At 42.8% G+C, this 71,122-nt stretch overlaps 4 protein-coding genes across 10 annotated transcripts; 1 reads left to right on the top strand and 3 right to left on the bottom strand.

The window, feature by feature from the left end:
• The first annotated feature begins 5,537 nt into the window (after positions 1 to 5,537).
• LOC118359943 (CD63 antigen-like) lies at positions 5,538 to 23,192 on the top strand. Of its 2 annotated transcripts, none has more exons than XM_035738880.1 (8): positions 5,538 to 5,682; positions 11,676 to 11,761; positions 18,538 to 18,726; positions 20,120 to 20,194; positions 20,350 to 20,448; positions 22,310 to 22,456; positions 22,578 to 22,661; positions 22,801 to 23,192. In XM_035738880.1, the coding sequence occupies exons 2-8, from the start codon at positions 11,696 to 11,698 to the stop codon at positions 22,864 to 22,866; spliced, it is 726 nt and encodes a 241-aa protein (XP_035594773.1). In that variant the 5' UTR covers positions 5,538 to 5,682; positions 11,676 to 11,695; the 3' UTR covers positions 22,867 to 23,192. The 2 variants fall into 2 exon arrangements, with proteins under 2 accessions (XP_035594773.1, XP_035594774.1); XM_035738881.2 differs by having other exon boundaries at positions 5,608 to 5,682; positions 11,672 to 11,761.
• Positions 23,193 to 23,417: 225 nt separating this feature from the next.
• Positions 23,418 to 30,123, bottom strand: LOC118359942 (LETM1 domain-containing protein 1). Of its 3 annotated transcripts, none has more exons than XM_052482301.1 (9): positions 30,042 to 30,123; positions 29,149 to 29,303; positions 28,733 to 28,848; positions 28,438 to 28,520; positions 27,995 to 28,181; positions 27,596 to 27,697; positions 25,949 to 26,101; positions 24,442 to 24,538; positions 23,418 to 24,337 (listed from the first exon to the last, which is right to left on the bottom strand). In XM_052482301.1, the coding sequence occupies exons 2-9, from the start codon at positions 29,249 to 29,251 to the stop codon at positions 24,264 to 24,266; spliced, it is 915 nt and encodes a 304-aa protein (XP_052338261.1). In that variant the 5' UTR covers positions 29,252 to 29,303; positions 30,042 to 30,123; the 3' UTR covers positions 23,418 to 24,263. The 3 variants fall into 3 exon arrangements, with proteins under 3 accessions (XP_052338261.1, XP_035594771.1, XP_035594772.1); XM_035738878.2 differs by having other exon boundaries at positions 29,707 to 30,088; XM_035738879.2 differs by lacking the exon at positions 30,042 to 30,123 and adding an exon at positions 29,707 to 30,035 and having other exon boundaries at positions 23,418 to 24,260.
• Positions 30,124 to 32,641: 2,518 nt separating this feature from the next.
• On the bottom strand, positions 32,642 to 33,552 carry LOC118359476 (protein reprimo A-like). The gene has a single exon (XM_035737993.2). It carries the CDS (start codon positions 33,188 to 33,190, stop codon positions 32,867 to 32,869), a length of 324 nt encoding a protein of 107 aa, XP_035593886.1. The 5' UTR covers positions 33,191 to 33,552; the 3' UTR covers positions 32,642 to 32,866.
• A 13,091-nt stretch (positions 33,553 to 46,643) lies between these two features.
• Positions 46,644 to 53,764, bottom strand: LOC118359477 (nuclear receptor subfamily 4 group A member 1-like). Of its 4 annotated transcripts, none has more exons than XR_008083086.1 (8): positions 53,666 to 53,764; positions 51,587 to 52,353; positions 51,073 to 51,202; positions 50,803 to 50,966; positions 50,447 to 50,649; positions 50,009 to 50,187; positions 48,264 to 49,717; positions 46,644 to 48,025 (listed from the first exon to the last, which is right to left on the bottom strand). XR_008083086.1 is itself a non-coding variant. In XM_035737994.2 (7 exons), the coding sequence occupies exons 1-7, from the start codon at positions 53,715 to 53,717 to the stop codon at positions 49,461 to 49,463; spliced, it is 1,752 nt and encodes a 583-aa protein (XP_035593887.1). In that variant the 5' UTR covers positions 53,718 to 53,764; the 3' UTR covers positions 48,101 to 49,460. The 4 variants fall into 4 exon arrangements, 2 of the variants coding, with proteins under 2 accessions (XP_035593887.1, XP_052338262.1); XR_008083087.1 differs by having other exon boundaries at positions 46,644 to 48,047; XM_035737994.2 differs by lacking the exon at positions 46,644 to 48,025 and having other exon boundaries at positions 48,101 to 49,717.
• Between the last annotated feature and the right edge of the window lie 17,358 nt (positions 53,765 to 71,122).

Here is a 71,122-nt window from a genome sequence, read left to right on the forward strand (position 1 = left end):
GCCTCACACAGGAAGCGGCGCAGGTCCTAATCCAGGCACTTGTCATCTCCCGTCTGGATTACTGCAACTCGCTGTTGGCTGGGCTCCTGCCTGTGCCATTAAACCCCTACAACTCATCCAGAACGCCGCAGCCCATCTGGTGTTCAACCTTCCCAAGTTCTCTCACGTCACCCCGCTCCTCCGCTCTCTCCACTGGCTTCCAGTTGAAGCTCGCATCCGCTACAAGACCATGGTGCTTGCCTACGGAGCTGTGAGGGGAACGGCACCTCAGTACCTCCAGGCTCTGATCAGGCCCTACACCCAAACAAGGGCACTGCGTTCATCCACCTCTGGCCTGCTCGCCTCCCTACCACTGAGGAAGTACAGTTCCCGCTCAGCCCAGTCAAAACTGTTCGCTGCTCTGGCTCCCCAATGGTGGAACACACTCCCTCACAACGCCAGGACAGCGGAGTCAATCACCACCTTCCGGAGACACCTGAAACCCCACCTCTTTAAGGAATACCTAGGATAGGATAAAGTAATCCTTCTCACCCCCCTTAAAAGATTTAGATGCACTATTGTAAAGTGGCTGTTCCACTGGATGTCATAAGGTGAATGCACCAATTTGTAAGTCGCTCTGGATAAGAGCGTCTGCTAAATGACTTAAATGTAAATGTAAATGTTGACAGTTCCATCTCAACATTAGGATGTTTAAGAGCCTGCTTGGCAATAATATCCACTTCCTCGTTCCCCTCTACTCCCTATGAAAAGCTCTGTAGAAATTGTAATGTAGAAATGTAATAACTTAATATTATTATCACTGATTAGTCCATTATTAATGTAGGCTGCTCTGTGTAGTGTCGCTCTGTGGTACAGGAAGGCTATAGCTTTCCGCAGAGAAACACTGAGCACTACATGACTCAGAGATCCTCTGATATCATCCCCTATGTCACAGGGAACAGCACTATCTGTAGCCCTTAACAGAATTTGGTCTTGTTTCTCTTTGGTCTTTTCTAAATAGAAACTCTGTAGACATTGACTACAATATTGTCTGTGAGTAGGTTAATGTTGTTGAGCCTATATAGTTTAATCTTAAATGAAAATAAATGTTCACACTACAAGATTATCACCATGTGATATAGTGTGAATGCGACCAATTTATGAATCACCGTGTGAACTCTTTCAGAATTGTGATCATGACTACGTCCCCTGGCCTTCGAAAACCTCATCCCCATGCAACACAGCTTTTGAGAGCTCTGATCAGCTCACTCCTACTTGTGCCTCCCCTATATAATGGAGCTATATACGGGGAGCACCAGTACCAGATCAATGTGCAGAGGTACGAGGTACTTATGTACATGAAAGCAGGATAAAGTAACAAGGCATCCAGATAGATAATAATAAGAGTAAAATAAAGAACAGTAGCAGCAGCAAATTATGTGTTGTGTTATGTGTGTGTGTATGTGCTCGTATGTAGTGTTTGAATATGTGAGGGATTTGTGTGAGAGTGACAGTGTAGTGTGTATATGGTGTGTATATAAAGTCTAGTGAGTGAGCGTAGGGTCAGTGCAGATAGTTCGGGTACCATTAATTGACTATTTAGCAGTCTGGCTATTTAACAGTTATGGCTTGTGGGTAGAAGCTGTCTCCGAGCCTGTTGGTCCTTGAGCCGATGCTCCGGTACCATTTTCCGGACGGTAGCAGAGTGAGCAATCTATGGCTTGGGTGGCTGGAGTCGGGCAATTTTTCAGGCCTTCCTTTGACACCGCCTGCTATAGAGGTCATGGATGGCAGGGAGCTCGGCCCCAGTGATGTACTGGGCTGTCTGCACCACCCTTTGTTGTGCTTTGCGGTCAAGGGTGGTGCAATTGCCATAGCAAGCGGTGATGTAGCCAGCCAAGATGCTCTCGATGGTGGAGCTGTAGAACTGTTTGAGGACCCGAGGACCCATGGCAAATCTTTTCAGCCTCCTGAGGGGAAAGAGGTGCTGCCATGCCCTCTTCATGACTGTGTTGGTGTGTGTGGACCCATGTTAAGTCCTTAGTGATGTGGACGCCAAGGAACTTAAAGCTCTCGACTCGCTCTACAACAGCTCTGTCGATGTGGATGGGGTCATGCTCTCCCCTCTTTCTGCTATAGTCCATGATCATGTCCTTGGTCTAACATGCTGACCACACCGCTCGTGTCGCTAGTGGTACACCTACACTGCTCTTGTGCCTTAGCGAGCATTTGCGTGGCCAGGCGCTAGAATATTTGTGATGCTCAATGCGCCTATCTTCTCATTGGTTTTTCGGAGCATATACCAACTTGCCATCTCCTCATTGGCGTTTAGGAGCATATACACACGTGGGTGATTGAAAGATGAACTGACATCCACACTCCAGTCGGTTGAAGTAATGCACCGTAAAGTTGGTTGCCAACCGCCATATAAAGTCCAAAGAACTAAAAAAGAAGCCTGAGGAAGGAGGAGAGATGACGAGAAAGGAATTCGGTTTACCGTTTTATCTGTGGATTCATTGTCGGAGTAGAAGACCTTGTGATTTCAAGTAAAATAACAACCTAGCTAGCTAAATTGCCATAAATGATTTAATGCTTTTCGACCTGTCCCCAGATTAATATAATTGGTTAAGAGTATGTTTTGATATTTCAATCTACGTGTCCTGATCGTGTCTAGTGTGGGGGTACAAAATCAACATGCTCGCAATGGCGCACATGCGCATCCGGTTTGGTCAGCATGTTACTGACATTGAGGGACAGGTTGTTGTCCTGGCACCACATTCTCTCTGTAGGCTGACTAATCGCTGTTTGTGATCAGGTTTACCACCGTTTTGTAGTTAGAAAACTTGGTGATGGAGTTGGAGTCGTGTGCGGCCACGCAGTCAAATCAAATCAAACTTTATTTGCCACATTCGCCGAATAAAACAAGTGTAGACTTTACCGTGCAATGCTTACTTACAAGCCCTTAACCAACAGTGCAGTACAAGAGGAAGAGAATATTTACCAAGTAGGCTCAAATAAAAAGTAACACAATAAGAATAACAATAATGAGGCTATATAGAGGGGCACCGGTACCGAGTCAGTGTGCAGGGGTACAGGCTAGTTGGGGTAATCTGTACCTGTAGGTGGGGGCGAAGTAACTATGTATAGTTAACAATCAAACAGCGAGTAGCAGCAGTGTACAAGGGGTGGGTGGGGGGTCAATGTAAATTGTCCGGTGGCGATTTTTATGGATTGTTCAGCAGTCTAATGGCTTGGGGGTAAAAGCTGTTGAGGAGCCTTTTGGTCCTAGACTTGGTGCTCCGGTACCACTTGCCGTGCGGTAGCAGAGGAGACAGTCTATAACTTTGGTGACTGGAGTTTCTGACAATTTTATGGGCTTTCCTCTGACACCGCCTATGATATAGGTCCTGGATGGCAGGAAGCTTGGCCCCAGTGAAGTACTGGGCCGTTTGCACTACCCTCTGTAGTGCCTTACGGTCAGATGCAGAGCAGTTGCCATACCAGGCGGTGATGCAACCGGTCAGGATGCTTTCAATGGTGCAGCTGTAGAACCTTTTGAGGATCTGGGGTCCCATGCCAAATCTTTTCAGTCTCCTGGGGGAGGGGGGTTGTCATGCCCTCTTCACAACTGGCTTGGTATGTTTGGACCATGATAGTACGTTGGTGATGTGGATACCAAGGAACTTGAAACTCTCGACCCGTTCCACTACAGCCCCGTCGATGTTAATGGGGGCCTGTTCGGCCCTGCCTTTTCCTGTAGTCCACAATCAGCTCCTTTGTCTTGCTCACATTGAGGAAGAGGTTGTTGTCCTGGCACCACACTGCCAGTTCTCTGACCTCCCCCTATAGGCCGTCTCATCGCTGTCGATGATCAGGCCTACCACTGTTGTGTCGTCAGCAAACTTAATGATGGTGTTGGAGTCGTGTTTGGCCACGCAGTCGTGGGTGAACAGGGAATACAGGAGGGGACTAAGTACACACCACTGAGGGGCCCCAGTGTTAAGGATCAACGTGGCAGACGTGTTGTTGCCTACTCTTTCCACCTGGGGGCGGCCCGTCAGAAAGTCCAGGATCCAGTTGCAGAGGGAAGTGTTTTGTCCCAGTCCTTAGCTTAGTGATGAGCTTCGTGGGCACTATGGTGTTGAATGGAGTCGTGGGTAAACATGGAGTACAAGAGGGGACTAAGTACACACCCGGTGGGCCCCCATGTTGAGGGTCAGCATGGCAGATGTGTTGTTGCCTACCCGCACCACCTGGGGCCAACCCATTAGGATGTCCAAGATTCAGTTGCAGAGGGAGGGTTTAAGTCCCAGGGTCCCTAGCTTGGTGATGATCTTGGAGGGGACTAATGGTGTTGAACGCTGAAATCTAGTCTATTAACAGTATTCTTACATAGTTATTTCCCCTCTTGTCCAGGTGGCAGAGGGCAGTGTGAAATGCAATTGGTATGTGAATTGGAGAGGTTTTACTCTAGGGATGATGGTGTTGATGTGTGTCATGACCAGCACTTCATAATTACAGATGTGAGTGCTACAGGGCAATAGTCATTTAGGCTGTTACCTTGGCGCTCTTGGGAACATGGACAATGGTGGTCAGGTTGAAACATGTTGGGATTACAGACTGGGACAAGGACAGATTGAAAATGTCTGTGTATGCTTTGAGAACGTGCCCTGGTATTCCGTCTGACCCGGTGGCCTTGTGATTGTTAATCTGTTTAAACATTTAGCTCACATCGGCCTGGGAGAGCGAGATCACACAGTCATCTGGAAAAGCAGGTGCTTTCTCGCAAGGCACGGTGTAAAATTAATCGAAGCGAGCATCAAAGGCATTTAGCTCGTTTATGAGTTCTGTATCGCTGGGTAGCTCAAGGCAGGATTTCCGTTTGTTGTCTGTTATCGTCTGCATACCCTGCCACATACGACATAGCCGATGTAATATGATTCCACCTTCCTCCTATATTGTCCTTTTGCATGTTTGATGTCTCGTCGGAGGTCGTAGTATGATATCTTATGTGTGTCCATGTCCCGTTCATTGTAAACGGTAACTTTAGCCTTTATCCCAGCGCGGATGTTGCTTGTATTCCATGTTTTTTTTGTTGGGATACGTTGTTATAGCCACGGAGGGGGTGATATTGTCTATGCACTTCTTGATGAAGCCTGTGGCTGTTGTGGTAATTCCTCAATGTTATCAAATATATCCTGAAACATACCCCAATCTGTTCTAGCGACACAGTAGTCTCACGTCTGTTTCGTCCGAGCACTTCTGTATTGAGCGCAACAAATTGATTGATTTAATTATTTCAGTCGTCACTAAATTAAGTCTACTACACTTTTGTTTTAGGCCTACAGTTACATTAAGAAGTGTGTACATTTTACAGGCTAGGGCATCACTGATGAAATTAATTGAATAGTGCTACACCTTGAAATATTACAGGCTCAACTGATAGGCCTAATAACTGTTGTGCAAATTGAACTGCTACTGTGTGTACTGTGGATGATAGTGAAACTTGTTGTTGACGGTCATTTTCCATGACCACTTTTTATGCTTTCTGGAACCAGATTAGATCATGGAGGGCGATTTAGAGAGGGAGGGGCTTATAAAACCAAGAATTGCTTCGTCAACTTCCCCAACAACTTGTATCCAAATTTCAACCAACGCCTCACATCGCTTCGTCGCCTTCACTTTTCCAACTTGAAAAGAAAGGTAAGTGTTATTTCATTCAAGTTTGTTTCTCAATTCTTTGATGTTATACTATGACTGTTAATCTGAAATCAATAAAGAAAGAAAAGGTTAGAGAAAGGAAAAAAAAGTTTGGTTTTGAGAATGCGGAAACGTCACGTTTAACTAAAGCTGTAGTCTAATATACCTATGTCTTTACGGTTACTTAGTAGTCAATTTAACTAATTGAATTTGGTTACTAACGATAAGCTAGAACAATAGTTACATTGTATCCTGCGCCCTCTGATTAACGGTTTGGTTGGTCATTGTTGCCTCAGCGATGGGTGTCGCAGTCTTGATTTTTTTTTTTTAAAGTCCGAATTCCTATTACGCTCCCCAGTCAGTAATTGTTCCAATATCAATTGTTTACTCATGATTTGTTTTAAATGTATTTAATTTAATAAGCCCATTTGTCACGTCAGTCATACGAGGCCTTTCAGGGCTTGCGGCAGAACGAATCAATTGTACGGATGTTTGATTTCCATCGGTGTGCACGTTTTTTTCACTGGATCCCATGTGTGTAGGCGCTTGCGCGTTGACATGTTTTTAATGGGTGTAATAGTAAAGAACATAGGCAGCTCGTGTGTTTCAGGTTTGGGAAAGCTTACGTTTTAGCCTACTATTTCTACCGATCTGCGTGCCAGTTATGATGATTTTTTTACATGCGCATTTTTCGTGGAACAGTTTCATTTCAATAACGTTTTCATTTCTGATAGTCATTGTCATGTGTTGAGTAATAAACATCTGAAATAAAATGATACAAATCTTAGTTTTATTTCAACTATGGCGAGGGCACTAGCCTCTGCCATATGGACACATTAATACACTGTGCTCCATTGGAGGCTAAAGAAATAGACTATAGGCCAGTGCCGCAGTCGGCATATCTTCCATAGTCTACTAAGTAAAATGCATAGGCAGAAAGCCGACAATTAAAAACAGTGGAAAATATCCTGATGAAAGAACTTGCATTTTCGATCACATTCATCTCTCTTACTCCGCCTGTCTGCCTCCCTTTCAATCCGTCTTGATTAGCTATTGAAGTTCAACGTATTAAAATTATGACTGGGTCTGGCCCAAAGCTGTAGCTTGCGACTTTCCAATATTATATCAACTAGCCTATTCAAACTTAAGTAAAAGTGAAGATACCTTAATAGAAAATGACTCGAGTGAAAGTAACCCAATAAAATACTACCTGAGTATAAGTATTTGGTTTTAAATATACTTAAGTCAAAAAAAATAAATGTAATTTCTAATATATACTTAAGTAGTAAAAGTATACCCAAATTCCTTATTAGGCAAACTATTCCTACCATTACAAAGTTTGGGGTCACTTAGAAATTCCCTTGTTCCTGAAAGAAGGAAAACATTTTTTGCCCTTTTAAAATAACATCAAATTGATCAGAAATACAATGTCATTAATGACTAATGTAGCTGGAAGGCTTTTTAAAAATTGAATATCTACATAGGCGTACAGAGTCCCATTATCAGCAACCATCACTCCTGTGTTCCAATGACACATTGTTAGCTAATCCAAGTTTATCATTTTTAAAAGGCCAATTGATCATTAGAAAACCCTTTTGTAATTATTAGCACAGCTGAAAACTGTTGTTCTGATTTTAAAGAAGCAATAAAACTTGCCTTCTTTAGACTAGTTGAGTATGTGGAGCATCAGCATTTGTGGGTTCGATTACAGGCTCAAAATGGCCAGAAACAAAACAGAGCACTTTCTTCTGAAACTCATCAGTCTATTCTTATTCTGTGAAATTAAGACTATTCAATGTGGGAAACTGAAGATCTCGTACAACGCTGTGTACTACTCCCTTCACAGAACGCGTAACGGTCTCTAGACAGAATATTAAAGGAGTGGGTAGCCCCAGTGCACAACTGAGCTAGAGGATACGTACATTAGTGTCTAGTTTGAGATATAGACGCCTCACAAGTCCTCAACTGGCAGCTTCATGAGATAGTACTCGCAAAACACCAGGCTCAACGTCAACAGTGAAGAAGCAACTCCGGGATTCTGGCCTTCTAGGCAGAGTTGCAAAGTAAATGCCATATCTGACTGGGAAATATAAGATTAAGATGGGCAAAAGAACACTCACTGGACAGAGGAAGATTAAAAGTAACAAATAATTAAACAGCAGCAGTAAAATAACAAAGCAAGGCTGTATACAAGGGGTACCGGTACAGAGTAAATGTGCGGGGGCACTGGTTAGTCTAGGTAATATGTACAAGATTTAAAGTGACTGCATGATGATAAACACTGTAGCAGCAGTGTAAAAGAGGGGTCTGGGTAACCCTTTGATTAGGTGGTCAGGAGTCTTATAGCTTGGGGATGGAAGCCGTTTGGACCTAGACATGGCACTCCGGTACCGCTTGCCATGCGATAGCAGAGAGAACAGTCTATGACTAGGGTGGCTGGAGTCTTTGACAATTTTTGAGGCCTTCCTCTGACACCGCCTGTTATAGAGGTCCTGGATGGCAGGAAATCATTCAAAATGTAATGAGTACTTTCGCATGTCAGGGGAAAATGTATGGAGTAAAAAGTACATTATTTTCTTTAGGAATATAGTGAAGTTAAACTAGTCTAAAATATAAATAGTAATATACAGATGCCTAAAGTAGTACTTTTAAAGTATTTTTACTTGAGTACTATATACCACTGAACAGCAATTTAAAAATATATATATATTTTTTTTATGCTAATGATTCTCTGGTCATGCTCTCTGGTGAAGTATTTTTGAATGATTCTATTCAGACAGGAGTAACTGTATAATTTTGTCGACACATCAATTTACCTTGGGCAATCCAGCATCCGAAAGGTGTCCTGCATGCTTGCCAGCCGAAAAAGTTCGGAAGAGTTTGTGCATATATTATGACAACAATTTGTGATGTTATTGTTAGTTTTGGACACCAGCAAGTTTTTTCTCCGGCTGTTCCGGCACAACATTTCTCTGGAGGCAAACCAAAGTCATAGCCGCCTACGCCCCTTCGTCAGTGATTGGTCAACAGTGGGATTTTTCACAACTTTCATTCAACGAGAAAGTTTTCATGCACATTTGTTCATTAAAAAATACTGCATCAAACATCTTAGATGTAAAATTGTGTGACTAAGATCTCCTTGGCAAAACGTCTAAATGAATGACTCTTTAACAATGCACTGTGAACCGGCCAACTTTACTTTCCAATTCGCAAGAGGCTGAAACCAGAGATCTATAAATAATGACAAGATGTTCATGTCTCCGCCTAACAATGGGAGTATTTGTCCCAAAGGCAAGAGGCAGGCGACAAGCTTAGGTCTGCATATAATTCCCATATGAACATATTTTGGTTTATCCTGGACATATTTTTGGCGAGTGTGATCCCTCTCGCTTTGCCTCTTCCTCTCTGCTGTAACTATCAACGGAGGAAGCATCTGGGTGAGCGAAACAGCGCCTCCCTATATGTAGCCCATGTATCTGATGCTGTCTGGACCAAAAGATGTCATACTATTTCTGTCCAGACAGCATCATGACATCTTTTGGTCCAGACAGCATTCGATACAAGGTCTACACATACTGAGACAGAGGGGCGCTGTTTCGCTCGCTCGGATGCTTTAACTGAGGTTGATGAATCTTTCTGTCGGCGTGCGTCTCAGTCAAATAAATTATCAATATTTTATTTGTACGGGCAAGGGGGTATGGTAGGGCGGGCCAAGCCCCCTAAGGCCTACCCATAAATCTGACCCTGCAGGCCTTTCCAGATGAAGCTCTGTGAACTAAAGTAGCCTAATCTGAAATGGGGCAGATTACAAACAATTAACCAAATGTAATAGCCTATGGTGGCCTCTTAGTGACCTGTCACCCAATAGACACTGAACAAAAATATAAACGCAACATGTAATAATTCCTTAAGATTTGACTGATTTACAGTTCATATGAGGAAATCAGTCAATTTTAAATAAATCCATTAGGCCCTAATTTATGGGTTTCACTTGACTGGGAATACAGATATCCATCTGTTGGTCACATATACCTCTTTAAAAAAAAATATATATATATATATATATAAATAAAAGAGCATGCATCAGCAAACCAGTCAGTATCTGGTGTGACCACCATTTTCCTCACGCAGTGCGACACATTTGCATAGAGATGATCCGGCTGTTGATTGTGGCCTTTGGAATGTTGTCCCAATCCTCTTCAATGGCTGTCCTAAGTTGGTGGGAACTGGAACACGCTGTTGTACATGTCGATCCAGAGCATTCCAAAGCTGCTCAATGGGTGAAATGTCTGAGTAGCAGGCCATGGAAGAAGTGGGACATTTTCAGCTTCTAAGAATTGTGTACAGATCCTTGTGACATGGGGCTGTTTATTATCATGCTGAAACATGAGGTAATGGCGGCGGATGAATGGCACAACAATGGTCCTCAGGACTCCATCACGGTATCTTTGTGCATTTAAATTGCCTTCGGTAAATTACAATGGTGTTCATTGTCCGTAGCTTATGCCTGCCCATACCATAACCACATCGTCACCATGGGGCACTCTATTCACAAGGTCTGCCATCTTCCTGGTACAGTTGAAACCGGGATTCATCCACGAAGAGCACACTTCGTTGGCTATCGAAGGTGAGCATTTGCTTTCTGACGTCAGTTACGACGCCAAACTGCAGTCCGGTCAACACCCTGGTGAGGATGATGAGCACATAGATGTGCTTCCCTGAGACGATTTCTGACAGTTTGTGCAGAAATTCTTTGGTTGTGCAACCCCCAGTTTCATCGGCTGTCCGGGTGGCTGGTTTTAGACAATCCTGGATTCTTATCCTGCAGATGTGGTGGTGCTGGGCTGTTGTGGTTACATGTGGTCTGTGATTATGAGAAGAGTTGGATGTATTGCCAAATTCTCTAAAATGATGTTGGCGGCGGCTTATGGTAGAGAAATGAAAATTAAATTCTATGGCAACAGCTCTGTTGGACAATCCTGCAGTCAGCATGCATATTGCATGACCCCTCAACTTGGGTCATCAGTGGCATTGTGTTGTGTTACAAATGCCTGTTTTGGAGCTGCCTTTTATTGCATCCAGCACAAGGTGCACCTGTGTAATGATCACGCTGTTTAATCAGCTTCTTGATATGCCACACCTGTCAGGTGGATGGATCATCTTGACAGAGGAGAAATGCTCACTAACAGGAATGTAGACATACACTACCAGTCAAAAGTTTGGACATGCCTACTCATTCCAGGGTTTTTCTTACTTTTTAAAACTATTTTCTACATTGTAGAATAATAGTGAAGACATAACTATGAAATAACACATGGAATCATGTGGTAAGCAAAAAAGTGTTAAACAAATCAAAATATATTTTATATCCTTCAAAGTATCCCCCCTTTGCCTTGACTACTTCTTTGCACACTCTTGGCATTCTCTCAACCAGCTTCAACTGGAATGCTTTTCCAGCAGTCTTGAAGGAGTTCCCACATATGCTGAGCACTTGTTGGCTGCTTTTCCTTCACTCTACGGTCCAACTCATCCCAAACCATCTCAATTGGGTTGAGGTCAGGTGATTGTGCAGAACTCCACCACTCTCCTTCTTGGTCAAATAGCCCTTACACAGCCTGGAAGTGTGATGGGTCATTGTCCTGTTGTGTGTGTGTGTGTAGCAGAGCTAAACTAGATCTAAGCCGAGGCGATGAAGCAACAAGTGATATCCTAAAACTCCTCCACACAATTTTGTATTTGTAATAATAGTTCTTTACGGTCTCGCTAGTTAAGACCACAGGGTAGCCTAATGGTTAGAGAGTTGGACTAGTAACCGGAAGGTTGCAAGTTGAAATCCCCGAGCTGACAAGGTACAAATCTGTCGTTCTGCCCCTGGACAGGCAGTTAACCCACTGTTCCTAGGCTGTCATTGAAAATAAGAATTTGTTCTTAATTAACTGACTTGCCTAGTTAAATAAATGTTTAAAAAAAATGTTTTTTTCTTTGTCTTGAGCCAGGGTCTTGATCCGGACTCACCATGGGTGTCGAGGGAAGAATGAAATGTGTGAAGTACCTACTCTTCTTTTTCAACTTCATCTTCTGGGTGAGTAATGCAGGTGGAGGTTTGGCATCTTGACTGGCAAGGATGTACTGCTTTTGGCCTTTTGAGTTCTGTACATCTGGTGGCACTAATACAACCTTCATCTAGATTGATTGTGAAATGCCTCTGACACTCAGTTAACACATCTCATGATTCATTAAGGAAGTTTCACAGTTCCTCGAACTGATGTAGTTTTAATGTGGTGTATTAGTTTGGTCCATGTGATATGTTCAAGACAAGTTAGGTAATTGGTAGACTTACTAAGAAAAGTCTTATTTTCACTAATACTCAAAATAAACATTTACAAATCTGAAAAGGGGCATGTGATCATCATGACTCTTTACAGCTGTAAAAGTTATACAAGCCGCCTCCAACTGTCGGTTGTGATGTAGTTAGTTATGCCACAAAAGGACATTTTTATGTTTGGTGTGGGACCAAGAGCAAGGTTTCTTACTTTCTGTTAGCTTACCTCAGTTTCTGAGCCTCTTAATTGTTTGGCATTAAACTGTTATTTTAGTTACTTGACCCAGTTTATATGTAGCCTATAGCTGGTTATGTGTATTTATTTAAGCTATTTCTTTCCAACTCCCCAAGACTGTCATCACTTAGTCTTGTAAGGCCAATACGCAGGAGTCTGTCAGCTGACCCGGGACATATACGCACACAAACTCCTATTGGGAAAATATAAAAAATGGTGTTAATGTTTAACTTCTAAAATTCCATTGAAAGAGGAAGTAATGACTTGAGAGGGAGGGGGGCGGGGCGGGGGGTGTGAGTGAGCGAGAGGGGGAGCATGTGATGAATCTGAGTCTTGTGACCTGTTCAAAGTATTGTGAAAATATCATGTGACTTGGTTCTTTTTTTTTAATGGTCTGCATTCACTGATACAAAGCCTTCATGTGAAAAGTTAAGATCTCTTGACTAATCCGTGGGCTATGTTGTAATAAGAGGTCAGAACCTGCATGCGCATCGCTCTGTCCCCATTTAACCATTTAAGAAACATCGATCTATTTTTGTTACTACCTGGACCTACCATTTTGGTTTTGAAGTATTGGAACCAAACTACATGGTTTTGAAGGTGACTAAGAAGGATTTAGATTACAAATAAATAAATTGTGAAGCTTTTGCGAGTGCGGCACACTAGGCTGACAGGAACATTAAGCGCCCAACATTTAAACATTTCCTTTTTATTAAATCATTATTGTGCATATAGGTGTTTGACTTACTCAGAATGAAATACAAATGAAACAAAATAAGCCTTATTAGGTTGTCTACAATGCCTTTGAATTCAGTTTTAGAAACACATGTTTGGCCAGATTCTGTGGCTTGCGACTCGTGCGATGGTGCCTGGAGAGCAGGCCAGTAGCGGTAAATACTGCGCTTGCAGAGCCACTGGGGATGCTAAACAACCTTCGGGCCAGGCTGGGCATGGATGCCAAAATAACCCTACCAAAATGGAAAGCGTCTCTGAACGAGGTAATATGTCAGGCCTATTGTGCCAAAATCAATGACAGTGTATTGAATAGATAATATAACAAACATGAACAACTTTTCAGAGGCTAGCGTTTTTGTTTATAAATACTTTGCTAGAACAACACACTTAGCTAGCTTCCCGCCTCGTTCCTTTCTGTTAGCATGTGCACATAGTAAAACATCATGCTTTCTAAAAAGACACCTTTTCTGATTATTTGGTTGTGGATACTACATCACTCCCTCTCTTGGTCCTTCTTTGTAAGTCACCCTAATTTTTCACCCCTGTGATTTATCAGTTTCTTTATGAGACTATTTAGCTAACTCCATGACGGTAGTTAAAGCAAGGGGCTATAGCAGCACACAAGTAGCCTACAAATGCATGCTGAGCTGGGCATGTCCTGAGCTTGTGAAGTGTGCACAATTTGAGAGGGCGAGAAGGCCCAATGTTCCAGCCTTTGGGGAAATTCGCTCCGCACTCCAGTCAAATTGGGAACGCTCAAGCTCCACTCTGCTACAAAGCAAACATTGGTGTCCTATGAAGCTTTACCACTTGCTCTGTAATGTGAGTAGCATTTTGATTTCAAAAACGTTTTTTGAAACCTTTTAATTTACAAATGTAGAAAAATATAAACATGAATATTGAACATATACAATTTTGTTTATTTGTCAAATGTTTCAATATATCGTTAAACATAATATACTGTACAGACATATCGAAGTTCCCGGGTGGGATCTCTGTCTTGTTCCTAGCTCCTAAGCAACTTTACACTTTATATTTTTGTGGTTTATTTCTCACATTATTTGCTCAGAATATTTTTTGCATTATTACCTTTAACTTTTGGATATTAGATTGGTGGTCACTCACCAGCATTTTGACCAGAAATACGACATTCCTAAATTGTATCCTTTATTCGTCATTGTGGCATTTTACAGGAACTCAAGTCCTTTTGTTAACCTGACCTAGAATACCTCCCAATCAAATGCTGGCCGCATTACCTCCCGAGAGAATTCTCTTCGGACATCACAGCTGTGTATATTCCCCCTCAAGCAGATACCACGACGGCTCTCAATGAACTACACTGAACTTTGTGCAAACTGGAAACCGCATATCCTGAGGCCGCATTTTAACTCTCTAGAGACAGCAGGAGTGGTAGAAATACTCTTAATGTTAAGCTATGAAAAGCCAACTGACATTTACTCCTGAGGCGCTGACTTGCTGCACCCTCAAACTACTGTGATTATTATTATTTGACCATGACCATTTATGAACGTTTTAACATCTTGGCCATGTTCTGTTATAATCTCCACCTGGCACAGCCAGAAGAGGACTGGCCAGCCCTCATACCCTGGTTTCTTCCTAGGTTCTGGCCTTTTCTGGGGAGTTTTTCCTAGCCACCGTGCTTCTACACCTGCATTGCTTGCTTTTAGGTTGGGTGTCTGTACAACACTTTGAGATATCAGCTGATGTACGAAGGGCTATATGAATACATTTGATATTGTAGCTGGGAACTTTTAATAAAGCAAATCTGAGGGAAATGCTACCGAAGTTTTATCAACATCTCGCCTGTGCAACTCTCGCCTCAAACTCGACCATTGTTAGACTCTTTTCCGGGACGGCTACAAAGCTCTCCCCCGCCCTCCCTTCGGCAAATCAGATTATGCGTCCATTCTGCTCCTCCCTTCCTATAGGCAGAAACTAAAACCGGAACTATCCATGGTAAAGACAGTTCAACGTTGGTCTGACCAATTGGAATCTATGCTTCAAGATTGTTTTGATCACGCGGACTGGGACATGTTCCGGGTTGCCTCTGAGAATATCATTGACGTATACACTGACTCGGTGACTGAGTTCATCAGGAAGTGCATTGGGGATATTGTTCCCACTGACAATTTTTTTTTTTAAACCTATCCAAACCATAGATGGATTTCAGCATTCGCACACAAATGCAAGCATGAACCGCCACATTTAACTACGGCAAGGTAACTGTGAACACGGGACGAATACAAACAGTCCAGTTATGCCCTCCGTATGGCAAACCGGCAAAACGTCAGTACAAAGTGGAGTCGCAATTCAGTGGCTCAGACACAACGTATGTGTCAGGGACTCCAGACAATCATGGACTCTAAAGGGAAAACCAGCCATGTCACAGACACTTTGAGAGGCTAGTTAAGGATCATATTACCTCCACCTTACCTGAGACCCTAGACCCACTGCAATTTGCATACTGCCCCACTAAATCCATGGCGGACGTAATCGCACTGCCTTATCCTATCTGAACAAGGGGAATACCTAGCTACCCTCAAAGCGCATCACTAAATTCTGGGCCCTGGGTCTGAACCCCGGCCTGTGCAAATGGGTCCTAGACTTCCTGACGGGCTGCCCCCAGGTGTTGAAGGTAGGCAACAACACCTCTGCTACGCTGATACTCAACACAGGGGTCCCACAAGGGTGCATGCTCAGTCCCCTTCTGTACTCCGTGTTCACACGGAGCACACCCCATCCACATCGACAGGGCTGCAGTGACTTTGAAAAGTTTATAATTCCTTGTTGTACACATCATTGACAATCTGAAATGGTCCAGCTGTGCGGTGTTGCGTCTCTTCAACCTCAGGAGGCTGACGCAATTTGGCTTGGCCCCTAAGATCCTCACAAACTTTTAGCTGCCCAGTTGAGAGCATTCTTTCGGGCACTATCACCGCCTGATACGGCAACTGCACCGTCCACAACTACAGGGCTCTCCAGAGGTCACACTGCCTGCCCTCCAGGACATCTATAGCAACCCGTGTCACAGGAAGCCAAGAAGAAGATAAAGGACCTCAGCCACGGCCTGCCCCCCTTCCCCATTACCATCTAGAAGGTGGGGTCAGTGTAGGTGCATCAAAGCTGGGCCCAAGAGAGAGAGAGAACGCTTCTATCAAAACCATCGGTGTGTTAGTCACCATTTGCAGGCCTCCGCCCAGTACCCTGCCTTGAACTTTAGTCACGGTGACTAGTCTGCTACCACCCGGTTACTCAACCCACACCTTAAAGGCTGCTGCCCTATGTTCATACTTTCCTGTAGGAATAGGCCCTGTAACTATTGCTGTACATTTACTATTATATTCTACAGATAGAATATGTAGTATATCTATATATTGTCTATATGTCCCATCATACAATGCATTCAAAGTATTCAGACCCCTCAACCTTTCCCCAAAAATTTTAACATTAGGCTTTTTCTAAAAGTAATAAAAACACATTTTTCCTCATCAATCTACACACTACCCCATAATGACAAAGCAAAAACAGGTTTTTAGACATTTTTGGAAATGTATTAAAATTGTAAAACAAATGCTATTTATTTAAGGATTCAGACCCTTTGCTATGAGACTTGAAATTGAGCTCCGGTGCATCCTGTTTCCATTGATCATCCTTGATGTTTCTTGATTGAGATATTGATTGGAGTCCACCTGTGGTAAATTGTCTGGACATGATTTGGAAAGGAACACACGCCTGTCTATATAAGGTCCCACAGTTGACTGCAATTCAGAGCAAAAACCAAGACATGAGGTTGAACGAGTTGTCTGTAGCGCTCCGAGACAGGATTGTGTCGAGGTACAGATCTGGGGAAAGATACCAAAACATGTCGAGGTTTGAATACTTTCCGAATGCACTGTATATATAAATATTCCAGACTGACATTGCTCTTCCTCTTAATTACATTTATTTAACTTTAGATGTTTGTGTATTTTCTTATCGTTAGATATTACTGCACTGTTGGAGCTAGAAACATAAGCATTTCGATACACATATTTAGCAGATGTTATTATCGTTGTATGTGACCAATATGATTTGATTTCTTGTATTCTTTCTTCTCAGGTGTTCAATGGCACACACACTGTACATTTCTTTTTACATTTATAATCTTAATGAGTATTTGTATTGAGATGTAAGGCTACAATTCGTGTCATGGCCTCTTTCTTCTGCATGTTATCATTTTCATCCCTCTGTGTACCTACCTGTCTCCACTATATAGAAACCAGGAATTGACCAATCCTATTCCTAACCCATGCCAAATATTTACATTGGTATTACCTGTGATGAAAGGACCTGAGTTTGGACCGGATGCACCTGATCATTTTTTTTATTTAACTGGGGCAATGACTTATCACACCAGTCAGGTGATATTCCACAGAACTGACCTGCCATTGTGGGATTAGGTTTTGCTGGGTTTTTCCTCCTGTTAATATTAGGCTATATTGTCTAGGTGTTTTATCTTGATACATGACCGAAAGTCAGATCGGTTGTGGTTCGACCAGTTTTGCGAGTTCTCCGAGCTGTTGTTCCTGGAGCTACTGCACATTTATTTCCAGGACTTTTTTTGAAAGGAGGAAATAGGAAGTCTTCATAAAATCTGAGTCAAAACACTTTATGAAACAGAAAGTGATGATATATCAAACATGCTATATAACCCACATTTGACCTGGTGCCTAAACCAATCTAAACTATGGCTCAAATTAGGATATGGTACATGATTTGTTTGTTACTTCCATAATTTCATCATACCTAGAAACTAGTATCCTGGATAACTAGTAGCCTGTCTTGTCATCTCTGATTGTGAGCAACACACCAGTGAGATTGGGCCTATATCCTAATACATAAATTCTCCATGTAGTACAGCCTTGCTGTAATCGGTCCAGCACCTGTCACCCAATGCATACAGAGGTGTGTTTGTGTGACAATCCTGTTTATTCAACCTACTCCGGTTGTTTGTTTATTTAAATGACCAGGGCTGGACGCCATTAGCAAATAACCATGGTAGTAACTGTCATTCTAGAATGAGTGTCTTCACACACACACAAATCAGTAAATTACTTATTCGCATTAGGGCCCTTGATCATTCTTGTATTAGTTAATTTAAATGATAACTTAAACACGGGAGAAAGGCCGGAGCTGATGTACACTTGTCTGACATTTACATATTTCTGTACAGCACTTTGTGACATCAGCTGATGTAAGAAGGGCTTAATAAACACATTTGATTGAAATTTGACATACACTTAAGCACTTTCTTGCCATTTATAAGTATGACCTCATACAATACCAATGTATCATTCAGTTGTACAGACTTCAAACTTGGCTGTACATGTTCGGGGTTTAGGCTAAGTACGATCCTGTTCACATGACATATTTCAAAGTGTTTGTACAACACAACAGATATTCAATGATTGTAGAAGCATGCATGATGTAAAATTATTTGTGTATATTTCTGTGACCTCTAATCATTTAACTCTTTCTTCCATCTCTCCATTTTATTTCTCTCTAGCTGTGTGGTCTGGCTCTGGTAGTGCTGGGAGTTTTGGTTCAGGTGGCTCTCCACAGCACAGTAGTGATCAATAATGTCTCAGCCTCATCAGCCCCCTTGGTCCTCATCGTGGTGGGGGTCATAGTCTTCTTCATCGCCTTCTTTGGCTGCTGTGGTGCCTGGAAGGAGAGCTACTGCATGGTCACCATGGTATGTACACATAACATGACATTTATGAAGGAGAGCTATTGCATGGCCACCATGGCATATTTACATATGACAACCTGTATTAGGGGAGGGGGCTGCTGCATGGTGGTCACCCTGGTATTCCAAACAAAACATAATGTATCCAAACCATTAACTGCATGCATGTTTGATCTTGTTGAAAAGCAGTCTGAACCAACATTTGACAACGCTCTTTTACAACTTTTTTTCTGTAGTGAATGCCGAGTTTGTTACATCCAGACAGACATAACAGATTTTGTTACTAGAATTAGAGATGGATTTTACAGTAGCTCAATCTAAATCCTTATTAATGTTCAGTACATCGGCTTATCAATTTATCAATGTGTTAAGTCCTTCAATCATAAAAAAAGAGCATATATATAATGTGTGTGTGGAAACATCTAGGAGCAACAACGGCTCAGCCGCGAAGTGGTAGGCCACGCAAGTTCACAGAAGGGGGCTGCAGAGTGCTGAAGCACATAGCGTGTAAAAATCGTCTGTCCTTGGTTGCTACTGGTTGCAACACTCACGACAGAGTTCCAAACTGTCTCTGGAAGCAACGTCAGCACTAACTGTTCGTCAGGAGCTTCATGAAATGGGTTTCTATGGCTGAGCAGCCACACGAGCTTAAGATCACCATGCGCAATGCTAAGCGTCTGCTGGAATGGTGTAAAGCTCGCCGCCATTGGACACTGGCACAGTGGAAACGTGGTCTCTGGAGGGATGAATCACACTTCACCATCTGGCAGTCCGACGGACTAATCTGGGTTATGGTAGATGCCAGGAAAAGGCTACCTGACCGAATTAATAGTGCCAACTGTAATTTTGGTGGAGGGATAATAGTCTGGGGCTGTTTTTTAATAGTTTGGGCTAAACCCCTTAGTTCCAGTGAAGGGAAATCATAACACTACAGCATACAATGACATTCTAGACAATTCTGTGCTTCTAACTTTGTGGCAACAGTTTGGGGAAGGCCCTTTCCTATTTCAGCATGACAATGCCCCCATGCACAAAGCGAGGTCCATACAGAAATGATTTGTCGAGATCGGTGTTGAAAGACTTGACCTCAACCCCACTGATCACCCAGGGGATAATTTGGAACGCCGACTGTCAGCCAGGCCTAATCCGTGCCCAACTTCACAATTGCTCGTGGCTGAATGGAAGCAGCAAATCCCTGCAGCAAATGTTCCAACATCTAGTGGAAAGCCTTCCCAGAAGAGTGAAGGCTGTTAAGGCAGAAAAGGGGGGACCAACTCCATATTAATGCCCATGATTTTGGAATGAGAGATTTGACGAGCAGGTGTCCACGTACATTTGGTCACGTAGTGTATCGATCTGAACTCTGCGCTCATTTTTTTATCATTTATTTTCTCCTAAGTTTTCTATCCTTCTGGGTCTGATCATTATCACTGAGATTGGTGCTGCCATCGCTGGATATGTCTTCAGAGGCAAAGTGAGTATACTCAGGCAGGTATACTCCGGTATTCCAGGCAGCTTTTTTTACACATCTGTGTCTATACAGTAACTGTACAGTCTACAGACTGTCTATATAGTATCAACATAGTTAACAGATGGAATTACTAAATTATGTTTATGTCCTCTACTTAGCTGACAGTCATTGTCCATGATGGTCTCAATGACATGGTCATCAAGTACAGCAATGGCACCGCTGAATTCAAGAAGGCCCTGGACAACCTGCAAGTTGACGTTAGTATCAACCATTACATCTGACCGAAGAAACAACTGACATTTGATATTTTTAGGTGTAGTAATGTGCGACACCACTTGCAGTGCCTTCAGAAAGTATTCATACCCCTTGATTCATTCCACATTTTGTTACAGCCTGAATTCAAAATGCTCACCCATCTACGCACAATAACCCATAATGACAAAGTGAAAACATGTCTTAAGGAATTTCAGTAAATGTATTGAAAATTAAATGGAGAAATCTCATTTTTAAATTAGTATTCACACGAATACTTTGTTGAAGAACCTTTGGCATTGATTACAGCTGAGTCTTCCTGGGTAAGTCTCTAAGAGCTTTCCACACCTGGATTGTGCAACATTTGCCCATTTTTAATTGTTTAAAAAAAAATCTTCAAGCCCTGTCAAATCAGTTGTTGTCCATTGATAGACAACCATATTCCAGTCTTGCCATAGGTTTTCTAGTTGATTTAAGTCTAAATTGTAACTCGGCCACTCAGGAACATTCACTGTGTTCTTGGTAAGCAACATAAGTGTAGATTTGGCCTTGTTTTAGATGGCTGAAAGGTGAATTAATCTCCTAGTGACTGGTGGCGTTGACTGAACCAGGTTTTCCTCTAGGTTTTTGCCTGCGCTTAGCTCCATTCTAATTCTTTTTTTATCCTGAAACTTCCCAGTCCTTAACAATTATAAGCATACCCATAACATGATGCAGCCACCACTATGCTTGTAAGTATGGAGAGTGGTACTCGGTAATGTATTGGATTTGCCCCAAACATAACGTTGTATTCAGGACAAAAAGTGAATTGCTTTGACATTTTTTGCAGTATTATTTTAGTGCCGTGTTGCAAACAGTATGCATGTTTTGGAATATTTATATTCTGTACAGGCTTCCTTTTTTACTCTGTCTCAATTAAGTTACTATTGCGGAGTAACTACAATGTTGTTGTTCCATCCTGTTTTCTCCTATCACAGCCATTAAACTCTAACTGTTTTAAAGTCACCATTGGCCTCATGGTGAAATCCCTGAGCGGTTTCCTTCCTCTCCAGCAACTGAGTTAGAAAGGCTGCCTGTATCATTGTACTAACTGGGTACACCATCCAAAGTGTAATACTTCACCATGCTCAAAGGGATATTATATGTCGGCTTTCTTTTCATCTACCAATAGGTGCCGTTTTGTGAGGCATTGATAAACTTGTCTTTGTGGTTGAAATTCACTGCTCGACTAAGACCTTACAGATAACTGTATGTGTGGGGTACAGAGATGAGGGGGTCATTCAAAAATCATGTTGAACACTAATATTGCACACACCATGCAACTTATGACTTAAGCATGTTTTTACTCCTGAACTTAATTAGGCTTGCCATAACAAAGGTTGAATACTTATTGTCTCAAGACATTCAATCTTTTCCTTTCATTATTTTTAAACATTTAAAAACCATAATTCCACATTTTGGTGTGTAGGCCAGTGACGAGTCTCTAATCCATTTTAAATTAATAATTTAAATTCAGGCTGTAACATAGCAAAATGTGGAAGAAGTCAAGGGGTGTGAACTTTCTGACGGCACTATATTGACTCAGCAAATGTCAAGATGTATTTTGGACATTATTTGATTAATTTGGCACCTCTCCATGTAACATTACGGTATCCTTTTTAGTGTGAGTCTCCTATGCCATGTTTATCTTGTCTTGTCTTCTGTTGACATTATTAAGCAATATCCTGCCCTGCTTCCGGTCTGTGTTTTTCCCCCCCATCTAACCAATAACCTTACTACCTCATTTTGCTGTTGTCTCTTCCTCCATCTGTCTACCTGTGTCATGCTCAAAACTTATTCTCGCTATGCTTGCTGTTCTTCTTCCAGCTGAAATGTTGTGGCGTGACCAACGCCACTGACTGGAAAGGCAAGTTCGGGCCTGTGAAAGACTCTGTTCCAGACTCCTGTTGCATCAATGTCACCGCTGGCTGTGGTCAGGGGGCCATGGGGGATGCACTCAAGATACACCAGACGGTAAGGTCCAACCCAGTGGTAGATTTATGAAACTGAAATAAAATACCAATTCATCCAAGCAAAAATACCTCCAGAACAGTGTATGGGTCGGGAATGACGTTTGTCTCGGATTTCTTTGTAGGGGTGTGAAACTGTTGTAGAGAAGCTGTTGAAGAAGAACATCATGTGGGTCATTGTAGCAGCACTGGTGATCGCTTTCCTGCAGGTAGGAGCAAACGCACACAACCAAGTATATACATTTGCACATACAAATCCTGGGCTTGGAAGAGTCGCTGGTTGTAGATGCTAGTTCAACACGCACACAATTTTGCATGTTTTCTAACTGTGTTTTTGTGTGTTTTCAGATCATGGGCATCATATTCGCCTGCATGTTGATGGGGGGCATTCGCAGTGGCTATGAAGTCATGTGATCAGTTGGCCAATAGCAGAGGGGAGTGGCTGACAGTCAGTTGCACTGTCAGGTCATGGCCAAACATTTTGTAATTGAGTTCAATAACCTTTTTAAATGTACTTATTCAAGATGTTTAATGCGTGCCTTTGCACTGATGCCGAATATGACTCCTGCCAAGAATATCAATGTTTAGTTATTTTTTAGAAAAGTATATTTTTATTTAAATAGGGCAGCATTCTCAAATTGCCATTTGCACTTGTTTTTGAAAGTGAAATGTTAACTTTTGATCTCATGAACATATTCTACTCTAGAATATATTTTCAATAAAAGCTATTTAATCTGTCATTCGTGGTTCCCCAATTTTAATAATTTTTATTACAGGTTTCAGTCAATACCTTTTCAATTTAGTGTTGATTGATGCCCTCTGTCCTACTGGAACATCTGCTGTGGTGTCTCACTAAGCAGAACAGTTGACTGAATCTATGGACAAGGCTGATGTAAATAATTGGTGACAATGCGCAGATCTAACTCGTTTCTTCTTACTGCGAATGGCATCTCTACATTGACAAGTATTTCAGAGTACATTTTATTTGACACCAATCACCTTAATACACCAGAACTGATTTCAAAACAATTGAAAGGGGTTGAACAAGTAGAGTAAGAACATTAGTTGGCATATTCAGTATGAAAATCTTATGGCCACTTCAAAACCACGACTATCGATCCCATTTAAGGCAACAAGGCATTTCCAGGTTTAAAAAAACAGCACTGGTACAGCATAGTGGGTTCAATCCGCATGACTAAATCACCTGCTGAATGGCATTCCCCCGTGTCTTGAGAGTCAGTATCGCCTTACTGCATATGTAACATTCCATCTACTCGATTCAAAGTTGCTCCCCCAGTAAAACGACACCATATGCTCTCAAAAGGCTATGTAGGTGTGGGTTGGAATGTCTGCAGACTATTTTTCCAAATGTAGCCTGTATTAATATGGTTAGCTGAACATTGACTGACCCCCCCCCCAGCTATGCTCCACATCTTATGTGAAATCATCAGCTGCACAAGTAAACAAAACGACATTCAAGGCTGAGTACTGCACTTGAGCAGAGATTGCGAGTAAGCGTTTTCCTGTACCATTTACACCTGGTATCTTGTGTACATGACAACTGTTTGATTGAGCCTGAAAACATCGACCAGTTTAAGATATTGCAACAGTTGCTATGTAATCACATTTTCTTCACAAATCTACTGCATTAAGTAATCACTTTGTCCTTCTAAAAGTGAGTTTGTAAAGCTTGGCATTTCTTCCGTTTGTAGATTGCAGATGTTGGCACCCTATGGAAAAGTTACCCTGCCCAGCATGTTGAGAGATGGCTGAATTAATGGAAGTGGCCGATCACTCCTTGTTCCTTCCTGTCAATGGTGAGAGGGCTTTGGGTAGTTGGCAGAGAGCAAGACCATACTGTGCACAAGCAGAGACACCTCTGACTCTGGGACAGAGGGACAGAGAGAGTCATGAGGACAAACACCACCTTCTCCCACAAATATTTGAATTCAACAGACCACGCTATCAGGAGAGGGAAACATTAGATACCTTTCAGGTGAGAGGAGAACTGGAGCCACTGTGAAAGCCATTCCCGACACTGGTTGATGCTGAGACTGCCAGAATCAAGCCCCCTGACATAGCAGGCCTGATGAGACCAGGGTCAAGTTATCAATATGACTAGTATGTGTTCCATTTGTACATGTGAGTTTTTGCTGACATGATTCCGATTATAGACAGTGGGTATAGAAAGTCAATGTTTGCCTTACAGCCTGAAAGACTACAGTTATTTACACACAGTAACTAACTATATCCAAGTGGGAGGAAAAACAAACTAAACTAAAATACCCTTATTTGAATAAGTGAACACTTGGTGGAACCACCTTTTGCTTGAATTACAGCCATGAGTCGCTTTTAATACGTCTAACTTTGCACACCTAGACAGATATTTGCACATTCTTCCTTGCAGAATTGTTCAAGCTCAGTCAAATTGCATGGTGACTACTCAAGTCATTCCACAGATTCGATTGGGATTAGGTTGGCGCTCTGACTAGGCCACTCAAGGACATTCACCTTCTTGTCCTTCAGCCACTATGGTTGCTTTGGGTTATTGTCATGGTTTCAACATCTTCCCATTTTCAAATTCCTGGCAGACGTCTCTTAAATCTTTTGGTATATTTCACTGTTCATTTCCCTTTCTATCCTGACAAGTGCTCCAGTCCCTGCTGATGAGATACACCCCCACAACAGGATGCTGCCACTGCCGTGCTTCACTGTAGGCATGGTGGACTTTGGGTTTTCGCCAGACATTTTGTTTTGCGTTCAGGCCATAAAGTTCCATTGGTCTCATCTTGCCAAAGCACCTTTTTCTACTTGGCCTCAATCTACAATGTGCTTTTTGGCAAAGCTCAAAAGAGACTTGATGTGGATTTTTTTGAGAAGCTGTATTTTTCTTGCCATCCCCCCCATAGAGGCCAGATTTGTGAAGCGCTTGTGATAGTGGTCACATGCATACACAAGTCACCATTGGTTTCTTGGTAGCCTCGATAGTCTCCTTGCCAGGTCATCCAGTTTGGAGGGACGGCTTGATTTGCTGGGTCTGGGTGGTGCTATACGCCTTCCACTTAATGGTCGAAACTTTGCTCCGAGGGATAGACAAAGCCTTTGAAATCCTTTTACATCCATCCTGACTTGTGCATTTCCACCCATTGTGGATTATTTGCTTTGAAATGCACTACTAAGCAGTGGAGTCCTATGAACAACTGCTTTTATTCTGAACTAATCAAAGTCACTAATTGATCACAGATGGAAGCCAATCAGCTTTATTTGTGATCTGGAAGGTGGTTGGTTATAATTCAAAGTTTGCAATTCTAAGGGGGGGGCGCGACTTATCCAAGTAGGGTATTTTACTGTTAATGCATTTTCAGAAAAAAAATACTCGGATATTGTGGGTAAATAAAGCTGGAAAAAGTCACGTTTTCATTTCAGGCTGTAAGGGAACAAGGTGAACATTTTGAAAGGGGGTGGTGACTTGCTATACCCAGTGATGTGCACTGACCTGTCTCAGCTCAGAGTCATCCAACTGGTGCAGGCCATGTCTGCTGAGAGCACGGTCCAGCTGTAGCAGCTCTATGGCGTGGCTGTTCAGTCGAGTGCCAATCATGGGAGTTGGGAGGCGGGAAGTCAAGAAGAACAGGGGACAGAGTTGCCTCTGGAGATAGAGGGACTTACATTGTAATATTTTTCAGCTGGTACAAATAGTCTGATATACAGTACCAGTTCATTTGGACACCTACTCAATCAAGGGTTTCTTTATTTTTACTATTTTCTACATTGTAGAATAGTGAAGATGTCAAAACTATGAAATAACACATGGAATCATGTAGTAAGCAAAAAAAAGTTACATCAAAATATTTTATATTCTTCAAAGCAGCCACCCTTTGCCTTGACGACAGCTTTGCACACTTGGCATTCTTTCAACCAGCTTCATAAGGTGTGTGTGGAGTGCATGGAGTGCATTTAAATTAACAGGTGGATTTGTGGAATTTCTTTATGCGTTTGAGAGTTGTTTTGACAAGGTAGGGCTGGTATACAGAAAATAGACCTATTTGGAAAAATACCAAATCCATATTATGGCAAGAACAGCTCAAATAAGCAAAGAGAAACGACAGTCCATTACTCTAAGACAAAGGTCAGTCAATACAGAACATTTTAAATCACAACCAGTAAGCGCTATGATGAAACTGGCTCTAATGAGGAGAGCCTTAGGAAAGGAAGACCCAGAGTAACCTCTGCGGCAGAGGATAAGTTCATTAGAGTTACCAACCTCAGAAATTGAGCCCAAATAAATGCTTCACTGAGCTCAAGTAACAGACACGTCTCAACATCAACTGTTGGAGACTGAATCAGGCCTTCATGATCAAATTGCTCCAAAGGACACCAATAAGAAGACTTGCTTGGGCCAAGAAACATGAGCAAAGAACATTAGACCAGTGGAAATATGAGTCCAGATTTCTGGTTCCAACTGCCATGTCTTTGTGTGGTTCCCACCGTGAAGCATGGAAGAGGTGTAATGGTGCTTTGCTGGTGACACACTGGTTTATTTAGAATTCAAGACACACTTAACCAGCATGGCTACCACAGCATTCTGCAGCGATACACCATCCTATCTGGTTTGGGCTTAGTGGGACTATATGTTTTTCAACAGGACAAATATAACACACCTCCGGGCTACGTAAGGGCTATTTGACCAAGAAGGAGAGTGATTGAGTGTTGAATCAGATGACCTGGCCTACACAAATCACCTGACCTCAACCCAATTGAGATGGTTTGGGATGAATTGGACCGCAGAGAAGGAAAAGCAGCCAACTGCTCAGCATATATGGGAACTCCTTCAAGAATTCCAGGTGAAACTTGTTGAGAATGCCAAGAGTGTGCAAAGCTGTCAAGGAAAAGGGTAGCTACTTTGAAGAATCTAAAATATATTTTAGATTCTTCAAACACTTTTGGTTACTACATTCTTCCATTTGTGTTATTTCATAGTTTTGAGGTCTTCACTATTATTCTACAATGTATGAAACAGTAAAAATAAAAAATCCTTGAATGAGTAGGTGTCCAAACATTTGACTGGTACTGTACATGCAGTAAACCCATGGACTCATGTTTTAGGGAATTTCTGAATAAAGACTACAAGAAAAAAACTTACCATCTGATTTGCGTTTATCCTCTTGATACTCAGGGGAGCTCCAGAAAACAAGCCTTGAATCACCTGGATGTCAGATATGTTAGGGTGTACCCCACTTTGCACCTAAAAAACACATGGACTGGTCAGACTTATTTTACTGCTGCTCTTTAATCATGTTACTCTCAATTCTTATATATATTCTTTAGGTATTAAAAAAAAGCATTGTTGGTTAGGGCTTGTAAGGTATTCGGCGCATGTGACAAATAGATTTTTATTTGACATCAGTGTCTAGAGGCATTTATTAGCTGCATTACAGTTATGGGAAAACATCCATGTTTGCCCAACAACATGCTGGGCAATGGACACATTTGAACATCTGACATATGCAAGGGAGGGGTTAAGTGTTTCTGTATCACCCGCCTTGTTGCAGAGGTCTAGTAGGCTGATCTTTAGGCGGCCATCTTTGACAAGTGAACCTGCACTCTCAAGCCCCTTCAGCACAGCCCAGTGGTGCTGGGCCCTGTGGGAATGGTTCACTCCCTGGAACTCAGTCTGCTGCTGGGGGGTCCAGAAGTGGCGGATCAGGAGCTGGCGGGGGAAAAGGTACCTGGTAGTGAAAAAGAGAGGAGGGAAGCAGAGGGAGGAGCAGATGGGGGAATATGTAAGGCAGGGAGATGAAGGGAAGACAGGACACGAGGGGGGGTTAATACATGGTAGGGGGGCACAATGTATTATCGTTGGGGGCATCCTGTATGTTTACAATTATTAATCAGCCTTTTAACTCCCATTGACTTGAGAATTAGGCTATTTTCTAACTAAATATGAATCAAAAGATGTTGAGGAGATGACTGAAATTAACTCACATTAGGACAAAAACCAGGTAGTTGGCAAATGGAGGAATAGAAATTAACAGCAGTGGAATGGCTCTGATCATGTCTTTGCGAAACTGAAAGACAAAGAAAGGAAGTGTTACCATTTACTATAACCCATGCTAAGGAGAACTTTTCAGACTAAGGACTAATTTTACTATGTCTGCATATCTATGTATTGCAGATCAAAGTGTTACAGTTCAAAGCCTTTAATGCAGATTAAAGACTGCTAACCACAAGATCAAGAACTTTCCTTGTTATTCAAGTGTATGCCCTAGCCTCGACCGACCTGCCTGAGTTTCTCCATATCACGATAGGGCAAGTCCTGGACTTCAACACTGTTGGTGAGCATCCTTGTTCTTATCACCGTCACCTCTTTGGCATCTTGGAAAAGGAGTTGAATACCTGAAAAAATATAATACAAAATATGGCTAATTTTCAGTGTACTAGCAGCACAGAAGCCTGCCTATGTGATGCATGGAATTGTAACATATTGAGCTAGGCCACGTGTGTTCTTTTGCGTTCAAACGTGAGATCTTATTGGTTTAATGTATCTAGATAATTTTGCTAAGGTAATGTAGATCTGTAAATAGAGACAAATAAAGAGATGCATGATGCCAAACAAAGGATAAACTAAGAAGGCTTGATGACCAATCAATATCACTTATAAAGTTTAACCTAGTTCTATGGCAAGTAGTGTCTTACCTTTCGTAAAAGTGTGATAGAGAACATAAAAGCGAGGGAAATATCTTTGGAGGAAGAGTTCATATTTGGCATTGGCCCCTTGCAGCCTTGACACAATTTGCATCCCAATCCCTAGCCTGGATTTGGGGGGTGAGTAGTGTCTGTACAGGGGAAGTCTGTAAAGGACACAAAACGATTGTAATGAAACAAGAGCGGCTCATACGTTCAAGCACTTAAAGAGTTTGACTTGTCGTTAAAAAGTAGTACTGTTTGTATGACAACTCAGAGAGTATCCAAATAAGATATATTTTTAAACAGCACTTTAATATTACAAGCTGGTTCAGATCCAGTTGTGCCGATTTATGTCCAACAACTCTCGTAGTTGTTGTCATGCCAAAAATGTAACGTTAGAATTCAAAATGTTGTATAACTAGCCTTTTCTGACAGTGAACAGTGGTTGGGTGTTGCCCGCCCAGACCGAACAGTCAATGAGTTTACTCCAGAGAAGTGCCACATACATAACAGCGGCTCGACAACATCACGATACAAGTATATAACGTCTTGCATGTGTTTTCATACCTTGCTCCAGAGGTGGCCGTGAAAGAGGAGTGTATAACTGTAACCCCATTAGTTCTGATTCCGTACAAATCCACAGAGAAACGGCGGCACACCGCCGCACAGAACAGCGCCATTTTTAGAAGGGCAGATTGACAGCTTCTGTCTGCGTGATTGGCTGTATGATTACCGTAATGTACCCAATATTTACCGTGCCGCAGTCTTGCAACATTTTGTGATGTTGCAAAATTCTAGAATGATGACTAACACTATACTGAACAAAAATATGAATGCAACATGTAAAGTGTTGGTTCCATGTTTTATGAGCTGATATAAAATATCTCAGAAATGTTCCATACCCACAAAAATGTCTCTCAAATGTCGTGCACAAATTTCTTTACATCCATGTGAGTGAGCATTTCTCCTTTGCCAAAATAATCCATCCACTTGACAGGTGTGGCATATCAAGAAGCTGATTAAACAGCATAATCATTACACAGGTGCACCTTGTGCTGGGGACAATAAAAGGCCACTCATTTGGCAGTAGGTCCAACCTGCATCACAACCACAGACCACGTCTAACCACACCAGCCCAGGACGTCCATATCTGGCTTATTAACCTGCGGGGAACATTAGGAATACCTTCCTAATATCGAGTTGCACCCCCCCCCCTCCCCTCCTCTCTCCCAGGACTGACAAAAAAGGCAGAATGAATTACATAAATTGAAGTTAAGAAGCACTCTGGCAGTTCTTATGTTTTATATAGATGCATGCTATATTATTCTCCCGAGTGGCGAAGTAGAGGCATCACTACAGTCCCTGGTTTGAATACAGGTTGTATCACATCTGGCTTATGATTGGGAGTCCCATAGGGCGACAATTGGCCCAGCATCGTCCAGGCTATGCCAGGGTAGGCTGTCATTGTAAATAAGAATTTGTTCTTAACTGACTTGCCTAGTTAAATAAAGATTAAATATAATGTTACTTCAATTTGACTTATTGACAATGCACATTTGAGAAAATAAATCACATTCACTATTTTGTTTGACTATAAATGCATGTTTGTAACCTAACCTTTGACATGATGATTAGTGTTTGTGTGTTCCCCTTTTGTAATATGATTTTTGCGGAAGTGTTTCCCTATACAAACTCTGCATGTAGGCTGTTAATGTATGTTCCTGACGCCCTCCTTCAGAGAGATTAAGATATTCCAATGTATTGCACATAATTAGATCTCTTCAAGATGCTCATTACGCTGACCGTGTAAAGTTGATTTAGCCTCAATGCATTTTGCTTTGATCTTTCAGTGATTTAATTTTATATAATTAGATTTTGGCCTGTAAAAATGTTTCATAATGTGAGGTGGAGTAATGTTCTGTCCGCATGAGTGTTTACATGTCTACTAATTTGCATGTTGTGCTACAGAGAACTGAAGGAGTGAAATGGAAGGGGCATTTGAGCAAATTGGATTTAAGTTGGACTGGATGTACTGTTCATAAAGACTAGCTACTGCAAGCGTCATCACTGTCAATGTTCATTACATTTGTATCAGAGCCACAGGCCTGCCCTAACCAGATGCATCTCAGCTGGCTCACGTAATCCACTGTGGCAGTTGAGCACACCAGCTCTGAGCAAGTGGGTTCTCTGGTAAGAGGGACTGCGATGACAGTTTTTGTCTGCCCCCCTATATTCTTGAAGTTATTTGCCTTTGGTGGAAAATGCATCTACATTTTATTTTTCTCTATCATGGGTAGAAAAATTCCGTTAACATGGTTAAGTCTTGCGCTTGTTGTGGCTACTTCCTGAAAATATGATTAAAAAGGTGCAATGCCGGCTGTGTGTACAGCTAAACCACAGGTATCAACTCTCAAAGAAAGTGACTAGGAGTTATGCACTGTGTGTACACACATCTTAGTATGGTCTTTATGTTTCTGTCATAAGTGTCCAAGTGGATATTTTTTCTTGCTGTCAATCACCTTTTAGTTGACTGAACAAGGAGCAAAATTTAAACAGATGGGGGGTGGGGGGGACTCCCTTGTCGCTTCCTATTCATAACACATGACTGGAGTGCCGGGCCGTTCTGCCCTTGTCGAGATGGGAAGGTATTGCAGCTGTTTTCACTGATGATGATGATAATGATGCTGATGAGCTCAAGGTTGAAGCTCTAGGACTCCTACTGTTCTACTTGAAATATGGGGGACGAGTTCCTTTGGCAGTCTGATCCTATCGACACGATCCTAATAGCGATCGGTCAGAGCAACTAAATACGCATGATTAAAAAACCAAAGATGAATGGTCTGACATACCCTTGGCATGTAGCAGTGCATTAGGCAGGAAATAATTATCGCATTGTGCTATCTTCGTTAAAAATCATCAATAGACTGTAAATGACTGTTGGTTATCTACTGAAGATTAATGTATTTAATCCATAATCAGAGGTTGCATGGGTGCATTGCTGTGGTTTAGTACACCTCTCACTCCCTTTGAATTTTACTCTATTAGTTTGTGAGTGGAAAAACTGTAGGCGATGCATAAAAGCCTCGAGTACAACCATATATTGCATAGCTCCAAAACAAGATGGATTAACCAGGTTGTGGTTGATCGTGATCTCCTAAACCAAAATACTCTCTAGTAAAACATGATGCTTGTAATACATGACTGCTGAAAGCTATAGTGCTAAAAAGTCTGTAGTAAGATTTGAGAGCTATAGGATGCGGAGGAGGCAGGTGGATTTGATATAGTATGGCATTCGAATCCCTTATTTGGGTTATGGTTTTTACAATAGCTTCCATTACATGTGTTTGCCACCCGCTTTGGTCAACCTCCTGATTAGTGGTGGCCTTCAGCAGCACGTTTATTGCCTTACCTTTGACATGAGCTATTTGCATTCAACTGCATAATGTAATTCGTTTTTAAACTCGCACAAAAGAAGCCAAAGAAGTTTACTGATATCCCACACATAGATGTTTATTGGTATTCCTACCATGATAGAACACATTCTATAGGGTAGGTATATGCTGTAAAAAAAAGAAAACAAGCCCGATTTTGACAATTGAACTTTTAAAGTGTTCAGTGAACAGTGAATAATAAGAACAGTGAATAATAATATTCAAGGAACATACTGGAAACTTTATGATTTTAAGATAAAATAAAGATGTTTAATTAAACAAGTTGGCCTGCAATCCTATGAAGCAACCATGATCATATCATTGTCCGTAGACGGTCTCCGGTCTTCTACAAAAATACTAATCATACTTTCTGTTTTAATTAGAAGATTGCAACCAAGGAAAAATATGCCAAAAATCACAGTGAGTGACAATACGCACAGGACCGCGATCTGCACCACACGCATTGTGAAGAGGTCATGCTCCTCTGGATGAGACGCACCGAATCCATTGTTGGTGATAACTGCTGCTGCTGAAACGTTGCAGCATACACGCACAGTGTCAAATCCAGAGTGCTCTTCTTCGGACACTGTTTTATTCAGTATTTTCCCGGCGACATCCATGTTGTTGAAATAGTTTTTTCCTGAAATAAATTGGCTGCTTTCTTTTTTCTTCAATTAAATCGGACTTATCCAACTCTATACAGTTATTCAATCGTCTTCTGTAGGCTAGAAGCGAAGAATGTCAAATTTTTCATAATTCTCGGAAAATTGATTCTTGGGTGAAATTATTCTCAAATTCCTAGTGAAATAGGCTACTCCCCGAACTATGATATTTCAAGAACACCTAAATAAAGCATGACACGAGGGTCAGATGAAGGTTCATAGAAGGTTCAGCATTTATTGAATAAAAACGAGACCGCAAAGACTTACATTCTTTTTAGTGTAACGACACACTGCTCTCTGAAGGTTCTTTGCCAAGCTATGTTTCTGGCACGAGGTTTTTAAAGTAGGCGTGCGTGTGTGTATGTGTGTTCTCGCGCGCTTCTCGACATTCTTGGGCTGCCTTTGCATCACTCGTCATGTCCACCTGATGGCAGTGTTAATGAATTTGAAGCTGAGTATTCTATTTTCTTGACTTTGTATGTACGCAAGCAAACAAAAAACAGAATAACATTTTGAAACCCTGATTGAGGTTTTCCTCTTTCCACTGACTACTCATATAACTAATTTCAACAACCGAACGGATTATATCGATTAGATTTGGGAAAAACCTGTCCAGTCTGCTTCGATTAGGACCTTGGTGATACTGTGTTATCTCTCATGGGCACTTTTATTTCATGTCTCCAAAATGTCCTTGTTCCAATTGGTGTTTTTTTTAAATGTTTCTCAAGCCGCAGGTAAGCAAGCACGAGCGGTACAAATTACGTTTACAGAGCTCCAAGGCCACAAGTGCCGCCTTATTCATAGAATTTGGATTGCCCTGCCGACACATACTGAGTCTCATCCAAGTGGCATTATTGAATTCATGTGATGACTGGCTATTTTAAAATTGGCGTCTAATATAGGAGGTGTTCAGATGACAGCCTGCCTCCTTCCCTGTCGCCATCTGGGCTGAGATAATTTGAATCCCCCTAAAACATGGCGTAGGCCTATACTCTGAACAAGACATGACTGGCACTTATTTCAAGTAGTTTAATTTATTTTTAATACTTTTTAGTTGGAGCCATTGAATATGTGTGATTCTCGTAATGAAATACCATTTTCGTTGCATTGATTGAGCTGCTAAAATTATATTGTTATATGTAGGCCTAAATCCTACAATATGTGGGTAGGTTCCTTCTTTTTTATTTCTTTTTTATTTTTATTTCACCTTTATTTAACCAGGTAGGCTAGTTGAGAACAGGTTCTCATTTGCAACTGCGACCTGGCCAAGATAAAGCATAGCAGTGTGAACATACAACACAGTTACACATGGAGTAAACAATTAACAAGTCAATAATACAGTAGAAAAAAGGAGAGTCTATATACATTGTGTGCAAAAGGCATGAGGAGGTAGGCGAATAATTACAATTTTGCAGATTAACACTGGAGTGATAAATGATCAGATGGTCATGTACAGGTAGAGATATTGGTGTGCAAAAGAGCAGAAAATAAAATAAATAAAAACAGTATGGGGATGAGGTAGGTAAAAATGGGTGGGCTATTTACCGATAGACTATGTACAGCGGCAGCGATCGGTTAGCTGCTCAGATAGCTGATGTTTGAAGTTGGTGAGGGAGATAAAAGTCTCCAACTTCAGCGATTTTTTTCAATTCGTTCCAGTCACAGGCAGCAGAGAACTGGAACGAAAGGCGGCCAAATGAGATGTTGGCTTTAGGGATGATCAGTGAGATGCACCTTCTGGAGCGCGTTTTACGGGTGGGTGTTGCCATCGTGACCAGTGAACTGAGATAAGCGGAGCTTTACCTAGCATGGACTTGTAGATGACCTGGAGCCAGTGGGTCTGGCGACGAATATGTAGCGAGGGCCAGCCGACTAGAGCATACAGGTCGCAGTGGTGGGTGGAATAAGGTGCTTTAGTGACAAAACGGATGGCACTGTGATAAACTGCATCCAGTTTGCTGAGTAGAGTGTTGGAAGCAATTTTGTAGATGACATCGCCGAAGTCGAGGATCGGTAGGATAGTCAGTTTTACTAGGGTAAGTTTGGCGGCGTGAGTGAAGGAGGCTTTGTTGCGGAATAGAAAGCCGACTCTTGATTTGATTTTCGATTGGAAATGTTTGATATGAGTCTGGAAGGAGAGTTTATAGTCTAGCCAGACACCTAGGTACTTATAGATGTCCACATATTCAAGGTCGGAACCATCCAGGGTGGTGATGCTGGTCAGGCGTGCGGGTGCAGGCAGCGAACGGTTGAAAAGCATGCATTTGGTTTTACTAGCGTTTAAGAGCAGTTGGAGGCCGCGGAAGGAGTGTTGTATGGCATTGAAGCTCGTTTGGAGGTTAGATAGCACAGTGTCCAAGGACGGGCCGGAAGTATATAGAATGGTGTCGTCTGCGTAGAGGTGGATCAGGGAATCGCCCGCAGCAAGAGCAACATCATTGATATATACAGAGAAAGGAGTTGGCCTGAGAATTGAACCCTGTGGCACCCCCATAGAGACTGCCAGAGGACCGGACAGCATGCCCTCCGATTTGACACACTGAACTCTGTCTGCAAAGTAATTGGTGAACCAGGCAAGGCAGTCATCCGAAAAACCGGGCTACTGAGTCTGCCGATAAGAATATGGTGATTGACAGAGTCGAAAGCCTTGGCAAGGTCTCGGCTTACTGTCTTTTATCGATGGCGGTTATGATATCGTTTAGTACCTTGAGCGTGGCTGAGGTGCACCCGTGACCGGCTCGGAAACCAGATTGCACAGCGGAGAAGGTACGGTGGGATTCGAGATGGTCAGTGACCTGTTTGTTGACTTGGCTTTCGAAGACCTTAGATAGGCAGGGCAGGATGGATATAGGTCTGTAACAGTTTGGGTCCAGGGTGTCTCCCCTTTGAAGAGGGGGATGACTGATCGGCAGGGATCTCAGACAACATGAAAGAGAGGTTGAACAGGCTGGTAATAGGGGTTGCGACAATGGCGGCGGATAGTTTCAGAAATAGAGGGTCCAGATTGTCAAGCCCAGCTGATTTGATACAGCTCTTTCAGAACATCTGCTATCTGGATTTGGGTAAAGGAGAACCTGGAGAGGCTTGGGCGAAGCTGCGGGGGTGGAGCTGTTGGCCGAGGTTGGAACCCTAGCCAGGCGGAAGGCATGGCCAGCCGTTGAGAAATGCTTGTTGAAGTTTTCGATAATCATGGGTTTATCGGTGGTGACCGTGTTACCTAGCCTCAGTGCAGTGGGCAGCTGGGAGAAGGTGCTCTTGTTCTCCATGGACTTCACAGTGTCCCAGAACTTTTTGGAGTTGGAGCTACAGGATGCAAACTTCTGCCTGAAGAAGCTGGCCTTAGCTTTCCTGACTGACTGCATGTATTGGTTCCTGACTTCCCTGAACAGTTGCATATCGTGGGGACTATTCGATGCTATTGCAGTCCGCCACAGGATGTTTTTTTGCTGGTCGAGGGCAGTCAGGTCTGGAGTGAACCAAGGGCTATATCTGTTCTTAGTTCTGCATTTTTTGAACGGAGCATGCTTATCTAAAATGGTGAAGAAGTTACTTTTAAAGAATGACCAGGCATCCTCAACTGACGGGATGAGCTCAATGTCCTTCCAGGATACCCGGGCCAGGTCGATTAGAAAGGCCTGCTCACAGAAGTGTTTTAGGGAGGTGGTCCTTCTGTTTTTGACAGTGATGAGGGACCACCCATGGAATGTATGCACACATGACTTAAGTGACTCTGCGGCATATATTATTATTATTATATATTATGAGGGGTGGTCCTGTAGCGGACACAGGCAATGAGGCAGTGATCGCTGAGATCCTGGTTGAAGACAGCGGAGGTGTATTTGGAGGGCCAGTTGGTCAGGATGACATCTATGAGGGTGCCCTTGTTTACAGATTTAGGGTTGTACCTGGTGGGTTCCTTGATGATTTGTGTGAGATTGAGGGCATCTAGCTTAGATTGTAGGACTGCCGGGGTGTTAAGCATATCCCAGTTTAGGTCACCTAACAGAACAAACTCTGAAGCTAGATGGGGGGCGATCAATTCACAAATGGTGTCCAGGGCACAGCTGGGAGCTGAGGGGGGTCGGTAGCAGGCGGCAACAGTGAGAGACTTATTTCTGGAGAGAGTAATTTTTAAAATTAGTAGTTCGAACTGTTTGGCTATGGACCTGGAAAGTATGACATTACTTTGCAGGCTATCTCTGTAGTAGACTGCAACTCCTCCCCCTTTGGCGGTTCTATCTTGACGGAAAATGTTATAGTTGGGTATGGAAATCTCCGAATTTTTGGTGGCCTTCCTGAGCCAGGATTCAGACACGGCAAGGACATCAGGGTTAGCAGAGTGTGCTAAAGCAGTGAGTAAAACAAACTTAGGGAGGAGGCTTCTGATGTTGACATGCATGAAACCAAGGCTTACAACTACTTGAGATGGTAATTCGTTTAGGCACATTGCTTGGGATTCCCTTGGCCTACACAAAGATATCTCTGTATTTCAATAGGGGTAGGAATTTTCAGCAAAGTGGGTTTTTATTCAGAGCTCAAGGTTTTTGGTTGTTGTGCTGTTTATGTGCAAGAGCAAATCTGTGATTCTCAACCAACCATTCCAGAAGGGGGGGGGGCAATCCTCATGAACCTGCTGTTTTTGACTCATATCTTGTCTCACCTTAACTTAAGGTCTCAGGGAGGACTGTTGGCCACCCCTAGTTTAGAATAACCATTGAGCAGGTGCTCTAACTGATCACCCACCAGTGCTCTGACTGGGAGGTTCCTCGATCTGTCTGCCAGCCCATACAGTGCCTTCAGAAGTTTTCATACCCATTGACTTACTCCACATTTTGTTGTGTTACAAACTGAATTCAAAATGTATTAAATAAAAAATCTCACCATCTACACACAATATGCCATAATGACAAAGTGAAAACATGTTTTTAGAAATGTTTGCAAAAGTATTGAAAACTAAATATAGAAATATCTCATTTATATAAGTAGTCACACCCCTGAGCCAATACATGTTAGAATCGCATTTGGCAGTGATTACAGCTGTGAGTTTTTCTGGGTAAGACTAAGAGCTTTGCACACCTGGATTGAACAATATTTCCCATTATTCCTTCAAAATAATTCAACCTCTGTCAAGTTGGTTGTTGATCATTGCTAGACAGTCATTTTCATTTCTTGCTGTAGATTTTCAAGCCAATTTAAGTCAAAACTGTAACTAGGCCACTCAGGAACATTCAATATTGTCTTGGTAAGCAACTCCAGAGTATATTTGGCATTGTGTGTTAGGTTATTGTCCCGCAGAAAGGTGCATTCGTCTCCCAGTGTCTGTTAGAAAGCGGACTGAACCAGGTTTTCCTCTAGGATTTTGCCTATACTTAGCTCTATTCCATTTCTTTTTGTCCTGAAAAACACCATAGTCTTTGCCGATGACAGGCATACCCTTAACATGATGCAGCCACCACCATGCTTGAAAGTATGAAGAGTGTGTCACGAAGAGCGGAACAGGTGAACCCAAGAGCAGACTCAGATGAGGAGACTGGGATGAGGTAACCAAGGTATTTAATGAAACACGGGGGGAAGATTGAGTGCAGGCCAGGTGAAGCTTGGGCGGGTTGTAGGAAACCATGTGAGGAGGCTGAGGCTGGAGCGAGAGGTGTGGGACAGGTCCGGAGGGGAATCCAAGGGAGCATAAGTGTGGAATTCAGGACAGAGTAGCAGGACTGACAAGAAGTCCAACTGGAGACAGGGACCAGAGTCAGAGTGTGCAGAACTGTAGCAGAGAGGAAAACAGAATCAGGCAAGGGAAACCAGGCACAACAGGAACAAACGGCTAGAAACATAGACTGACTGGGCAGAGATTACGATCTGGCAGTGTGGAAGTGGCATGACTGAGTATTTGTAGAGGTCTTGATTATGGAACAGGTTGCAACAGGTCTGCTCTGACTCCAGCACACCTGTCTCCTCCCACACAATCACACAGAGTGTGACAGAGTGGTAGTCGTTCATGTGCTGGGCTGGATTTTCCCCAAACACAACACTTTGTATTCAGGACATAAAGTACATTTATTTTCCACATTTTTTGCAGTTTTACTTTAGCGCCTTATTGCAAACAGGATGCATGTTTTGGAATAGTTTTATTCTGTACAGGCTTCTTTCTTTTTCCTCTGTATTTTAGGTTAATATTGTGGAGTAACTACAACATTGTTGATCCATCCTTTGTTTTCTGCTATCACAGACATTAAACTCTATAACTGTTTTACAGTCACCATTGGCCTCATGGTGAAATCCCTGAGTGGTTTTCTTCCTCTCTGGCAACTGAGTTTGGAAGGACGCCTGTATATTTGTAGTGACTGGGTGTATTGATACACCAGCCAAAGTGTAATTAATAACTTCACCAAGCTCAAAGGGATATTCAATGTCTGCAATTTTTTGTTATCTACCAATACGTACCCTTCTTTGCGAGGCATTGGAAAACCTCCCTGGTCTTTGTGGTTGAATCTGTGTTTGAAATTCACTGCTCAAATGAGGGACCTTACAGATAATTGTATGTGTGGAGTACAGAGATGAGGTAGTCATTAAAAAATAATGTTAAACACTATTATTACACACAGAGTGAGTCCATGCATCTTATGTGACTTGTTAAGCACATTTTTACTCCAGAACCTTTTTAGGCTTGCCATAACAAAGGAGTTGAATAGTTTATTGACTCAATACATTTCAGCTTTTCGTTTTTATACATTTGTAACCATTTCTAAAAACATAATTCCACATTAACATTATGAGGTATTATGTGTAGGCATGTGACACAAAATCTCAAATGAATCCATTTTAACTTCAGGCTGTAAAACAACAAAATGTGGAAAAAGTCAAGGGGTGTGAATACTTTCTGAAGGCACTGAATCTACACTTTTGCTGAATCTGAACATGCGGTGTCTGTTAACAGCTTTGGTAGGCCTACTCCTGGTCCCAGCATGAGAGACCACAGTCTATGGTGCCACCAAGAGTGTCACGTAAGGTGGAGGTCATATCCTTAACTAGCCTCTCAAAGCACTTCATGATGACAGAAGTGAGTGCTACGGGGCGATAGTAATTTAATAATGCAAATACTTAGCAATACATAAATAATGAAAATACTGAGCCATACTGTATACTCAACATTTTTTGAAAAATACATGATTTTATACTAATACAATTTCTCAGAGAAAAAAACTCAGATAGGTGTTGATATTATTGGCACCCCTATTTTAATACTTTGTGCACCCTCCCCTTGTAAGGATAATGACCCTTAGTATGTTCCTGTAATGTTTAATGAGATTGGAGAACACACTGGAAGTGATCTTAGACCATTGTTCCATACAGAATCTTTCCTGTATGTATCTTTCCTGTATACTAGATATCCTTTGGTCTGCAGCGCTTTTGGACTGCCCTCTTCAATTTAAACCACATGTTTTCAAAGGGGTTCAAGTCTGTAGATTGAACATTGTCTTGCTGGAAGATCCACCAAGTTTCAGCCTCCTGTCTGACGCAACCACGTTTTTGCCAAAATGTCCTCTTATAGAGTTCATGATGCTGTTGACCTTAAATAGGGCCCCAGTACTTGTGGAAGCAAAATAGCCCCATAACATCAAATATCCACCACCATATTTTGCAGTAGGTATGAGATTATTTTATGCATATGTTTCCTTCTTTTGATGACAAATCCACCACGGTTTATTTATACTTGTTAAATTAAACAAAGTCCATTTTTTCTGAGAAATTGAATTAGTATAAAATGATATATTTCCAGACTCTTGCATTTGCCGCTGACTGCTCTGGGCCTTAGCTTTATTTTATTTTACGTGGCTGCTTGTGTCTGGTATGTGCTCCCTCTGACCTCCTCATGCCTGGGCTGGCTGGATGTCTGGGTGGTGTGCCTGCCGCAAACAAGTTTCAGGCATGCGTCCAAGAGCATTGGAGCCCAAGCCTCCCTGTCACTCTTGTTTTATAATTGTAACATTCTCATGTTCTCCCAGCCACCCCATTTCCAAAACAGCGCATGGTTGGTAGACAGTCGGTAGTGGGGTCTGGACTGGAGTGACCCTGTACTCTTATCCTTCTGAAGATTGTAAATCCATGACTTTTCAGTTCTCGTCATGTGCTCTTTAGGAAAGGTGATTTCTATCTTTCAAAGGGTGGGGTAGTCATACGCACAACGGCATGCCATTACCCACATAACTGCTGTAATCAGAGTGATAGTGACTCTATCCAATTACTCTTGCTGGATGAGTCTTGGTACTTTTTATTAAAAGATTGCCATGACCTTCACAGGTTCATATTGGGTTTCCATAGCAGACTGCACATCAAGCGAAAAACATTCCCTCCCTGCTCAGTATGCACCTCTTCCCAACACTGTCCTTTGGGTTTCTTGTCCTTCCCTAATATTAAGAGGCATATTAAACCAGAATATGTTCAGGTTTAGGAGTTTTTCAATATCAGACAATGGGAAACTAAAACACCTGCACATGTACAGTATCACTACCACCTGTCTCTTAGTTGAAGCCCTGTGTAAAAGGCTTAGATGGGACACATGCATGCAGTAGGAGTAGTTTATTGGGACAAGGTGAAATAATCTGTGAAAGAATGTGACTCTTATATCTCTATAGTCATTTGAACTAGGCAGTAGTCATACAGACAGACACAGTATTGATTGTATATCCCGGCACAGTGGACGTGTCATAATACCTATAAAACACAGTAATGGTTCCAATTGTTTTTTCACCAGTCATTTTTGCATCTGGGATTTTAGAACTACTTCATATAAAGGTCTGTGTTTAGTGTAGTCTTATCCTGGCGTGACGTTTTGAGAACCGTTTAATTCTCTCACGGACAGGGCGAGTTTTATCAATAAATTCTTCTCGATTTACTCTCAAAAATTCAAAATGCTAATTAGCAACAGAGAAGACCTCAGCAGGACGACTAATTCCTACAGGAAGCTCCTACACATCATCTCTGTCAACGACTGTTCACCAGTGTGATCAGAGAGACCTTCTGTGTTCAATCAATCAATAAATCAAGCAATGATCCTCTTATGTCTTAGCTAACTACTGACTACACTTTAGCTAGCTAGTTAGCAGAGCAGTAGATCTTAGCCGAGATAATTGTTTGTACAGTACGTCAACTTTGGTGTCTATTTCAGACCTTATGGCATTTTTCAAGGATGAGCATAAGAGCATTAAAATGGGACAAGACCACTTTAAGTCTGGTCATGTGGAGAAGATCACTGTAAGTCTGGCCATGTGGAGAAGACCATTGTAAGACCGCTGTAAGTACAGCTATTGACGGGCATCCTACCGGTTTGGTCAGGGCCAGCATGAGGGATAAAGTTTATCCCGTGTCGGTAAATGTAGCTATTAAGTTAAGTTTAAGCATCTTAGTAATACAATGTGTTCTATACAGCTGTCAACATTCTCCAAGGAAAAATACACTTAATCAATTATATAATCATTAACCAGATTATCCCAGATACCAGACTTAGATGAGTGATAACTCAGTTCTAGAATGTTGTCATTGATGAGAATGAATTAAGACATTTATTGACATTCAGAATTGACTTTGTTTAGACATCCAGCCTGTACTGTAGTTTCCTGTAGTTTCCTGTAGTTTCATGACAAATCTTCAAAGGCACAGTATTTATTCATTTGGAGTGCTACATGTATTTATCCAGTCTTGATTTATAGGATCCTTCCCACTATATATTTTTTGTTGTGGTTGTAATGTAACCTTTATTTAATTAGGCAAGTCAGTTAGGAACAAATAGTTATTTACAATGACAGCCTACCCCGGCCAAACCCTCCCCTACCCCGGCCAAAGCCGGACGACTGTGCACCGCTCTATAGGACTCCCAATCACGTCCGGATGTGATTCAGTCTGGATTCAAACCAGGGACTGTAGTAATGCCTCTTGCACTGAGATGCAGTGCCTTAGACCGCTGTGCCACCCGGGAGCCCTATATCAATTAAAGGTTTATGGAAAAACTTAATGTCCTCATGTGAAAACGTGTTTATTAAATATTCTACAGCTGTAATGTCATCGATCAAATCAAACTTGATTTATATAGCACATTTATTATAAATGCATTTCAACCTGTTCAAAGTCATGCATTGAAAGACATGTGGAACTTTAAATCCTTCCTCTTGGCAGGTCTCTATAGGTGACCAGGGGATTCTCTCTACCACATGGGAATGCCTCAGCGGAGCTCATGAGTCTTGCCATGCAGCCTATTTTGTCGGTTCACAATATCAGGCATATGGATGTGGAATGCAAGTGGATGAAACCAGTGGTGTCCAACCAGGTGCAATCAGTGGAGGACCTGTACCTGGCCGAAGACTACAACCTTCTGTCCCGAGAGCCCAAAGAGCAGGATCTTCAGTGGCTAAGGAACAGTCTCTATGGCAGTTTCAGTGGAATGGCATGTCTCCTTGAACAGGAGCCATAACAACCGCTACCCTTGCACCAACTCCAACAGGCACACCATGAGGAAAAGGAGGTTTACGGCCAGCAATTATGGAGCAGTGGTAAAGGCCAAGCGCGTTACTCCACCGCTGCTAAAAAGGGTCCTCAGATCAGTCGTTGGATGGGGTGTTCTGTAAAGTGAGGCACAAATAACAAAGAGGACGGCATCAAGGCATTCAAATGGCAACTGGCATGGATGTGAGAAGTCAGGGCTTTGTGGTCGCTATAGCAGTGGTTGTGGTCAAGTGTCCCTATAGTGCAAGGGACATTACCATTGAATAGGCAGTCGAAAGGATTTCAATATCAAGGAGGGATGGTATATTTTTGTTGTTGTTGAAGTACCCCTTTTTCTCCCCAATTTCATGGTATCCAATTGGTAGTTACAGTCTTGTCCCATTGCTGCAACTCCCATACGGACTCGAGAGAGGTGAAGTTCAAGAGCCGTGCGTCCTCCGAAACAAGACCCAGCCATGCCGCACTGCTGCTTGACACAATGCTTGCTTAACCCAGAAGCCAGCAGCACCAATGTGTCGGAGGAAAAATCGTACACCTGGCGACCGTGTCAGCGTGCATTGTAACTTTATTGTAACATTTGAACTTGTACTTCAGTGCAATATTCATTGTACATTGTCATTGTGACATTTTAGTGCAACATTCACTAACAACTGTATAGCAGTCCTGTGATTCATTCTCACTGAACATAAAGGTAACATTTAGGATAGAGGTAGCCTGTAGAATGTTCATTCAAGTAGAGGCCTACACTGAACAAAATACAATTATATATATTTAAAAAGCACCACTGGACAATGAGTGCTTACATGAGACAATGAGTGCTTTTCTTCCTAGAGTCCGTTGTACTGCTTCTCTTCACCCTTTATTGACTTTTCTATTTGGTCTTATCTCCTTTTCTACTGTCCATGGTATATCTTGAAGCACTCAATGTGCAGTGGCGCTTTGCATTTCTCACATGCATAGGTAGTGTGTTTGTCACAATGACGACTTCTCTGGAACCGGTGCATAGTGTTGATTGGCCAGTGAGAAGCTTTGTCATATCTTGCCTGATCTTCAACAGTAGCAGCCAGTAAAGATCTCCTTCCATGGATCAGTGGTTTCGTGCCAAACTTTTGCATATTTGGGCTGTATACTATGTGTTTTGGAATCACATCAGTGGCAGGCCTCTTCGATCGTTTGAACACTCAATCTTTATTTTTGACCACCTGCAGCTTTTCCCTTGCCTCTTCTGGCTGACCCCTACGGCTTGTAGAGGCCCTTGGCTCTTCTGACTGGACCCTCTGGCAGGTAGAGGCCCTTGGCTCTTCATTACCAACAATGGAGGGGCGTGGGGAAGATTGGGGGTGGGGGTGAGCCGTAGGTCATCATCACTGATAACGTTATTCCTGTCATGATCTGTTTGCATAGGTTCAGCATATGAATTCAACAGCCTGGCTGGCAAATGGCCTGTCCATAGTCCATATCTGACCCATCGCTATCACAATCACTCAGGACAGCATCTTTCTCATTTTGAGGGATAACTACAATGTTGCATGCCCTGTCTGGGCAGTCAACTAGATCCAACATATCCAGAACTTGACTCAAAGTGAAACTAAAAGAAAGAACAGAGTAGAAAGTTAGGTAAAACAAGAACTATGTATGTGTATAACTATGTGTATACCTAGATGCACGGTGTTATCTCGCCGGTCACTATTGTTGCCGTCAACATGTTTACACATTCTATGACCACACTGAACAAAGGTGAGTAATTGCAAATGCATATATCAACACTAGACACCTTAAAGATGATGTGTACCAAAAATGTCCTATTTTTATGTTAACATACTTTACTAACCTGTTGTTTGGGAGCTTTGATGCAGCCATCTTCTTCTCATGGTGCATCCAGGAAGTAAACAGCAACATGTGACACTGCACATCATTCATTGAGATCCTTTATTATTTCAATATTTGCTGGAAATGCATTGATAGATCATTCAGTAACATTTTTAGAGCCTTATAACTGAAAACATTTTTTACGGTCACTATCGTGACCGATGGGTTTAAATAGGTTAATGAAATGTATCCAATCACAAGTCAGAGAAACCCTTGACATATGAGACAGATCTGTGTTGGCCATACATAAAATCCAGAAAGCTATACACTCTTAGAAAAAAGGTGCTATCTGGAACCAAAAAGGGTTTTGGGTTATGACGACATTCACAGAACCCATTTGCAAGATTCCATTAGACGGACCCTGACGTGGAACCCCCAAGGTAAACTGATGTACTATCCAGGCCCAATGTACTATCCAGGCGCCCAAAGGTAATCCTGGCTATGGTGACTGTGTCCTGTTGATTTCATCACCTTATATTTTGTTGGCACAATGTGCCTTGCAAAGCCCCACTGAAGGCATAAGATTGATGGACTGATGGCCCATATGTGTGTATGTGCCAATATGAACACTTTGTACAACCAGCTTGATTACATCGCAACTGCCAGCAGGCTCATTTGGACCTTCTCCAGTGCAATCTCTAGAAGTAGCCCCATAGGCCTAATGCCTAGAAGGCTTTTTTTAATCAATGCTTGAAGTGGACTAAAATTGGTGTTGGTACTCATTTAATCAGACCTAAATTCACACAACTGGACTTTCATACTGTGAAAAATAAAGAAAGAGAGAACTACAATTATAGAATTGTTTCAGAACTCTAAAAAAATTGTACATGGAGCTGCGGTGTAAAGATGAACAATTCTGTCTAAAACCAACTTGGATTGTATCACAATACATATGAAATGTTAAAGCCACAGTCTAAGATTTCCAGAAATGTCAAATGAAGTACTGTAATCCTCTTGATTTCGAAAAATATGACTCCCGTTATCATAACTACTAAATGTTGTGTTTTTGCAGGCAAAGGAAACTGAACAAATGTACAATAGCTTTAAATCAAGTTGATCATTTCTTGAGCACTTTAATTTTATAATCAAGTGCTCTTTACATCTGTAAATGTCATGACTGCACATCTTGCAGATTGTGGCTTTAAGTAACCCATGCTAATTTAAAGACATTGTCAGGTATTACACAGAAAGTCACAATGGACACAATAAGCTATGTATAATATTCATAGACGCAAAAACCAATAATTGTAATATTTGTTTAAACTGTTCAATCATAGCTGCCATATTAGTGATATTTGCACAACATTACTGACAAATAGCATAATCTTCATGATAATAAACACTATCTCCAATTGGTAGGTCAGGGAACCTTCTCAGATTTCCTTATGATTGTTACATGTTTCAGTCACAATGCTACAGTCGATTCATTGTGCATATTCAATAACACCATTATAAAACAAGTACAATCTTGAACATGAATTTTAAAAAGACCATAGCTAAGGCATAATATACGGACTTTGATGTTATAGTAAGACGATGCAGTCATAGGGCATGTGTAAATGTAATACATTCCTTTATGTTGATCAGAATCTACTGTATAGGCCCTCAATTATAGCACAGCATGGTGGTATTTAAGTTGTTAACAGTCTGCTTTTGGTTCATGGTCTTTTAAAAATATCTATACATTTTGAATGTTTAAAACATACAATATACTACTTGCAGTGAAGCCACTTAACTACATAAGTTATCTAGCAGATCTCACACAAGGTTTGTTTGCCAAGTTGATATAAAAATATTATGTATAAAAAAAACTATTCTGTAGATATTCCCTCTGATACACTACTGAAGCTGTGTAAATAAACCACGTTGTCACGGCTGTTGAAGGAAGTGGACCAAGGTGCAGCGTGGCGACCATACATTCTTTTATTATAAAAAAATGACGCCAACAAAACAAATGAGAAAACAACTGTGAAGCTACAGGCTATGTGCCATAAACAAAAGTCAACCTCCCACAAAGACAGGTGGATAAAAGTGCTAAGTATGGTTCTCAGAGACAACGAGCGACAGCTGTCCCTGATTGAGAACCCTACCCAGCCAAAACATAGAAATACAAATAATAGAATACCCAACTAATACAAAATAGAGACATAAACAGGATCGCTAAGGTCAGGGCGTGACAGTACCCCCTGGAGGCTTCGTGCCATGGATCGTCACTGGAGGCTTCGTGCCATGGATCGTCACTGGAGGTGCCATGGATCGTCACTGGAGGCTTCGTGCCATGGATCGTCACTGGAGGCTTCGTGCCATGGATCGTCACTGGAGGTGCCATGGATCGTCACTGGAGGCTTCGTGCCATGGATCGTCACTGGAGGCTTCGTGCCATGGATCGTCGCTGGAGTGGAGAGACACACAGGAGGCCTGGTTCTGGGAGCAGGCACAGGAATACCTAGGATAGGATAAGTAATCCTTCTCACCCCCCTTTAAGATTTAGATGCACTATTGTAAAGTGACTGTTCCACTGGATGTCATAAGGTGAAAGCACCAATTTGTAAGTCGCTCTGGATAAGAGCGTCTGCTAAATGACTTAAATGTAAATGTAATGTAATGACTCAGGCTGGGGAGACAGAGGAGGCTTAGTGCGTAGAGCTGGCACAGGGCTTACCGGGCTGGGCAGACGTACAGGAGACCGGGTGCGTGGAGCTGGCACAGGATATACTGGGTATATAGATGCACCAGAGGTCTGGAGCGCAGAGCTGGCACAACCCATCCTGGCTGAATGCTTACCCTAGCCCGGCAACTATGGGATGCTGGCACAGGACGCACTGGGCTGTGGATGCATACCGGCGACAAAGTACATGTAACCGCAAAGCATGGTGCCTGAAGGGTCACATGCTCCTCAAAGTGACTGTCTTGCTCAAGACTCCAACCCCTCCAAACTCTTTCGTCCCTCTCCACTGCCAACCAATCTTCACTCAAAATGGTCCAAGAATTCCTCCTTGGTCTCGGACTCACCCCTCAGCACAGACGCCCACGTCATCTGCCCCTCCAAACAAATTTTTGGGGGCTGCCTCTCAGGTTTCCATCGTGTCCTTTCCTCCTGACCACGCGCTGCTTGGTCCTTTGGTGGTGGGAAGTTATGTCACAGCTGTTGAAGGAAGTGGACCAAGGTGCAGCGTGCATTTTCATTTATTATAAACAATGACACCAACAAAAGAACCGTGACGCAACAGGCTATGTGCCATAAACAAAAGTCAACTTCCCACAAAGACAGGTGGATAAAAGGGCTACCTAAGTATGGTTCTCAATCAAAGACAACGATAGACAGCTGTCCCTGATTGAGAACCCTACCCGGGCCAAAACATAGAAATACAAATAATAGAATATAGAATACCCACCCCAACTCACACCCTGACCAAACCAAAATAGAGACATAAACAGGATCTCTAAGGTCAGGGTGTGACACACGTCCACCTCATCTCCCACCGTTGACCACTGTCTACCATTTTGGTTGTGGATCATTGGTGGCACACTAACAGTTAGTGCACACTCAAAGCCATAAGTCTGAAATACTGCACTAAAACAAGGAAAACAATTTCAATTATAACACATTTTCATCACCATACTACAGCCATTGCTAATGAACGAGAGAGGTCAGTTTTTCCTCAAGTACGATAGTGCTTGAATAGCTTCATATCTTTTTAAATCTTACAGTATAATTCAGTACTTTCATGTGAAATCTTTGGGAGCATAGTTTCCTTAATTTGTCCCTACTCAACACTGAGACCGCTTGATCATTTGACGTTCCTTTATCGTCGCTTTAGCAGCACAAGTGCACAGTCGGTATTGTCTTATCTCGCTCTCATAAAGGCAGAATGTCCATGGTCATTCTGTCAACTATGGGGGGTGGTGGGACCAAGTCCTCAAGCTTGAGATAGAAGATGCGTTGCAGGCCCTGGGTGCAGAGAGTCCGTAGCTCGGGCAGTTTTCCCAGAAGTCGGGACAGGTAGTTGGGCCCAGTGGAGTCAGGGGCGCAGCTGGAGACGTGATCTCTGAGACAGGTGATTAGCTGGCTCTGGAACTCCTCCACCCGCTTTGGATCCTTCAGGCCGTGGCGGTCTGTGGAGAATCAGGAGACAGAAATGGCATGAGTGTGTGACCAGGTAAAGCAGAGTGAACACCAAAAAGAGAGGTCATTTTTAACATTATTCTATAACACAATAACATTATGTAGGCCTATGTGTCAAGATTCATGCATATTCAGCTTGTTCGGGCAGCTCAGGTTAGGGTGAGCATAAAGCTTGACTGCAGGCTCTATGTTGCAACCTCATACTGTACTGGTTTATGGTGTCATATCTCTAGCACAGCCTGGCAGGCTGATGTGTAAGCATAGGTGGGTTGAGCTCTCACCAGTGATTATGACCAGAGTTGTGAGGCAGGAGAAGGATGACACGTCCAGGTTCATGCGGTGGAGGCTCTGGGAGAAGTCCATGATGGAGTCTATCCAGTCACCGAAACCCCGTATACACTGCATCCGGTGAAGCACCATGCCATTGCAGAAAATCAGCTTGTCCGTCTCAGGGTTGGACCTTGGGAAGAGAATATAATAGGGATGATTAACTGTTTTGGGTGGGGGGGGGGTCCATGTTTGTTATAGCAAAAATATCTGCACATTGTTAGTTGTGGGTGCAATCACCCCAGTCATATCCATAATGTATGTACTGTATAATCACAGCAATACAGCGAGTAATGTCAAAACAACAAAGCCATGGCTCTGATTATGCAAGCTGTTTTTTTTGGAGCGTTTTATTTTTTTAACAGCGATAACATTTGGTTTTTTTTTTTAACCTGTATGCTAGTCGCAAGATGAACAGTTCTAAGAAGGCTGACTCCAGTAGCAGCTCCTGGTCCTCGGAGCAGAAGGCGGTGAACCCAGGGATGCTCTCAGCCCACTTCCTGATCACTTCCATGGACTCCGTGAGGAGGTTGTAGAACTGTTTGATGTCACAAGTGTCCTCTTTCTCTGACAGACTGGCCACAGTCTCCTGGTACTGAATTACAAAGGAAGGAAAGAAGTTAGTTCTGTTAGTTCCATTAGTGGAATGCCCTGCATTCTCATGGTTCTATTTAGGCCAACAGCGACCTAATAATCCCCAAAAACAATAATAGATAGACCACAATGGAGAATTTTCAGTTGTCCTTACCTTGGAGTAGTCCAGTTTCTCAACACCAGAGTTTGATTCAATGTATTCTCTCACAAGAGAGGCAATGATGTCGACTCGAGACACAGCAGACGATAGGCCCTGGACTGCTTTTGGCTTGGAGGGCAGACGACCTCTTCGACCTTTTAAGCTATCTGTTCTCACAACTTCGAGAGAGAGAGAGAAATTGATAATGTCTTAGCAACTGAGAACTGAGAAAGAACAGTGGTTATGGTGAGAGATGTGGTAGTAAAATGAATCTGAAGGGCTCACCTTCTTTCACCATGCCTACTGCCAGGCACTTCTGGAAACGACAGAATTGACAGCGGTTCCGTCGCCGCTTGTCAACTGGACAGTCCTTGTTGGTAAGGCACACATATTTAGATTTTTTCTGTACAGTACGCTGCAAAGCACACAGAAAAAAAGCTTAGCTATGGTAGCTCAGTCTCTATACCAGTCCAGCAATGGCGATGCATGTATAAAATGTGTTTTGCATTGAATAAAAATGTATTAGACACAGTGCTTGACTTGGGTAAGAGCTCACCGGAGCTGAGTACCGACACCAGCATTTGTCTACTGCTACTCTTTTAGAATATAAGCTCAAAAGTATTGTGAAGCTCATGTACCTAAATATAAACAGTACCGGCACCCAAAATGAGTACCGGCACCTAAATATAAAGAGTACCGGCACCCAAAATGAGTACCGGCACCTTTTTCAGTTCAAATTAAGCAATGACACTCAGTTATGGAAAGAAATTGACTGAAGAGAAAGGAAAAATCTTCTCACCTTGAAAAAACCTTTGCAGCCCTCACAGGTTCGAACCCCATAGTGCTGGCAGGAGGCATTGTCCCCACAAACAGCACAGAGACCCTCATTTTCAGTAGGGCTGTGCGGTTTCGCAGACATTCTCCCTTCAATGAGGCCTGAGACATCTAGGGTGCCCGGCTCCTGGGTTAGAGGGGAGAAGGACGGGGGGGAGGGGTGCTGATGGCCCAGAGAGAAGGGGTCTTGCTCAGCCAGCTGGGGCTGGCCCAGAGGAGACAGATCCTCAACTGAGCCGGGACAGAAGGTGAAGAAAGAGGATGGCTGTGTTAATGCAGTCTTATCAGCCACCCAGCTGCCCGGGTTGGGAGAGTATGGACCGAAGGGCGAGTCCCAAACTGACGCAGGCTGGTTCTGGAAACCTGGAGTACAGGGAGACTGGGCTGACACAGGGCTGCCGAAAAAGTCAGAGCCACCAGAAGACAGGGCTTCGTCGAAGTAGCTCAGGGCCAAGGTGCCAGGGTAGCAGCCGTAAACCTGGAAGTCATCAATTTTGAAGGGCAGCTCAGGGTCCGAGGCGGTGGTAGGAGCTGTGGCAATCTGACAGGCATTAAAATCTCCAGCGTAAGTGCCCACCAGGGAGTTGATGCTAGTCAGAGAAGGGGCAGAGAGCTGGTCCGTATGACTACTTACATCCATAGCTAACCTGGAGGTAAGGTCCAGGTTCAGAGACTCTGAGTTGTAGAGGCTGTTCTCATAAGGCTGAGCTCCATGTGGGGGGACATTCATTTCTGTGGATTCAAGGTGCAGACAACTATCTGTGAGAAAATGGACTATGGCAATTTTACAGAGGGTCTGTGTGAACTGACTTTAGGAGATCCTACAATCTTCTAGAAGCTAGTAATGAGTTTGGAGTGGACATCCTGTTCCCCTGGGTTGCCAATCCCTGAATAGAGAGGACTGTCAAATCTAGGTCATCGAAAGGCTTCACACACACACGCACACAAACATCCACACACACACACACATCACATCTGCTGCTACCAGACTCTTATTATGATTGCTAAATACTGCACAATTTAAACACTTGCCCTCCAATCCCCCCTTCCCAAGAAACGTGTAAATATTGGACTATAATTTGTGCCTTCCTGTATTAAACTTATGTTAACTGTTTTCTATTCTACTGAGCTATTTACTTTGTCGTATTCTTATATTTTATTACATATTTCTTATTGTTGTTGCATTGTCGAGAAGGAACCTACAAGTTAACATTGAGTTGGACAGTGTATACATACCATTAATAAAACTTGAAAAAGGCAGTCTGAGCCTCCCTGACTGCCCATAGATTCTTAGAAAGCATAGTTAAGTGTTTTCCTGAACTACATCTCCATTATCTGGAAATCCTTGAAGTTTAAAAACACACCAAACTACATGTCTGACACATCTGAAGGGGTTGGCTTTCAGAGCTGGGACTCAAATGAAGGAAGAGGAGTGGTAGACCCCCTACTGAATGTAACAGACTGATTTGAATGTCTATCAGCACAACTAAAGTCGGGGAGACTCTGTATCCATGTCCTTGTAGCCACACTAGTATGCTTTTATCTGACTGTTACATTGCTTTATAAATAGTGTAGTTGGCAGTACATTAGATTAGGACACAGAAGGTGCACAACAGAGGCACTATGTGGGAACACCTGTTGTACCTCATACTGGTCTTATCATGCAGCATTCTTATAACTGAATAACAGCATTAACATACCGTATGATTGTATAATGATCATTTCTTGTTATTTTTGACTTACCTTGCAGCAATTGACTGGCAAATATATTTTCTGACTAACTTTTATTTGCCCCCCCAATCAACTGTGGATGACATGCCCCCAGTTCTAAGGTATTTTGCATTTATGTCTTTTTAGATGTATGCATCTCAGGACAAAATGGTTTTAATGTCAAAAATAAAGTAAATAGCAAGGATGATTCATTACCTAAATAAATGTACTTAGAGAATGCACTGTAATATCCTACTGAAAGCAATACCTGGAAGCTGAGAGCTTGCTTACCTGTTTATATCTCACTAGTATTTTAAGCAATATCCATAGTTACCTTGCATCTGAAGTTGCTCTGCAGTTCTGTTATTGAGATCTTGGGAACACATTTATACAATCAATTTTATTTTGCCATTACGTCAGAGGGACGCCCCCTTTAATGGTGCATTCAAGACAACTGGGAACTCGGAAGAATACGAGGTGAAATCATGACGTCAGTGATCTTTCGGACGGAAAGCCGGAGCTCTAGAAAGAGACCCGAATTCCCGAGTTGGAATTCCTAGTTGGATGATTGTTCAAAACGATTTTTCCCAGTCGGGACTCGTTTCTTTCAGAGTTCACAGTTGTCTTGAACGCACTGAAGTCGGAAATCGGAGATTTCCGAGTTCCCTGTTGTTTTGAGCGCGGTGTAATTTCCCATACAAGCAATGCAGGGGCGAGGATCTGAAGCCAATCAGCTCGTATTCAGTCAGACGTCCTTTCAAGTGACGCGCTTGCGGGATTCCATTGATGCAAACGTCCCCAGAGTCATATAATCCACATTTGCTACAAACACAGTGAGACAGGAAAAAAATAATATATATACAAAAATACATAACTTTACGCAGAGCAAAACAAATCGGCAACTTTCGATGACACAAACAACTTTCAGTCGCTCTTTGGGAAATTATAACAAACATAATCAGGCATGCTCGCTTAAACACAATGAGTAAGTCGCGACAAAACGAAAAAGATTTATTGCATTTTTACCCAATGTTAAAGAAAGGTGGTAAAATGGTGTTGATTCAGCCAATCAAAGATGATAGATATGACAAATTGGCACCTTTATCACACCTGCTTACCTCAGCCTGGTTTAACTTAGCTGTACTGGCCTATATGTATGTTTGTCATGTCAGTATTTCCTTTCCCTTGACACATGTTTTGCTGCTACAGTGACCATTCTTGGCCATTACATGCTGATAAAAGTATATTATATTGTGTGTGTGTATATATATATATATATATATATATACACTGCTCAAAAAAATAAAGGGAACACTAAAATAACACATCCTAGATCTGAATGAATGAAATATTCTTATTAAATACTTTTTTCTTTACATAGTTGAATGGGCTGACAACAAAATCACACAAATTATCAATGGAAATCAAATTTATCAACCCATGGAGGTCTGGATTTGGAGTCACACTCAAAATTAAAGTGGAAAACCACACTACAGGCTGATCCAACTTTGATGTAATGTCCTTAAAACAAGTCAAAATGAGGCTCAGTAGTGTGTGTGGCCTCCACGTGCCTGTATGACCTCCCTACAACGCCTGGGCATGCTCCTGATGAGGTGGCGGATGGTCTCCTGAGGGATCTCCTCCCAGACCTGGACTAAAGCATCCGTCAACTCCTGGACAGTCTGTGGTGCAACGTGGCGTTGGTGGATGCAGCGAGACATGATGTCCCAGATGTGCTCAATTGGATTCAGGTCTGGGGAACGGGCGGGCCAGTCCATAGCATCAATGCCTTTCTCTTGCAGGAACTGCTGACACACTCCAGCCACATGAGGTCTAGCATTGTCTTGCATTAGGAGGAACCCAGGGCCAACCGCACAAGCATATGGTCTCACAAGGGGTCTGAGGATCTCATCTCGGTACCTAATGGCAGTCAGGCTACCTCTGGCGAGCACATGGAGGGCTGTGCGGCCACCCAGAAATGCCACCCCACACCATGACTGACCCACTGCCAAATCGGTCATGCTGGAGGATGCTGCAGGAAGCAGAACGTTCTCCACGGCGTCTCCAGACTGTCACGTCTGTCACGTGCTCAGTGTGAACCTGCTTTCATCTGTGAAGAGCACAGGGCGCCAGTGTCGAATTTGCCAATCTTGGGGTTATATGGCAAATGAAGCACAACCAAAGCACAACCCCCACCTGTGGACGTCGGGCCCTCATACCACCCTCATGGAGTCTGTTTCTAACCGTTTGAGCAGACACATGCACATTTGTGGCCTGCTGGAGGTCATTTTGCAGGGCTCTGGCAGTGCTCCTCCTGCTCCTCCTTGCACAAAGGCGGAGGTAGCGGTCCTGCTGCTGGGTTGTTGCCCTCCTACGGCCTCCTCCACGTCTCCTGATATACTGGCCTGTCTCCTGGTAGCGCCTCCATGCTCTGGACACTACGCTGACAGACACAGCAAACCTTCTTGCCACAGCTCGCATTGATGTGCCATCCTGGATGAGCTGCAGTACCTGAGCCACTTGTGTGGGTTGTAGACTCCGTCTCATGCCACCACTAGAGTGAAAGCACCGCCAGCATTGAAAAGTGACCAAAACATCAGCCAGGAAGCATAGGAACTGAGAAGTGGTCTGTGGTCACCACCTGCATAACCAATCCTTTATTGGGGGTGTGTTGCTAATTGCCTATAATTTCCACCTGTTGTCTATTCCATTTGCACAACAGCATGTGAAATGTATTGTCAGTGTTGCTTCCTAAGTGGACAGTTTGATTTCACAGAAGTGTGATTGACTTGGAGTTACATTGTGTTGTTTAAGTGTTCCCTTTATTTTTTTGAGCAGTGTATTATATACACACAGTCATTAATAATGTCACATGTACCATATAGTTAATGTGCAGGAGAGGCAGTCGAAGAGGATGTGGTGACCTAAAACTTGTAATGGAGATGCAAATGTTTTATTTATTTATTTAACCTTTATTTAACTAGTCAAGTCAGTTAAAAACTCATTCTTATTTACAATGACAGCCTACCCCGGCCAAACCCAGACTACGCTGGGCCAATTGTGCGCCGCCCTATGGGACTCCCAATCACGTCCGGATGTGATGCAGCCTCCATGCAGTCAGACGTTATGTACATAGTATCTCAGTGTCAGTCTGGGTCCTAGTCCGACAATATGAACATACTGTAGTCTCGGTGATGGGCTCAAATCACACAATCCAGGCAGGCTGTTACTATCTCCTTTCCACGCCTGGAGTTCGAATTTCCTCATGTAGGGGAGTGGGGTAAATTGAGACATTTTTTACATTCAGCATCACCGTCCTCGGAAATATAGTATTCTTTCAAACAAAGATATCTACATATATTTCAAGATGTTGTGTATCCCTGGAAATAATCAGAATACATGTAAACATTACAGTTTTGAAAACATGGGAGGAGGACACAATGGAGTTGTCAACCGTGATGGCGAGATCATGGAACGGGCAGTTGTCCAGACTGCAGAGATTATGACTGCACAATGATAGGAGAGACCATAAACAACAGAGCCCTGGGGACACCAGTGCCCCCCACCTGGTAGGAGCGACCTGTCAGGTAATGGGCCCCCAACTCGGAGAGGGTGGAGAGGAGGATCTGATGGTTCACAGTTCCCAAAACACATCCCCCTTTCCCAAAACACATGCTTTTCTATATTATACTTATGCTAAATGTTTATTCTATTCTACTTAGCCATTTAGTGTTCTTATATTTGATTATTTATTGTGTCTTGGCACAACTTACCCTGGGTATGGGGTAAGTTGAGCATAAGGACAGGGTAAGTTGAGTTGCCTACAAATGTATGTACAGAATTAAATATGACCACTACCTTTTTAAAACCATGCCTATCTTTACTTACCAAACACAATTCAACACAATCACTTTTTTGTCTTTTAATAATTTAAAATCTTTAATACAGGCTTAACACCTAACAAGGTCGTGGTGTTAGCTCATTTCCCAGCGATAATGACTAGCGTTATGCCTGGGAAGAAAACACTTCAATTTGCTCAACCTCAAGGAAAACATTTTGACTACATTAGCCCACACAGCTACAAGGATGCACTTTCGGTGGCAGGTAACCTAGCAGTTAAGGGAGTTAGGCCAGTAACCAAAAGGTCGCTGGTTTGAATTCCCGAGCCATGAAGGTCGAAAAATCTGCAATTTTGCCCTTGAGCAAGGCAGTTAACCCCCAACAACTGGTCCCCGGGCGGCGATGACGTGGACATCACTTAAGGCAGCCCCCTGCACATCTCTGATTCATTTGACTTGGTGAAAATCATTTTTTGTGACGTAACTTGGTTACCACTTTTTCCATGTAGTTTCTTAATTTCATGAAGTCTGTGAAGGATGACCTCTTCCTAAATATTTGGTAAAATGATTAATTTTGTGTATGGCTTCCTAGAAACAAGGGGTGGCTCAACTAACCCTTTGGCTCAATTTACCCCACTCTTCCCTACAGTTTAGCTTCCTGCCACATCCTGCACTGCACACTCATATTGTGCTGGTTGCCTGTGAATAGCATCCATAACTCCATGACCCCTCTGGAGTACTCAAAACTATTCATCTGTAAATGAGCTGAGTGTAGTGGGACACGCAAACAAATCAGTTGCTTACTCAATCGGCATTGAGCCATCAAAACAACACACAATTAGCCTGACAAGCTGAAGACCTGGTCTCTAGCCTAGGCGGCAAATTGTAGCTCCATTATTTACGGACTGACTAGCCTAATTATGAAATTAACACTCAAACAGATAACCAATGGGAACTAATGCAATGGTAGGGGTAGCATGTGGGCTACCTAAAACCCTGACATGTGACACATTCCTGTCTAAATATCAAGGCCATTACTCTGAAGGAAGCCAGACCCAGTCTCACTGAGGAGACCCATGCTGCCTGCATGTGATGACCGCACCAGGCTTTATTCCAGTTAGGCCTTACTGTGTTCTGATTCTTCCTCTGTAGTTAAATGTGCCAAGAGAAAAAAATAAACCTAGTTACTTGTCTGACAGAACAACAGGGTAGTGTCTCCAGTGACATAGGCTATACTTGGTGTATGGTAACATCAGTGGAATCCCTGTTTGTAATATCACCTTGGGTCTGGGAGGGTTGAGGGAAGAATGCAAAAGTGCCTCCTTGTCAAATGACTTTTTGTCTTACGACATCTGTTAAATGAATATTAACACAGCAGAGATCACAACCAGTTAAAGGTACAGAAATAGCTTTGCTTCCAAGAATCCTTGTCGTCATTTATATGGCATGAATAAACGCTTTCGTGAGAGGACACAAGCATGCTTTCTAGAGCTCCTGCATTCGTCACCAATGTCCTTATCAGGTTTCACTATCTGTTACTCAAATGAAAAAAAAGAATCACAAGTAAATACATTAAGCGTTTTAAATATAGACAACTGAAATGATTTTACAACCTATGATCCTTCACAGCTGAGCACAAGCCGACCCCGCTGTTGAACTCAATTCCCTCGTTACCATCTGCAGACCCCGTGCCCCCGCCATGTATGCATGAACCCGGGTGATCCCTTGAGACAAACCTGGACATTTACCAAGATTTCATCACAACTCCACTACTTAATTCTAATGCCATCGCACTACGTACCAGGAGGAGACATGCCCATAAAATAACAACAGCAGTAGGCCTAGACATTGAACCATCAAATCTTTTGAGCACAAGCCAATTTTCACTCATTTGTAATGCGACCAATGTCATGCACTCAATGTAATAATAATTATTTCATTCACACTTCAATGGGTCCACTGGACAATATCTCTATAATGATGCCCACACACACTAAAGCACTTTGCATCTAGCTGTGGATAATATGTAGGCTATCTTTGTCTACAGATGAATCAATGACACAAAGGCTTAATTTAATGCATATGATGTGACATGACCTTATGACTTGACCATTCTAATTTAGCTAGCTAGTTGAGTTGTGTGATTTGTATTAACTAGTTGGCTACTTGGGAATGGTAGCCTAGTGGTTAGAGAGTTGGATTAGTAACCGGAAGGTTGCAAGTTCAAACCCCCGAGCTGACAAGGTACAAATCTGTCGTTCTGCCCCTGAACAGGCAGTTAACCCACTGTTCCTAGGCCGTCATTGAAAATAAGAATTTGTTCTTAACTGACTTGCCTAAATAAATATAAGCCTTGTTCAATATTCATCTGTAGCCTTTCATGTCCAAGCTCAGTAGATGCCAACTCAACCCCATTAGAAACGAATGGGCTGTAGAAGTCATCTGCCCCTCCAGTTCAGCAGAGAACAGTGGTATCACTTCAAGGCTTTCCCGTTATGCTGAGGCTAGCACCAAAGATGTTTATAGCTAAACCAAGATAGACCACCGCCTGTGAGTCATCGTGGGATAAACAAGCAAGGAAGTGGACAGAGTCAAGCACCAGCTATAGAGATCTTATAGGAGTGTTCTAGCATGCGTCTGCATATTTCCACTAGGGCGCGCCTTCTCTGTGAAGAGCGCAATAACTCAATTCGCCTTTGCAGGTTAAGGTCTACAAAATTTAGTCCACTATGTTCATAACATATTCTAGTTCTGGGAACAGGAAACGGTGTTGAGATTAAACGTTCCATCGAATGTCGCTCGGTCCATCTCCCAAATGGGCTTCCTATCACTACCATATTTGATAGTGAGTGGAAACGCCAAGCGGGTACTTCACATTTATACATCCGGTGAAATATATGTCTCATTGTTCCATCTGTGCTAGCACCACAGCAGTACTGGTATATACTTTACATGCTCCATCTGGTGGTGCAATATGCGACTGATAATGATGATTATAATATGGGAGCGATATGGGTTGATATGTGCAGCCCTACATTGCATTTTGGTACACCAGAAGTACATTCATTTCCAAAGGAATGCTGTGTTTGCCTTACAGCATTGCGTTACAGAGCGTTCAGTGTGGTGCATACGTTGGATTTATCGAGCGTATGCATCAAAGTATGTGTACACGGCTGGACAGAAATGGCATCAGAAGGCGAATGTTTAACTTTTGTTGCACACATATCCATATGATGCTCGGTACCAGTTTGCACAAAATCCTTGTCGGTGTGATCGAGGCGTGCGTGTACAAAACCTTCCTACTATTGAGCTGCACCCCCTTTTGACATCAGAACAGCCTGCATTCGTCGGGACATGGACTCTACAAGGTGTCGAAAGCGTTCCACAGGGATGCTGGCCCATGTTGACTACAATGCTTCCAACAGTTGTGCCATGTTGGCCGGACACACGGGTAACTGTTGAGCGTGGGAAACCCAGCAGCGTTGCAGTTCTTGACATACTCAAACACGGTGCACCTGGCACCTAACTACCATTATCTGTTCATAGGCACTTAAATCTTTTGTCTTGCCTAGTCACCCTTTGAATGGCACACAAACAAAAATCCAAATGATTTCTTTAACCTGTCTCCTCTCCTTCATCTACACTGAATAATGTGAATTTAACAGGTGGACAACAATAAGGGATCATAGCTTTCACCTGGATTCACCTGGTTAGTCTAGGTCATGGAAAGATAATATTTTGTACACACAGTGTAGTTCTTAATTACCATCTGGATGTAAAGTGATATTATTGGAAGCCTACAATACTATATTTATTATACTGTTATATGCATGTAGGCTAGGAGATTAAAAAAATATATATATATAATTTTCAACTTATTTTAGAAAAAATAGGGAATTATTTAAGAAAAATGCAGGGGTGCCAAAATATTTTGCCCGAACTGAAATATACACTGTACAAAAATATAAACACAGCATGTAAAGTGTTGATCCCATGTTTCATGAGCTGAAATAAAAGATCCCAGAAATGTTCCATATGCACAAAAAGCTTATTTCTCTCAAATGTTGCGAACAAATTTGTTTACATCCCTGTTAGTGAGCATTTCTCCTTTGCCAAGATAATCCATCCACTTGACAGGTGTGGCATATCAAGAAGCTGATTCAACAGCATGATCATTATACAGGTGCACCTTCTGCTGGAGACAATAAAAGGCCACACTAACACGGGCAGTTTTGTCACACAACACAATGCCACAGATGTCTCAAGTTTGAGGGAGATTGCAATTGGCATGCTGACTGCAGGAATGTCCACCAGAGCTGTTGCCAGAGAATGTAACGTTAATTTCTCTACCTACCATAAGCCGCCTCCAACATCATTTGAGAGAATTTGGTGTAACAGTATAACTTTAGACCGTCCCCTCGCTCATACCCGGGCGCAAACCAGGGACCCTCTGCACACATCAATAACTGACACCCACGAAGCATCGTTACCCATCGCTCCACAAAAGCCGCGGTCCTTGCAGAACAAGGGGAACCACTACTTCAAGGTCTCAGAGCAAGTGACGTCACCGATTGAAACGCTATTTAGCGCGCACCACCGCTAACTAGCTAGCCGTTTCACATCCGTTACATTGGCAGTATGTCCAACCAGCCCCATCAATGATGTCTGAAGCTTTATTTTATCACTTGCTTTTTCAAACTTCCTTTACGAAAAAAGATTGGAGTCAGTGTGTAGTATATCTGCAGTACAACTGTAGTTCGAGTGCAGTATAACCGCAGTATGCTGCAAATACTGCGTCCAATATAACTCGTTTGTTTTACTGCAGTAACTTTGCAGTTTAACTTCAGTTAGAGTGCCACTGATTTCGCATTGGTTCTGGTGCTTTCTTCGATTCCAAGCTACTTTCAAACAGAGACCTCTACTGGACAACATATTTACAAGCATAATTGGGATTTTGTACATAAAGTTTCACTGGACTGGTAGTTTAGCAGCTAGAGTAGTGAACTATGGCACATTCAGGACAGTGAATGTGTGAGGTCGACTCCTTTGAAGGCTCACTATTTTGACAATTGTTTTATGTGAAACCACACTTTCTGCACTGTTGTTCAATTAAGGGTTTATTTAGTATTAGTATAAGCGTCTGTGTTTTAAGAGTCCTAAATAATGCCACATATTCCGTTTTTGAGAAATAGTCAACTTCAACGCAAACCTTGTATGCCAACTAATTATAGGCTACTAAAGCCAACGATTTAATGCTGAGCCACAGTTTTGATGAAGACAATGGAGAGAAAACACGTCTATCTGATCATCACAAGCTGCTATTTATTGCTGACCAGCAGATGTCACTCATGTGCATTGGGAACAGATAATGAAGCTCTGAGTAATTAAACGTTTTTTTTTTACACAATTTGGTGAACGCGTTGAAACCTCCATAAATCCTCTGTTTCCCATCACTACTTATACTTATTTTGTGTCCAAAACTAACAGTGAAATCCGACTCATCATCTATGGCTTTAAAACCTAAGTCGAAACTCTCGTCTGTAAAACTGGCTGCTACTGCGACCCGTAGAACGTGAAAGTAGCCAGGAACCATTAGAAAGAGTAGCATCAAGGAGCCAATTGAAAGAGGGGGTTAGTTTCCCCCGGCAGTTTTTCCCTGCATGGCGCCTTACCCCAGTGCCTGGCGCAGTCGGCCCATATTGTACAAAACAGCAGTTGAGTTAGATTGTGGCAGATTGTCCAGTGAGCTCAGTGAGCTCACTACTGCTTTGGCTGATCCACAATACTGGGACACATTTTCAGGTTGACCATTCGACACAGCATTTTTGAGGCTTTCGGGAACTCAGCTGAACTCATCTACACCAGGCAAATGGTTAGGCATGGCATGGCAAATATATAAGTAACAAATCGGTAATTTTGTTGGTATAGCCTACTTTCCAACAGTCCACGTGAGTTTATCACGGATGTAGGCTTAGAGTGTAGTTTAATCAGGCTCAATCCTGTTGTTGTGTAGCCTATGCATAAGAATTGATCAAATTCTCTACTAATAATGTCCTAAAATGAAGTTAATTTGAATTGAATAGTGTATCGGATTCATCATGGACATTTCTCTACATCATATTGAATAATGTGATCTCTCATGTAGTCTCTCTTCTGATATGGCTTTTGTTGCACTTGGGTACAAAACATATTTTCTGTCATTGAATATTTAATAGGTTGTATGAGAATGACTCTATTGAGCTCCCCCACTCCCAACATTCTTCTCCATCCACTACCCACACACCCAACGTGGGTCACACAACTTGGCTTATGGAGAAATGAGACTCACTGAGTGTTCCAATAGTGGTTTCCAGATCTATTGGCATCATTATTTTGATAGTTGGTTATTGGATAGAATATCAAATTCCAAAATTCAGCAAAATAACTTAGGACAATTCTATTTGTTCTCATGTTAGGATCTGCTTGAATTGTTCACAACCACAAACCATACAGTCTCATATTTGTTCCAATGAGGCCAACATAACATATTAAACTCAGAATTGGTAATGGTTAAAGAAAATCAAAATCCCTATGCATAAATGTAACATTTTCACCATTCAGGTGCATGAATCCATGAGCTCAGCATACTGCATACGAAGAAATTGCCCATCACAGAGTCAACTCCGGGGGCAATAACCACAGGTAGCACAATCTAGAAAAGTGTAATGTGTATTACACCTATATACTGTATCTCTCCACTCCAGCCACTGGCTTTGTGGTGTTCACTCATAACTGATAAGGCAGTCATGGCTGCCTGCTGCTGCCTGCTGTGTCTCAGTAGAGATGTGGGCCCAGGGTAGTGAGTATTCATGGGCCATTTTCCCAGGGTCCCACGAAAGAGAGAGAAAGTATTACAAGAGGCCCAAACACACGTCAGGCCGAGCCAGGAAAGGAAAGGGGAGGCAATGGAACCTCCAGCACCCCCTCAGCTCTCTGTCAGACCCTAGCTACAGTGTGGTGTGGAGCGCCGGTGGGTCAGAGGCATGCTTTTGTTTTGATTTCTCTCCAAGGCTGGGGATAAAACCCATCACTCTGACTCACAAATGTTGGATATTGGCTATCTTTCTTTCGCTAGCCCTTTTTTCTTTTTTTCTTAGGTGAATTTCTTTTTGTAGCGGGTCCAGATAGCTCATAGATGAAATAGTGCTGTTATTGTCTCAACGTTTCATTACATTACATTTAAGTCATTTAGCAGACGCTCTTATCCAGAGCGACTTACAAATTGGTGCATTCACCTTATGACATCCAGTGGAACAGCCACTTTACAATAGTGCATCTAAATCTTTTAGGGGGGTGAGAAGGATTACTTATCCTATCCTAGGTATTCCTTAAAGAGGTGGGGTTTCAGGTGTCTCCGGAAGGTGGTGATTGACTCCGCTGTCCTGGCGTCGTGAGGGAGTTTGTTCCACCATTGGGGGCCAGAGCAGCGAACAGTTTTGACTGTACTTCCTCAGTGGTAGGGAGGCGAGCAGGCCAGAGGTGGATGAACGCAGTGCCCTTGTTTGGGTGTAGGGCCTGATCAGAGCCTGGAGGTACTGAGGTGCCGTTCCCCTCAGAGCTCCGTAGGCAAGCACCATGGTCTTGTAGCGGATGCGAGCTTCAACTGGAAGCCAGTGGAGAGAGCGGAGGAGCGGGGTGACGTGAGAGAACTTGGGAAGGTTGAACACCAGACTGGCTGCGGCGTTCTGGATGAGTTGTAGGGGTTTAATGGCACAGGCAGGGAGCCCAGCCAACAGCAAGTTGCAGTAATCCAGACGGGAGATGACAAGTGCCTGGATTAGGACCTGCGCCGCTTCCTGTGTGAGGCAGGGTCGTACTCTGCGGATGTTGTAGAGCATGAACCTACAGGAACGGGCCACTGCCTTGATGTTAGTTGAGAACGACAGGGTGTTGTCCAGGATCACGCCAAGGTTCTTAGCGCTCTGGGAGGAGGACACAATGGAGTTGTCAACCGTGATGGCGAGATCATGGAACGGGCAGTCCTTCCCCGGGAGGAAGAGCAGCTCCGTCTTGCCGAGGTTCAGCTTGAGGTGGTGATCCGTCATCCACACTGATATGTCTGCCAGACATGCAGAGATGCGATTCGCCACCTGGTCATCAGAAGGGGGAAAGGAGAAGATTAATTGTGTGTCGTCTGCATAGCAATGATAGGAGAGACCATGTGAGGTTATGACAGAGCCAAGTGACTTGGTGTATAGCGAGAATAGGAGAGGGCCTAGAACAGAGCCCTGGGGGACACCAGTGGTGAGAGCGCGTGGTGAGGAGACAGATTCTCGCCACGCCACCTGGTAGGAGCGACCTGTCAGGTAGGACGCAATCAAGCGTGGGCCGCGCCGGAGATGCCCAACTCGGAGAGGGTGGAGAGGAGGATCTGATGGTTCACAGTATCGAAGGCAGCCGATAGGTCTAGAAGGATGAGAGCAGAGGAGAGAGAGTTAGCTTTAGCGGTGCGGAGCGCCTCCGTGATACAGAGAAGAGCAGTCTCAGTTGAATGACTAGTCTTGAAACCTGACTGATTTGGATCAAGAAGGTCACTCTGAGAGAGATAGCGGGAGAGCTGGCCAAGGACGGCACGTTCAAGAGTTTTGGAGAGAAAAGAAAGAAGGGATACTGGTCTGTAGTTGTTGACATCGGAGGGATCGAGTGTAGGTTTTTTCAGAAGGGGTGCAACTCTCGCTCTCTTGAAGACGGAAGGGACGTAGCCAGCGGTCAGGGATGAGTTGATGAGCGAGGTGAGGTAAGGGAGAAGGTCTCCGGAAATGGTCTGGAGAAGAGAGGAGGGGATAGGGTCAAGCGGGCAGGTTGTTGGGCGGCCGGCCGTCACAAGACGCGAGATTTCATCTGGAGAGAGAGGGGAGAAAGAGGTCAGAGCACAGGGTAGGGCAGTGTGAGCAGAACCAGCGGTGTCGTTTGACTTAGCAAACGAGGATCGGATGTCGTCGACCTTCTTTTCAAAATGGTTGACGAAGTCATCTGCAGAGAGGGAGGAGGGGGAGGATTCAGGAGGGAGGAGAAGGTGGCAAAGAGCTTCCTAGGGTTAGAGGCAGATGCTTGGAATTTAGAGTGGTAGAAAGTGGCTTTAGCAGCAGAGACAGAGGAGGAAAATGTAGAGAGGAGGGAGTGAAAGGATGCCAGGTCCGCAGGGAGGCGAGTTTTCCTCCATTTCCGCCGGCTGCCCGGAGCCCTGTTCTGTGAGCTCGCAATGAGTCGTCCAGCCACGGAGCGGGAGGGGAGGACAGAGCCGGCCTGGAGGATAGGGGACATAGAGAGTCAAAGGATGCAGAAAGGGAGGAGAGGAGGGTTGAGGAGGCAGAATCAGGAGATAGGTTGGAGAAGGTTTGAGCAGAGGGAAGAGATGATAGGATGGAAGAGGAGAGAGTAGCGGGGAGAGAGAGCGAAGGTTGGGACGGCGCGATACCATCCGAGTAGGGGCAGTGTGGGAAGTGTTGGATGAGAGCGAGAGGGAAAAGGATACAAGGTAGTGGTCGGAGACTTGGAGGGAGTTGCAATGAGGTTAGTGGAAGAACAGCATCTAGTAAAGATGAGGTCGAGCGTATTGCCTACCTTGTGAGTAGGGGGAAGGTGAGAGGGTGAGGTCAAAAGAGGAGAGTAGTGGAAAGAAGGAGGCAGAGAGGAATGAGTCAAAGGTAGACGTGGGGAGGTTAAAGTCGCCCAGAACTGTGAGAGGTGAGCCGTCCTCAGGAAAGGAGCTTATCAAGGCATCAAGCTCATTGATGAACTCTCCGAGGAACCTGGAGGGCGATAAATGACAAGGATGTTAAGCTTGAAAGGGCTGGTAACTGTGACAGCATGGAATTCAAAGGAGGCGATAGACAGATGGGTAAGGGGAGAAAGAGAGAATGACCACTTGGGAGAGATGAGGATCCCGGTGCCACCACCCCGCTGACCAGAAGCTCTCGGGTGTGCGAGAACACGTGGGCGGACGAGGAGAGAGCAGTAGGAGTAGCAGTGTTATCTGTGGTGATCCATGTTTCCGTCAGTGCCAAGAAGTCGAGGGACTGGAGGGAGGCATAGACCTGGACCTGCTCAAGGTCATTGCGCCATGAATATTTTAACCTGCCTGCCTCTTTGAGAGTGAATAGGGACTTTACAGAGAGTGTTCTTAATTTAATCTCTTCTCCAAGGCCATTATCGATTTGAGCAACAGTGATGCAGGTAAAATCCCCATAATAACACAAAGCTGTATTTGTTCTGATTTTTTCATGAATCTTTAAAAATAAAGTGGGCTTAAAGTGAGTTTGGCCTGTGCCATCCCTACCCAGCCATGCAGGTTATAACGTTTCATGCAGACAAGGTTGCATGCCAATGTTGGGCATCTCTATTAAAATCATATTTCATTCCAACTCACAACATGTGAGCACAGTACTGTTACCATAGCCGTGGGAAGTAAGGGTGCTGCAGCATCCCATAAAAAAATAATTTAAAAATGTATTAATAAAAAAAAAATACATATATATTTTTTCTAACAAAAGTATTGCTCTGGGCCTTTACTAGTCCTGTTAAAGCGGACTGACATAGGTGGCTTCCCATGGCTATGACTGTTACCATCTGTTTTGGTGTTATGTCCATGATCCATCTTGAAAACTATTGCCTCATACTCTGTAGAGGGAAATATATGGAGATTAGAAGAAGGAAAAACACTGCCGTGGCTAGTTCCTACAATGAGTGTACAAAACATTATGAACACCTGCCCTTTCCATGACATAGACCCTGGTCCTCAAATACCCCCAACAGTACACAGATTCGTTGTGCCCCTTGACAAACACACCTCATTCGACTCATTGAAGGCTTGATGATTAGTTGACAAGTTAAATCAGGTGTGCTTGTCCAGGGTTACAATACAAATGTGTACTGTTGGGGGAACTTGAGAGCTAAGGTTGGGAAAAACCAGTGGTGGAAAAAGTACCCAATTGTCATACTTGAGTAAAAGTAAAGATACCATAATAGAAAATTACTCAAATAAAAGTAAACATCACCCAGTAAAATCCTAATCTAAATGTATTTGGTTTTAAATAGATTTGAGTATCAAAAGTAAATGTAATAGCTAAATATATACTTAAGTATCAAAAGTATTAAGCAAACCAGACGGCACCATTTTTTTTAAATTTTTTTTAATTTACCGATAGCCAGGGTTACGCTCCAACACTCAGACATTATTTACAGACAAAGCTTGTGTTTAGTGAGTCCGCTAGATCAGAGGCAGTAGAGATGACCAGGGATGTGTGTGAATTAGACAATTTCTCTGTCCTGCTAAGCTTTCAAAAGTATTTTTGGGTGTCAGGGAAAATGTATGAAAAAAGTACAACATTTTCTTTAAGAATGTAGTGAAGTAAAAGTTGTCAAAAGTATATATAGTAAAGTAAAGTACAGATACCCCCAAAAACTACTTTAGTAGTACTTTCAAGTATTTTTACTTAAAACTTTACAGGGTATTTCAAAACCACTGCTTCAGTGAGAGTGATATGTGATGTACTACATCCCTGGCATTTAACCACAGAGACACAACGTGAAAGTGTTGTATTTAATTATGTGGGCATGAATATGTCACGATCAGAGATCACCACCATTTGAAACTAAAACGGGGAAAAAAAACGTACACCGTACAGAAACCACACGCCAGCCACCCTCACTTCCCCTATTCCACTGTGACAACTTTTACAAACAATGCACAAATGCAAATGCTGTCACTAATGTCATCTGGTTGCTTTGTTTTGAGTCTTCCACTTTCACTGTCGTCACAGATCCCCTTGGGATCGGTGATTCTCTTGAAATATCACATCACAGTTGACTTAGTGAGTGATATCCTCATTCTGGCATTATGTTATGGCCTCTCTCTCTGGTGGAGGGTGTGTGGGACAGTGAGTGTAGCTCTTGAGAGCTTGTAGCCTATTAGTGAAGCACAATGCATCCGCAAGTGTTGTACCAGTGTTGACTTGGAGTCTCTCCATTTGACATTTTTGAGGAGATGACATGTAATCTGTGACGAGAACAGCTGCAGTGTCCTAGCACCGCACCGAGGATCTGCACGGAACACATAATTTAAACATTGTATTTTGATGGCTCCTTAGGCCAATTAATCAGTTAAAAAATCAACCATCTGTCTACGTATGAGATTTCTGTATATGCATCTTCACTCATTATTAAAATGCTGTTGTGAATCAAGTTGTACTTTCAGAACTGGTTTACTGTCAATCTTAGACAAAGATTGGCATCATTACCGGAAATTCATGGAACAATGTGTTATCTGTTTCACATTTAAAACAATGTACACATACAGCCATGCCTGGCCCGTGGACAAAGAGCTGCGTATTGTGCTTGGGACTGTGTACACAATTCTTCGGAATTACAAACACAATAAACATCTGGGAACAGTACAGTATCTTTGAGTTCCATCCTCTCCCTCCTTTCCGGGAGCTGGCTCTTGGAAAACCCTGGTGAGTCAACATCCTCTCTCTTCATGGACAAACACTGGACTGACACATTCAGGGCTGTTCTGACACACAGCGAAGTGCAGTGGTGGCTGTTTTCACAGTCTGTACATCCATTTCCGAGTCTCTGCTTGTTTGGTTGATTTACATATGCTTGAAATGTTGGAAGATTAGGCTTCTAACACTGGAATGTACAGTACCAGTAAAACGTTTGGACAGACCTACTTATTCAAGGGTTTTTCTTCATTTTACTATTTTCTACATTGTAGAATAATAGTGAAGACATCAACACTATGAAATAACACATATAGAATAATGTAGTAACCAAAAAAGTGTGAAACAATTCCAAATATATTTTAGATTTTAGATTCTTCACAGCAGCCACCCTTTGCCTTGATGGCAGCTTTGCACGCTCTTGGCATTCTCTCAACCAGCTTCACCTGGAATGCTTTTCCAACAGTCTTGAATGAGTTCCCACATATGCTGAGCACTTGCTGGCTGCTTTTCCTTCACTCTGTGGTCCAACTCATCCCAAACCATCTCAAGTGGGTTGAGGTCGGGTGATTGTGGAGGCCAGGTCATCTGATGCAGCACTCCATCACTCTCCTTTTTGGTCAAATAGCCCTTATACAGCCTGGAGGTGTCCTGTTGAAAAACAAATGATAGTCCCACTAAGCGCAAACCATATGGGATGGCATATTGCTGCAGAAAGCTGTGGTAGCCATGCTGGTTAAGTGTGCCTTGAATTCTAAATAAATCACTGACAGTGTCACCAGCAAAGCACCCCCACACCGTCACACCTTTTCCTCCGTGCTTCACGGGGGGTACTACATATGCAGAGATCATCTGTTCTCACAAAGACACAGAGGTTGAAACCAAAAATCTCAAATTTGGACTCATTAGACCAAAGGACAGATTTCCACCGGTCTAATGTCCATTGCTTGTGTTTCTTGGCCCAAGTAAGTCTCTTCTTCTCATTGGTGTCCTTTTAGTAGTGGTTTCTTTGCAGCAATTCCACCATGAAGGCCTGATTCATGCAGTCTCCTCTGAACAGTTGATGTTGAGATGTGTCTGTTACTTGAACTCTGAAGCATTTATTTGGGTTGCAATTTCTGAGGCTGGTAACTCTAAGGAATTTATCCACTGCAGGTAACTCTGGGTCTTCATTTCCTGTGGCGGTCCTCATGAGAGCCAGTTTATCATAGTGCTTGATGCTTTTTGAAACTGCACTCAAGTGCAGAAGCTTTCAAAGTTCTTGACATTTTCCGGATTGGTTGACCTTCGTGTCTTAAGGTAATGATGGACTGTGGTTTTATCTTTGCTTATTTGTGCTGTTCTTGACATAATATTGACTTGGTATTTTACCAAATAAGGCTATCTTCTGTATACCATACCTTGTCACAACACAACTGATTGGCTCAAACGCATTAAGAAGGAAATAAATTCTACAAATGAACTTTTAAC

This window comes from Oncorhynchus keta, chromosome 27, assembly GCF_023373465.1.
Source record: "Oncorhynchus keta strain PuntledgeMale-10-30-2019 chromosome 27, Oket_V2, whole genome shotgun sequence".
Lineage (NCBI taxonomy): Eukaryota > Metazoa > Chordata > Actinopteri > Salmoniformes > Salmonidae > Oncorhynchus > Oncorhynchus keta.

Excerpts from the sequence above, each read along its gene's own strand:
- LOC118359942 (XM_035738878.2), bottom strand. The coding sequence starts at position 29,819 with ATGGCGCTGTTCTGTGCGGCGGTGTGCCGCCGTTTCTCTGTGGATTTG. Across the intron at positions 28,182-28,437 it reads TACCTGGTTTTTGTCCTAAT|GTACCTTTTCCCCCGCCAGC; the intron begins GTGAGTTAATTT and ends TTTCACTACCAG. Across the intron at positions 26,102-27,595 it reads GGATAAACGCAAATCAGATG|AGGCAACTCTGTCCCCTGTT; the intron begins GTAAGTTTTTTT and ends CTCTATCTCCAG.
- LOC118359943 (XM_035738880.1), top strand. The coding sequence starts at position 11,696 with ATGGGTGTCGAGGGAAGAATGAAATGTGTGAAGTACCTACTCTTCTTT. Across the intron at positions 20,449-22,309 it reads TGGACAACCTGCAAGTTGAC|CTGAAATGTTGTGGCGTGAC; the intron begins GTTAGTATCAAC and ends TTCTTCTTCCAG. Across the intron at positions 22,662-22,800 it reads TGGTGATCGCTTTCCTGCAG|ATCATGGGCATCATATTCGC; the intron begins GTAGGAGCAAAC and ends GTGTGTTTTCAG.
- LOC118359477 (XM_035737994.2), bottom strand. The coding sequence starts at position 53,717 with ATGTGTTCCCAAGATCTCAATAACAGAACTGCAGAGCAACTTCAGATG. Across the intron at positions 52,354-53,665 it reads AGAGCAACTTCAGATGCAAG|AAATGAATGTCCCCCCACAT; the intron begins GTAACTATGGAT and ends TTGAATCCACAG. Across the intron at positions 50,650-50,802 it reads AGAAACTGGACTACTCCAAG|TACCAGGAGACTGTGGCCAG; the intron begins GTAAGGACAACT and ends TTTGTAATTCAG.
- LOC118359476 (XM_035737993.2), bottom strand. The coding sequence starts at position 33,190 with ATGGATGTCGCCGGGAAAATACTGAATAAAACAGTGTCCGAAGAAGAG.